Source organism: Tachyglossus aculeatus, chromosome 2 (assembly GCF_015852505.1).
Source record: "Tachyglossus aculeatus isolate mTacAcu1 chromosome 2, mTacAcu1.pri, whole genome shotgun sequence".
Lineage (NCBI taxonomy): Eukaryota > Metazoa > Chordata > Mammalia > Monotremata > Tachyglossidae > Tachyglossus > Tachyglossus aculeatus.
Window position 1 is genome coordinate 75992277 of NC_052067.1, and position 72089 is coordinate 76064365.

Sequence of the window (72089 nt, forward strand, 5' to 3'; positions counted from 1 at the left end):
ACAACATCTGGGACCGAGACCTGATAGAGGACACTGAGATTCATTCATTCGTTCAGTCGTATTTATTGAGAGCTTACTGTGGGCAGAACACAGATCCCTCCACCAACTGGCCTCAAACCAGCACAGATCAGATCATTGGACATCTGAACCACACTGAATACCATCCAGCCTCCAGGACTCTGACATTTCATTCATGAACTGCTGCAGCCAAGAAGTGGACATTTATTGACCTTCTCCCTTTCCCTGCAGCCAGGCCTGAATCCACAGAGGAGAACACAGAACTGGTGTGGCTATCTGATACCCTGGTGACAATGACCCAGATATTTACAAATCAACTGCTGCCTGCCTTTTACATCAACCCAAACCCTGGTTTACTTCTCAACACTCTCCTCTACACTTTCAAGAGCCCAAGGACCTACATATAATTCAACAATTTCATCCGAGATCCATCGAATTAAGCAGTTACTGCTGTTGTTAACTTCACCTACAGCACTTAAACTTCCCTGACCTCACCATGAGCCCTCAATTCTGACCCTCTAGTCAGCCCATCCCAGTCATCCCTTCCCAGCTTCTTCCCTCTTTTCCCTCTCCCTACTCCCTCCTTACCCCTTGCACTGACTCCACCCCTCTCTGACCCCTCTCCCCCACCCCAACCCTGATAACTTGTCCCAGGGTTGCCCCTCATCCCCCTCTCCCCATGCCAGCTCCCATTAGCTCACTCCCATCCAACCCCTTGCGCTATCCCCTTGCCCAGCACTCTCCCCACAGCCTCAGCCATGTGCAGTCTGTGGAACCCCCACTCCATTATACAGAAGGTTCTCATCATCCTTGACCTATTCCTGACCCAGTCCCTGCTCCTCTTCACCATCCCTGAAACCTGGCGCTCCCCAGATGACATGGTCTCCCCTGCCGCTCTCTTTAGAAGGGGGTTCATATTCAACCACTCCTCCAAGCTCACTGGGAAAGGGGGAGGATTCAGCTTCTTTCTCGCTCCCCAGTGACACTTTCATGCCATTCCACCTCCCCATCCCTTTCTTTTCCTTCCTTTGAAGCCCATATCATCCTTCTCTACCACCCACTCCAGATCCTATGTCAGTTATCTACCACCCCTCAGGCCCCAGCTCTAACTTGTTGAGCCATTCTGATCCCTCCCTCATATTTTTTCCCTCTTTGTCCATCTCTACATCCTTGAGGATTTCAATATCCACATAGACGTTCCTGATGGCCCTTCTGCTGCCTGCTTTCTGTCACTCCTCAACTCCACTGACCTACTCCACTCCAGCTCCCCCACTCACCAACTTGGACACATGCCAAAAGAAGCAGAGAAGCAGCGTGGCTCAGTGGAAACAGCACGGGCTTTGGAGTCAGAGGTCATTGGTTCAAATCCTGGTTCCACCACCACTTGTCAGCTGTGTGACTTTGGACAAGTCACTTAACTTCTCTGTGCCTCAGTTACCTCATCTGGATAATAGGCATTAAGACTGTGAGCCCCATGTGGGACAACCTGATCACCTTGTAACCTCTCCAGTGCTTAGAACAGTGCTTTGCACATAGTAAGCACTTAATAAATGCCATTATTATTATTATTATTATGCCTGACCTCATCATCTCTAGTCACTGAATCTCTACCCTCACCAACTCTAAAATCCCTGCCTGACCACAATCTTCTCACCTGCTTTCTCTTCCGCACATGTCTTCCCATCAAATTTGTGCTGTTCCCTCACAGAGACCACCTATCTTTTGACCCCATCCAATTTTCTCAAGTGATCAAGCCCCTTTCATTTGTTTGTTTTACGGTAGTTAAGCACTTACTATGTGTCAAACACTGTTCTAAGAGCTGGGGTAGGTACAAGTCATTTAGTTTGGAATTTTGTCTACATTTCCAAACTACCTTCCCTTGATGACCGAATTGACAACTTCAACATCACTCTGTCTACTGAAATCAACTCACTCTTTCCATATCTCTTTGTCAATCTCATACCACTAAACCACAGTCGTGGATCACCTCCGAAGGCCACTTCTTTTGTTCCCTGGAATGATCTGCAGAATGCCTTTGGTGGAAATCTAGGTATCAGATCGACCTTGTCAGTCTCAAGTTCCTCTCCAATCTTCCAGTTCTCTCCTTGACTCCCTCCAATCTGGCTTCCATCTCCTTCACTCCACAGAAACTGCCCTGTCAAAGGTCACAAATGATCTCTTTCTTGCCACATCCAATGACCGCTGCTTCATCCTAATCCTCCTCGACCTCTATACTGTAAACCCATTGGCAGGGAATATTCATTCATTAATTCAATCGTATTTATTGAGCACTTACTGTGTGCAGAGCACTGTACAAAGCACTTGACAATATGCCTGTTATATTGCTGTATTGTACTCTCCGAAGTACTTGGTACAGTCAGTGTTCAGCACATAATATGCGCTCAGTAAATATGATTGACTGACTGACTCTCAGTTGCCTTCTGTTAACCATCCCCTTCTTTTGGAAACATTATCTGACCTTGGCTTCATTGTTGCTGTCCTCTTCTGCTTCTCCTATCTCTCTGGCTATTCCTTTTCAATCTTTTTCATAGGCTCCTTCTCCGTTAACTGTGAGAGTCATTCAGGGCTCAGTTATGGGGCCTCTTCTATTCTCCATCTTCACCCACTTCCCTGGAACTCATATCTGTAATTTATTCATTTATATGAATGTCTGTCTCCCCCTCTAGACTGTAAATTCACTGCAGACAGGGGATGTGTCTGTTTATTGTTATATTGTTCTCTCCCAAGTGCTTAGTACAGTGCTCTGCACATTGAAGTGCTCAATAAATATGATTGAATGAATGAATGAATTTGCTCACATGGCTTCAACTACCACCTTAATGCACATGATTCCCAAATCTACATCTCCAATCATTCTCTCCCTTTCTTGTGGTCTCATATCTCCCCCTGCCTTCAAGACATGTATAATTGGATGCCCCTTTGACACCTCAAACTTAACATGTCCAAAACAGAACTCCTTATCTTTCCATCCAAACTCTGTCCTCCCCCTGATTTTCCCATTACTGAAGACAGCATTCTGTCCTTCAGTCTTTCACTAAATCCTGTTGGTTCAACCTTCCAACATCCTTAAAATCTGCTCTTTCCTCTCCATCCAAACTGCTACCACTTTAATCTAAACACATCTTATCCTGCCTCGAATATCATATCAACCTCCTTGCTGACTTCAGTCCATACTTCAGTCAACTTCAGTCCATACTTCACTCTGCTGCCCAGATCACTTTTCTTCACAGACGTTCAGGCCATATTTCCCCACTCCTCAAGAACCTCCAGTGGTTGCCTATCCACCTCCACATCAAACGGGAACTCCTTACTCCTTTAAAGCACACGATCACTTTTGCCCTTCTTACTACACCTTGCTGCTTTCCTATTACAACCCAGCCTGCACACTTTGCTCCTCTAATGACAACCTACTATCTGTACCTCAATCTCATCTATCTTGCTTCTGATCTCTCGCCCACATCCTACATCTTTCCTGGAACACTCTCTCTTTTTGTATTTGACTGACAATTACTCTCTCCACCTTTAATGCCTTAGTGAAAGCACATCTCCTTCAAGAGGTCTTTCATAAGTCCTCCTTTCCTCTTCTCCCACTCCCTTCTGCATCACCCTTGTTTGATCCCTTTATTCACTCACCCCTGCCCAATCCCACAGTACATATGTACATAGCTTTAATTTATTTATATAACTGTGTGTTTCCCCCTCTAGACTGTGAATTCATTGTGGGTGGGGAATTTGTCTAGTAACTCTTTTATATTGTGTTCTCCTAAGTGCTTAGTACACTGCTCTGCACACAGTAAGTTTTCAATAAATGTGATTGATTGATTTATTGACTGGAAACTACCCAGTCTCAGTCAGTTAGAGGCAGCCTGAGTCCAGTCTTCAGCGAAAACTACAGTGGTCCAGATCTCCGACACTGAGCAGCTATTTTCCGCTTCACCATCTTCTAGTTATATTTTTTATTTACATTGAAAATATTCTGCCTACAGCCCCCTTTAAGCAAAAAATAAGCATCCAAAGTTATTAGATAGATTTAGGGTGCCCCATAAATGGCACTGAGAGAAATTCTTGCAGCTAAAATGCTAATCACTTAAAAAAAATTTCAGTGGGCTTTTAGGTTGTTAAATTGTTAAATGATTTCTGAGAAGTCCAGTCTTCTTTGAACTAAATGAGCAAAAACATGGTATATTCTTGCTAGGATAGCCATGGAACTTGAGAGCAAAGTGCTGAATTCCTTCCTATTTTGCTTTAAGCACTTTTTTAGGGGACAACTATTTGCCTGTTATTTCTCTCAACAGTGATATGTCATAAAAAGGTGAGACTAAGATAAATGTTCAGATTTTCATGAAGCTATTATATGTTTGAGTTAAAGAAGAGTTATTGCAAAGAGTTTTCATACCCAAGTGTACATGCATTAATCAAAGTGAGTCAATTCAAAGGCATAGGCTTTGGCTATAAGAAGAGGACTGTAGGTCAAATGCTCTTCCAAAAGAGGAGGCATATTTAGATATTATCACACATGGGGAGTATGGGGAGAAATGATAAGAAACAATATTCAAAGGCAAAAAATCAACAGTATAGGTGAATATTTAGTCTTTAAACATGTTGGAAAGTGAAAATCTGGTATTTAAAAAATTGTGTTGAAGCAAAGTGTCAGTGTGTCAAATGTTATGACTGGATTAGACCAATATTCTGTTTTTGAGAGTGGCATATTATTGGGAATAATATGACCGGAAATACTATGTGACAGTTTAGACCAGGGACTCAACATCCTAATTTGCTTTTCCCTGACAGCCCATTTCAAACTTCTCGTCCATCAATTTGTCCAAATCCCTTTTGAATTGGATACTTTTGCTTGAACAACTGTCAGCAATATTCTATATATTATTCACCCACTGTGCAAAGGTGGATCCTTTTATTTGTTTTGAATCTTCCAGCTTCATGGGTGCCTAAACATCCTAGGAGAATGTTGAGCAGGACAACAACAAATTATCAGCAATGATTTCATGCTCAGTCTTTCCACATCCTGAACAATTTTGTAGGCTTTCATCATATATTTTCTACTTGATTCTCTCCAGCCTAATCTTAGTCCTTTTGTTCTGTCACTGTTGGGTAGGGACTGTCTCTATATGTTGCCAATTTGTACTTCCCAAGCACTTAGTACAGTGCTCTGCACATAGTAAGCGCTCAATAAATACGACTGATGATGATATGGCACTTTTTCCATCCCCATGATCATGTTGGTGTCCCTTCTCTGTACTTTCACAGCTCTATTTTGACTTTCTGAAGATGTGGCCATTAGAATTGCATAAAAATGCTGTTGGGAGAAAGAGTGGGGAAGGTAGGAAAGGCTGAGGAAAAACCATGTATGGACAGCTTTATTAAAGGCCATTTATATAGCATCGATATCTCAAATACTGGTCCAGATCAGTAAAGATTAGAATAAGAGACTTTCCCAAGTGAAAGCAAGTGGAAAATGTCCTCTCAGTTGGTTAAGGTCAAGTACTTTAAAGCCACTATTACAGTTTAGATGGAAAAATCCATCCTTTTCAATTTCTGTTCAGTCTTTTTGCATGTTTACATCTCCTGGAGATTTTCTAGTCTTATACAAGATGAGGGAATGACTGTATGGACAATGCTTAAAATTGGGAATTTTGTTAACTATCTATTGAAATACTGTAGTCAAAGAAATCTATTTGGTTAACTTTCATATTAAAAAGAAGACAAATGGCTCTAAGTTGCAAGAAACTTATCTTTCTAATAATTCTAAACTTATCTTTCTAATAATTCTAATGATTTGGACAACTTCAGAAGAAATAGTTTTTACAAGAAAGAATTATGCCCACTTTGTGCAATCATCTGAAAGAACTTGCAACTCAAAGTAAGTCTCGGGCACAAATTCCTTTCACAGATGGGAACTGGAAAAAAAATGTATTTTTTTTTCCAGTAGAGGATAGAATAAGACTACATTTCAAATACACAAAGAAGAAAAACCAGCTTGCATTTTAGCTCTAGAAATCTTTAAAAACAAAGCTAAAAGGCTAAAAAAGAGTGTCTCTTTGTTTCTGATACACTCGTTTTGAAGTGTTGTGAGACTTAATCACTTCTCTTCAGGAATAACATTATTATGAAATCCACAGGGAAGAGTAGAGAGTGCACTGCTCTCTGCAAATTACAGAAGTTGTCAGAATGAAATTCAATAGGGACCTATGCATGATAATAATAATAATAAACAAACAGCTAAGCAAATAAAAGACAAGAAATGACTGACTGTGTCAAATATGCAACAAGTAAACAAAATGAATATTTGAGAGTACAAAATAGCCTGCCAAGGAAAGTAGAGCAGATAAGGGAATGTCAACTGACGGAAATATTTAAAGGCAATGATTACAGTTATGTTTTATGCAGAAGAAATTGTAACCATTAGAGGTCTTTTAGGAGAGGAGAAATGGGATCTGAAAGGTATTCTACAAAGATCAATAAATAGTATTTATTGTGACTCTGTGTAGGAGAGCTGATGAATGGAGAGGTTGGCAGCAAGGTGGTGTTTCAGAGGTTGTTACAGAAGTTCAGCTAGGAGGTGATTAAGTCTTGAACCTCATTTTATCTCCCTCCCTCCCCAACTGCCACTTCTTCACCTCCAGGTTACATAAGCACTTGGGTATTCTTTCCCCTTACCCTCTTTGCACTTACCTCCATATCTTTACATATTGCTTCCTTTTGCCTGTAATTTATCCCTGCTAGGCTATTAAATATGTCGGGGCAGGAATCATGCTGATGAACTCTACAGTACTTTCTCAAACTCTTAATAAAGTGACCTCCCCAAAGTAAGTGGCTCAGTGGAAAGAGCATGGGCTTGGGAGTCAGAGGTCATGGGTTCTAATCCTGGCTCTGCCACTTATCAGCTGTGTGACTTTGGGCAAGTCACTTAACTTCTCTGTGCCCCAGTTACCTCATCTGGAAAATGGGGGTGAAGACTGTGAGCCCCAGGTGGGACAACCTGATTACCTTGTATCTCCCCCAGAGCTTAGAACAGTGTTTGACACATAGTAAGCACTTAAAAAATACCAAAATTATTATTATTATTATTATCTACTGATTGATTGAGTCAGGGTAGAGGTAATGTAGGGGAAAGGAAAGGGCTAGACCCATGAATTATTAGAGGATTATTAGAAAGTGCAGATTTTAGAGATAGGAATTACAAATTCATGTGAGTTAGGAGATAGAAGTTAATGTGGAGTTAAATGAGAGAAGAGACGCTGAGGGAGAGGTTTGGAACTGTCATCCAGATCTGACACCACCTCATTACTATGGGATCGATGCCAGCAGGCAATTTCTCAACTTCTCAGGAACTGTTCTCAGCTGTTCAGGGAGAATGAATTGATAGTCTTTCTCTTTATTCCCTAATAAATTAGCACTTTGGACCTTCATATTACCCAATTGCTTATGCATTTTTAATAGTCAAGAGAAGAAAATTCTATCATGTCTTTTGGTTGACATTCAACAATTCCGGATTTCGGGAAATGCCCCCTTATGCTCAGACCTATTTTCCTTTGTTTTGGTTTAAGAAGAGGCGAACTGCAACTGGTTGTCACCTTCTTTGCAAGATCCCATTTTTTTGCTTAAAACCGTTACTGATTTATCTGATCTATCCTTCTGCTCACCAACCCTAATTTACAGGACTTCACTGTTAATCAGGTTATATTGTGTTTACACTCTACGAATGCTTCTAAATGTCAAATGGATGAGACACTTAAAAGTTGAGCAAGCAATCCTGGAAATATTTTCCTGCCAGATGAGAGATGTTCACCTCATTCAGAGCCCGTGGCAAGTCTTTAAAGTCAGATGCCCCATTGACCTTCATAAGTGGGAAAAAATACTTAAAAATTTCCTGCCTAAGCACTTCTTCTGATGATCCTTCAATATTCACCTGGAAGTAGAGACTAAGTATGTTTGATAAGTTTTCCTAACTATAGACTGTGAAGGATTCTATTTTGGAATTTACTAATTCATCTATGCTTTTGAATTTTTATCATTATAAATTGTAATTCCACAAAGTAAACTATATGCTTCCTAAATTTACTGAAAGTTGTTTGAATACATAAGCCAGTGCTGTTTAACTACTGATCATACATTAACAATTTAATTAGATGTCATTGCTTCTAAACCCAGAACAAACTATCTTTTTTTCTCAGATACGCTAAAGCATATTTGTATTAAATTGGCTCTGAATGATTATGGTTTAATTTCCATTGCAACACTCTTCATAGCTAGGTTATAATTGGAAACAGACACCACTAGTGTTTTTAATATGAGAGTAAAAGGGATGTGTGCATTGCATAAATAAGTATGGTACATCAGATAAACAAGTGGCCCAGATTGGGATATTAGAGTGAAAGTTAGAGATAGTCAGTCAATAGTATTTATTGAGCGCTTGCTGTGTACAGAACATTTATTAAGCTTTTGGGAGAGTACAATGTAACAGACACATTCTCTGCCCTCAGTGAGCTTTCAGTCTAGAGGTGGTGGAAAAGGTTAGAAGGCAATAGCTAACCATTAAAAAGTGGGATGGGCAACCAAGAGTCCTGTTCGTCTAAGCCTCCTTTTGTCATAATCATATGCATCACAACACTAGAATAAGATGAGCAATGTCTATGACTTAGTAATAACACCTTACATTTGCCCTGTTATATTCTTTTTTCAGTTAGAAGTGTTATATAGTGGATAGAGCATAGGCCTAGGAGTCAGAAAGTCAGGGGTTCTAACGCTTCTCCACTGGTCTGCTGTGTGACCTTGGGCAAGTGCCTCAGTTACCTCATCTGTAAAATGGGGATTGAGACTGGGAGCCTTGTGTTTCCACATGGACTGTGTCCAGCCTGATTTGTTTGTATCCACCCCAGTGTTTAATAAAGTGCCTGGCACATAGTAAGTGCTCAATAAATATTATAATCATTATTATTATTACATTCAATGTAGTGGGCTTTCATACAGTAGTAGTTTCTTTCAACATCTTGCAAAAAGTAATGGTAGCAGGGACACATACCTAAAATCCTCTCCAGTGCTCAGATGAATTCTCACTAGAGGAATTTCATGAAAGCATCTCATCATTGAAGTTTCTTTTAATGTTAAGAAGGTGACACACAGTGACATTCCCTAAGTGTTTTCTACTTGTGAAGCACTATGCTAAATCCTTGTATTTAGCAAGACAATCAAATTGGAAGTAATTCTGGTTCCATATAGGCTCAGAGTCTAAGGAGGGAGAATAGGTTTTTAATCCCCATTTACAGGTGAAGTCTCTGACTCAAAAACCGGTAACCTCACTTCTCTCATTCAACCCACCTATTCAGTCTGTTACCAAATACTGCCAGTTCAACCTTCACAACATCCTTAAAATCCACCCTGTCCACTACATCCAAACTGTCACTATGCTAATCCAAGCACTTTTCCTATCCCACCTTGACTACTGTATCTGCCTTCTTCCTGACCTCCCAGCCTCCTGTCTCTCCCCACTCCACAATGCTGCCCAGATTATTTTTCTAAAAAAGTTCAGACCATGTTTTCCTGCTCCTCCAATGATTGTCCATCCACCTTCACACCAAATGGAAACATTTTTCCATTTATTTTATAGTACTCAGTCTCCTTGCCACTGCTTTTTAATGGTATTTGTTAAGTGCTTACTATGGGCCAGGCACTGCACTAAGATCTGGGGTAGATACAAGCTAATCAGGTTGGACACAGTCCATGTCCCACATGAGGCTCCCAGTCTTAATCCTCATTTTACAGATGAGGTAACTGAGGCACAGAAAAGTGAAATGATTTTCCCAAGGTCACACAGCAGATCAATCATGGAGCAGGGATTAGAACCCAAGTCCTTCTGAGTCTCTAGCCCATGTTCTATCCACTAGTTCACACTGCTTCTTTACCTCACTGATTTCCTACTTCAATCCAGCATGCTTATTTTGCTCCTCTCATGCCAACCTACTCATTGTACCTCATCTATCTTCCTGCTGAGCCCTCACCCACATGCTACCTCTGGCCTGGAACTTTCTCCTCCTTCATATCCAACAATCACTCTTCCCACCTTCAAAGCCTTATTAAAAGCACATCTCCTCCAAGAAGCCTTCCCCAACTAAGCCCTCCTTTCTTCACTCCCTCTTTCTTCTGTATCTCCCTCAGATTTGTACTCTTTATTCACCCAACCTTCAGACCCACAGCACTTATGTACAGATCTGTAATTTATGTTAATGTCCATCTCCCCTTCTAGGCTGTAAGTCCCTTGTGGGCAGGGTACATGTCTACTAACTCTGTTACAGTATATGCTCCCAAGTGCTTAGTACTGTGCACAGTAAGCACTCAGTAACTATGACTGGTCGATAAGTAATGGGGCACAGCAAGTTAAGTGGTTTTTCCAAGGTCACCCCACAAGTAAGTTGCAGAAGGGGGAATGGAACCCGGGTCTTCTGACTTTAATTCCAATCCTTTACTCTTTTCATTAGGCCATGGCTACTGCACCTGAAACTGGAACATAGGGTGATGAGAAGTGACGGTGGCAGAGGAATTTCTCAGTAGCTTGCCTTTATGAAATAAATTATTCTGAAGGGGATGATAATGCCAAAGACAATGAAGGTGATAAAACAGAACATTCATGCATATCTTCATGGAGAAAAGAATAGTACACAGTAAAACTAATGGATAGTACTCAGAGTCCACTGGAGTGTTTTAAATAAAGTTATTTATTGAACCCAACCAGAACTTTAGCAAACCTTATGCCCTAATTCAACTGGGCAGAGTGAAGATGCAACTGCAGCGCAACAACAGCACGTTTTGGATGTTGGGATCACTGAGGTTGTTATGGCTATTGAAGTGTGAACAGCCTTGCACTAGTGGTAGAGATGCTGCTGTTATCAAAGTCCTTATTTTATGTTGTTCTTCCATTTTTTTAATTTCAATATTCTTTGAATTGTATTTGGCAAACCCAGTCAATTTTGAATCTTAAATTGTGAGTCTCTGGGGGAGGGAATGTGATGAAGTCGAAGAGCAACAGTCTGGAAGCTGGAGGACTTGCATGCTTCACCACTGGCTACAATGTGACTGTGGGCAAACCCCTATCCTCTCTGCATCTCAATTTTCTCTTCTGTTAAATGGGGATAATGACACCTGCTTTCCTACTTATTTCACAGAGTTGAGGGTAAAATTAATGAGATAAGTAATGTGAGAGCACTTAGGTGAATAAAAACTCCATACAAAAACCAAGAAAATGTTACAGTTAAAGGGTGGGAGCCAGGTCTGATTCTCATCAATATATATTTTTTTCCAGCACAGTGCTTTTCATACAGTAGGCACTGAAATATTATTATAAATTTGTTCATATTCCTTACTGAGATAGAAAAGGGACTAAGATTCTACAGGAATCTTTACTGACCATTATACCCAGCTACCCTGTTCCTTAGAAGATAATGTTACCAATGTGACAATTTGCTCCACCAATTTTTAAAATGTGTGTTCTACCATCTCTGCAGGTCTAAACTGCCTATTTCAGCTCAGCCAAGAGCAAGTACTTGGGAATCCTGGCATCACCCTGGCTCCTTACATCTTACCCAGGAAAAACTTGTTAAAATTACATTGTTCCAAAACTAATGGATGACTGTTCCAGAACCTTATTGTTGAGTTTTCTACTTTGTCAAGGGAACAGGATTCAGTAACCTATGTAGTAGAAATGTTTGTGGTAGAGATTTTCTGATTAGCTTATGGATAGAGTTTGGAATAACACTAAAGAAGGATATGACCTTATCATTCACCATATTTTTGAATACACTGACCAAAAGAAAATTGGTGAATTTATAGGGTGATAATTCCCAGCATCAGCACACTTCACTCCTCTTGTGCTAACCTTCTCACTGTGCCTCGATTTCACCTATCTCTCCTCCAGCACCTAACTCATGCCTTGCCTCTGGCCTGGAATGCCCTCCCTTCTCAAATCCAACAGACAATTGCTCTGCCCAGCTTCAAAGCCTAATTGAAGGCACATCTCCTCCAAGAGGCCTTCCCAGACTAAGCCCCGGACCTTTCCTCATCTCCCACACCCTTCTGCGTCACCCTGACTAGTTCCTTTTGTCCGTTCCCCATCCCAGCTCCACAGTATTTATGTATATATCTGTAATTGTATTTATTTCTATTGTATGTTTATTTGCATTGATGTCTGCCTTCTCCCCTCTAGACTGTGAGCTTGTCGTGGGCAGGGATTTTGAAAGTGGCCACCTATTTTATAATAATTATAATAATGATGGCATTTATTAAGTGCTTACCATGTGCAAAGCACTGTTCTAAGCACTGGGGAGGTTATAAGGTGATCAGATTGTCCCACGGGAGGCTTTCTTAATCCCCCTAATAATAATAATAATAATGACATTTATTAAGCGCTTACTATGTGCAAAGCACTGTTCTAAACACTAGGGAGGTTACAAGGTGATCAGGTTGTCCACGGGGGGCTCACAGTCTTAATCCCCATTTTACAGATGAGGTAACTGAGGCCCAGAGAAGTTAAGTGACTTGCCCAAAGTAACACAGCTGACAATTGGAGGAGTCGGGATTTGAACCCATGACCTCTGACTTCAAAGCCCGTGCTCTTTCCACTGAGCCATGCTGCTTCTCTAATTAGTTCTCTCCTTTGAGCTGCAATCGAACTAGTGACCTAAGGATTACCATAGCACAATCACCTACAGTCCTCCACTCTACCAGCTGAGTACACACATACAGATATAAACTTGCACAATACCACTGAACAGCACGTATTCTTAATAAGTAAATTCATTCATTCAATCGTATTTATTAAGCACTTACTGTGTGCAGAGCACTGTACTATGAGCTTGGGAAGTACAAGTTGGCAACATATAGAGATGGTCCCAACCCAACAACGGGCTCACAGTCTCCAATGAATAGGCTTTAATTTAAAAAAGTCTCAGTCCAATTTCAATTCATCATTATGACAATAAAATTAGCATCTTGTCCAATAGAACACGAATTAAGAAGGGAAGCATGGCTTGTTGTGGTGGTTTTGGTTTTGTAAAAGGGTCATGAGCAGGGAATTCATTCACACATATAGAATTTTATAGCTTTCTTAAAAGATAGCTTAATTTCTACCAGAGCTTTTTCCTCATCTATTGAAGGGGGTTTATGTTCTGTTCTATGGATATAAAATCATTCAGATCAGCAGTAGTTTTTGGCTATAGACTGTAAGCTTTTAGTGGGCAGAGATTGCATCTACCAACTCTATCGCATTGTTCTTTTCCAAGTGCTTAGCATTGAATAATTACCATTGATAGATCATTATTATTGATAATAATAATACTAAGAATAATTATATTTGTAGTATTTGTTAAGCACTTACTATGTGTTAAGAACTGTACTAAGTGCTGGAGTTGGCACAGAATAATCAGGTTTATGAAAGCTTTACTCCACATTCCCAAGCGCTTAGTACAGTGTTCTGCACACAATAAACGCTCAATAAATACCATTGAATGAATGAATGAATGAATGAATAAATGACCCCGTGTTCTGCATCTGATTTTATGCTTCTTTGAAATTGGGGAATCATCGGTGTATTCACAAGAAATCTTTGGACTTCAACAAGCATCACTAGAAGAAAAGTTTCAAAAACTTTATTAGAATATTGGCAGGGAAAACAAGGTTTGATTTGCCTCACTTTGAGAGTCATCTGACCCTTAGTATCGAAACACTTTATCATGAAATTGTCACATATTTTGCAGGGATAGAGGAGAGGTTGATAGGTTTCTTTTGCCGTTTTGACAACAAAGAATAAATATGCTTGTTCATTTTTCCTAGCAGGCATACATGAATGATTGCTTCATAAGAAGCTTCCTGATCTGAAGGGAGGAAACATGTCAAACCAAAAATTTATCAGCTAGAGAAGAAGAATGTGGCAGGTTGCTGCTGTCTGGGACTGCTGCAGCACAGCTTTAAGTTTTTTCGTGGTCCTCGTCCAGAAAAAGAGGTATCAAAAGAAACACATCCTTTCCCTTTTTAAAAGGGTCTTATTTGTCACACAAGCACAGACCATTCCTCCATTGCAAGAGTAAATAATCTGCAGTGTTTTTGCTCATATCTTTTCTACATTAGAAGAGTGAATTGCAAAGCAGCGTGGCTCAGTGGAAAGAGCCCGGGCTTGGGAGCCAGAGGTCATGGGTTCTAATCCAGGCTCTTCCACTTGTCAGCTGTGTGATCTTGGGCAAGTCACTTAACTTCTCTGTGCCTCAGTTACCTCATCTGTAAAATGGGGATTAAGACTGTGAGCCCCATGTGGGACAACCTGATCATCTTGTATCCCCCCAGCGCTTAGAACAGTGCTTCACACACAGTAAGTACTTAAAATAAATGCCATCATTTTTTTCAAAGGGTACCTTCTTAACAGTGACATAAGTTAAGATAAATCTCAGCAGGATTTTAATCACATAAACTTGAATCTAATTGTTGGTCCAGTCTGTGAAGTGAGAAAGAATGTTTTAAAATCAATTGTTTTGATTTGCAATTATGTAATTCACAAAATTTATCTTCCTACATATATATATAGTATATATAGTATACACTATATACATACAGTATATATGTATACTGTATACATACACTCTTCATTTTCAAAAGTGACACATCTTAAGTTCTCATTCATGTGGGCTAAATGAATACTATACTCTGGTACATAAGACTAGAATCCTTTTATTGTTTAAAAATATTTGTCCCTTAACAAGGCCTGCCTTCTGCCTCCTGGTTCCTGATCTTCCAGAAGCCTTTACTTTGGAGGGCAGCTCCTTTCCTTATTGCCTCATGACTAATTAGTCTGTCCCTGGAGGGATCTGACAGACCACTATAGTAGAAGTAGCATTTATTGAACACTAACTATGGGGAGTGCAAACCAAGCAAATGTCTAATTTCCTGCTCTCGGTCAATCAGTCAATGGTATCTGAGTGCTTACTGTGTGCAGAGTAGTACAATTGGGGAAGTACAAAATGATCGAGTCTGCAGATGCAATCCCTGCCTACAAGAAACAGACTACAGGAGGAGACTACAGTCTACATATCAACTTCATATCATTTATTCCGCTTTCCTCGATTGCTTGAGCTCCCTTTCATTGGTGTCCTGCCACTGACCAGTCTTTTCCCATTCCTCCCCACAGTGGAAGTATGATGGCCTAGTAGATAGGGCACAGGCCTGGGAGTAATAAAGACCTGGGTTCTAATCCTTGCTCTGGCATATGTCTGCTATATGACCTTGGGCAAGTCACTTAACTTCCCTGAGCCTCAGGTACCTCAGTTTGTAAAATGGGGATTAAGATTGTGAGCCCCATAGGGCACATGAACTGTGTTCAGCCTGATTTGCTTGTATCCACTCCAAGGCTTAGTACAGTGCCTGAAACATAGTTAGTATGTAACAAATATGTGTGCCACCCTGCCTTGCTACCTTTCGTCTTCCCCTCTGCCCCTGCCCCTCAGCACTTACGTATATGTCTGTAATTTTTATTTATTTATATTGATATCCATTTATTTGTACAAACATCTGCCTCCCCACCGAAGACTGTGACCTCATAGTGGGCAGGGATTGTCACTCATTATTGCTATATTGTACTTTCCCATGCACTTAGAACAGTGCTCTGCACACAGTAAGTGCTTAATATGCACAATTGAAAGGATGAATGGAAAATATCACTATTATTATTATTATTATTGTTATCTATACTGTTATGAGCATTCCTTCAATGCTGGAAAGCTATTCCAGAAGCTCATTGTTGGTACTTTTATCCTGCCATTTTGTATTGATTATGTGTTATCGATGGCAGTAGTGACACTGCTCCTCTGGAGAAGGTCCAAATTTCAGGACCATATAGGAGGTTTGACACCACAACAGCCTTATGAATAATAATAATAATAATAATAATAATGGCATTTGTTAAGCGCTTACTACATGCAAAGCACTGCTCTAAGCACTGGGGGGGATACAATGTGATCAAGTTGTCCCACGTAGGGCTCACAGTCTTAATCTCCATTTTGACAGATGAGGTAACTGAGGCTCAGAGAAGTTAAGTGACTTGCCCAAGGTCACACAGCAGACTTGTGGTGGAGCCGGGATTTGAACCCACGACCTCTGACTCCAAAGCCCGGGCTTTTTCCACTGAGCCACACTGCTTCTCTTATAGACTATTAACTTGGCATTGGGTTTGATCTTCTAGACTGTAAGCTTGTAGTTGGCAGAGAATGTGTCTGTTATATTGTTGTCTTGTACTCTCCCAAGTGCTTAGTATAGTGCTCAACTGATTGATCGATTCATTCATTCATTCAATTGTATTTATTGTAATAATAATAATGGAATTTATTAAGTGCTTACTATGTGCAAAGCACTGTTCTAAGAGCTGGGGAGGTTACAAGGTGATCAGGTTGTCCCACGGGGGGCTCACAGTCTTCATCCCCATTTTACAGATGAGGTAACTGAGGCACAGAGAAGTTAAATGACTTGCCCAAAGCGACACACCTGACAAGTTACAGAGCTGAGATTTGAACCCATGACTCCAAAGCCCGTGCCCTTTCCACTAAGCTATGCTGCTTACTGTGTGCAGAGCACTGTACTTAGCACTTGAGAAGTACAATACAGCAACAGAGACAATCACTGCCCACAACGGGCTGACAGTCTAGAAGGGAGGAGACAGACAACAAAACAAGTAAACAGGCATCAGTAGCATCATTATACATAAGTAGAATTATAGATATATACATATCATTAATAAAAATAAATAGAATTATAATTATAAATATATACATGTGTACATAAGTGCTATGGAGCAGGGAGGGGGTAGAGTAAAGGGAGTGGGTTGGGGCAATGGGAAGGGGAGGGGGAGCAGAGGAAAAGGGGGGTTCAGTCTGGGAAGGCCTCCTGGAGGAGGTGAGCTTTCAGTAGGGCTTTGAATGGGGGATTTGTGCTAGTTTGGCAGATTTGAGGAGGGAGGGCATTCCAGGCCAGAGGTAGGACATGGGCCAGAGGTGGATGGCAGGGCAGGCAAGAATAAGGCACAGTGAGAAGGTTAGCACCAGAGGAGTGGAGTGTGTGGGCTGGGCTGTAGAAGGAGAGAAGGGAGGTGAGGTAGGAGTGGGCAAGGTGATGGAGAGCTCTGAAGCTTCCGTGGGTCGAAACAGCCCTTCATTGCTGTTCATTCAACTGTAGACGACTTTAAGATGTATGTGCAAAAATCATTTGAGTGGCATGTATTTCCATAACACGTTTCACCAGGAGAATCCCAGAAACAACTAGAGAGTATACACATTTCGATTCACCATTTAATGTCCCCCCCCCCCGCATAAATCTCAGCTCTTAGAAGAGGTATTGACACCACCTTAGCAAAGTAGTCTATATTTTTAGGTGTCCCTGGCCAGTGGAGGATGCAGAACGTTACTCCCCATGAAGTAAGAGCCCAGATGGCTGCCCTCCACACATGATCCGATGGTGCCAGTCTGAAGTCTTCACTTTGCACTTCCAAGTGCTAAAATCTGCCCTTTCCTCTCCATCCAAATTGCTACAACGTTAATCCAATTCTTTATCCTAACCTGTCTTGATTACTATGTCAGCCTTCTTGTTGACCTCCCTGCCTCCTGTCTCTCTCCATTCCAATCCATACTTCACTCTGCTCCCAGGATCATTTTTCTACAAAAACATTCAGGCCATGTTTCCCCACTCCGCAAGAACCTTCAGTGGTTGCCCATCCACGTCCACTTCAAACAGAAACTCCTTACCATTGGCTTTAAAGCACTCGATCACCTTGTCCCCTCCTACCTCACCTCACTACTCTCCTATTACAACCCAACACACACACTTAACTTCTCTAATGCCACCCTTTCCACTGTACCTCAATCTCATCTATCTAACCACCTACTTCTTGACCACATCCTGTCTCTGGCCTGGAATGTCCTCCTTCTTCATATCTGACAGACAATTACACTCCTCACCTTCAAAGCCATTTTGAAGGGACTTGCTCCCAGAAACCTTTCTTGACTAAGACCTGCTTTCCTCTTCTCCCACTCCCTTCTGCACTGCCTCGACTTGCTCCCTTTATTCAATCCCCGTCCCAGCCCCACAGTACTTATGTACTTATCTGTAATTTTATTTTATATTAACATCTGTCTCCCATTCTACACTGTAAACTCATTTTGGGCAGGGAATGTTTCTGTTCTATTTAATATTGTACTCTCCCAAGCTCTTAGTACAGTGCTTTGCACACAGTGCTCAATGAATATAATTAACTGACTGCAGGGAGCACTCTCTAGAATCAGTCACTCTAGTTGAAGGCACTATCTGGCTGTTCTTTGCACCTTGGGAGGATGGAGTAGGTCCAGGAAGTGGAAATGGTGGTGCTGGGACATTCTCTGCCACTGCCCAGATTCCCAGCACAACACCATTTAATTTCCTCCCCTAATCTTGGTGACACATAAGTACAAAAACCTTAGGCAGCACAAATCTCATTGCCGAGCTTTTTTTCAGTTGGCAGTGGGATGGAGGATCATTAAAAGAAAAAGAAAGGAACAAAGATGGCTATTACAGTTCATGATGGCAGAAAGGGGAGCAGTGAAGACTGCGCTTATGTGGTGGCCAGCCATCTAGGTCGGTTGCCATCTTGGGTATCTCATAAAGAAGTCATCTTGAGTGCATCAGGAAGTGTAATGCTGCCCCTGCCATGGGCCACTCTGAGGTGACTGCTTATCTTGCTTACCATATAAAGCTCCCTCTGCCCTTGGATCAGAATCTGGGTCTGTTCTGACTTCCCAGTGTGCAAGATGGTGAGATAAGGTTCAATTTAAAGTCTATTATATTGTAAATACAAACACACACACACACACACACACACACACACACACACACTTTTTTTTTTTTGGTCTTCAAGACTGTAAATTCATTGTGGGGAGGAAACATGTCTACTACCTCTGTTGTATTGTACTCTCCCAAGCCCTAATAAAGGTGCTCTGCACACAATATGCACTCAATAAATACCATTGACTGATGGAGCGCTCACTCATTTATAGTACTGATTTTCCAATTAGAACAAAAAATTATTAAACACATCTATCAGTATTTTATTCGTAATCTTCATGCTATTACCAAAGTAGTACATATTGATAGAGCCAGCTTATGATGTAGAATTCATGTTCATTTCAAGTTTAGAAACTTTTAATTTATATAAAGGTGTTTTTATGCCATATTGAAAGAGAAATGAAAACTTTTGGCTTAATCTTGAAAAACAGCTATTTATTTGCAAAACTATTATTCGAGATGTATTATATTGAGAAAAGAGGCTGCTTCCAAAATGATCAGGATTTTTTTTTTGCCTTTAGCTCCACTTTACCAAGTTTCTCCTTGACCCACTAAAATTGTTTTTTTTTTTCCTTTCCTGAGCTCCCCAATTACCTTCTCACTCTCTCCTCATCTTATATGACTTTTAAATTACCTTCCATGCCTTTGATCACTCTTTCTTCCTTAAAATGCTTGTCTTATGCTGTTTAGTCACTTCCATCCCATAGCAACTCCATGGACATATCTTTCTCAGAATGCTCCACTCTCCACCTGCAGTTGTTCTGGTAGGGTATCCAGAGAGTTTTCTTGGTAAAAATACAGAGGTGGCTTACCTTTGCCTTCCTCCATGTAGTAAATTTTGAGTGTCCACCCTCGACTCTCTCCCATAATACTTCTGCCCAGCACAAGTGAGTTTTGACTTGTAGCAGATTGCCTTCCACTCATTAGCCACTGCCCAAACTAGGACTCTCACGCCCTTTGCCGAGACTGGTAGAGAACTGGAAACTCTCCAGGTGCGATTCTGAGAGGAGTGTTAAACTTCTATCAGACCTTTCTTTACTGACATGGCATTCATCTGGTTCTCTTCCTCTATTCCCTCCACAAATAGAGACAATCCCTAACCAACATTGGGCTCTCAGTCTAGAAGGGGGCAGAAAGGCATCAAAACAAGTAAACAGGCATCATTAGCATCATTATTTATTACTCTATTTATTTATTTATTTATTTGTACATATTTATTCTATTTATTTTATTTTGTTAATATGTTTTGTTTTGTTGTCTGTCTCCTCCTTCTAGACTGTGAGCCCGCTGTTGGGTAGGGGCCATCTCTATATGTTGCCAACTTGTACTTTCCAAGCTTTTAGTACAGTGCTCTGCGCACAGTAAGCGCTCAATAAATATGATTGAATGAATCAATGAATTATAAATAAATGCAATTATATATGCACGCCATTAATAAAAATCATCCCCATTTTACATACGAGGGAACTGAGGCACAAGGAAGTTAAGGTCACACAGCAGACAAGTGGCGGAGCCAGGATTAGAACCCATGATCTGTGACTCCCTCTCTTCCTTCTCTAAAACTCCTTAGTCATTTGTGCTGGCTCCACTCCCCCCCACCCCCGAACTGTGGGTGTTCATCAAGGCTCTTGTTTGGATTCCTTGTTCTTCACATTCAACACTCACTTCCTCAGGGAGCCCACCAATTATATAACGTTACTACCACCTCCTCCAGTTGATCAATCTTACACTACCTCCCACCACCAGAACACCTCCTTTCAGATGACCCGCTGGCATCTCGGAATCACTGGATCTAAACCTTGCCATCTTTCCTCCTGAAGCCACTTTTACTTTCCAATCTGCATTAGGAACACCACCATCCTCCCGGTTCCAGAAGTTCACAACTTCAGTTTGCCTGTTAGTAATTTTCCTTTCCATGAGTAGTGGTCCAGACAGAAGGCTCTCCTACAAGTTGATTCCTTTCTGTATAATAATAATGATGATGATGGCATTTATTAAGTGCTTCCTATGTGCAAAGCACTGTTCTAAGCACTGGGGAGGTTACAAGGTGATCAGGTTGTCCCACGGGGGGCTCACAATCTTAATCCCCATTTTACAGATGAGGGAACTGAGGCACAGAGAAGTTAAGTGACTTGTCCAAAGTCACACAGCTGACAAGTGGCAGAGCCGGGATTCAAATCCATGACCTCTGACTGCAAAGCCCGTGCTCTATCCACTTAGCCACGCTGCTTCTCTATTGACATGAGACTAGAAAGATACAACATTTGAACACAGTACCACTATCAAAAACAGGGACAGAAATTTCCTTGTAGATTTGCGATGCTTTTAAAAAAAAATCACTTCCAAAAGTAACTTGATAGCTATGCTAAATTGAAGATAGCTCTTTCTTCATATGGGTTTTCCAGGAAGAAAAACCTCTTCTTCTTAAACCTGACAGCTTACATCTCTCAGGTCTCCCCCACTAGTAGTGCTGGTCATCTTTCTCCTGGATCCCACACAGAACTAGATTTGTAAGCTTACAGAATTACATTCTGCAATTCACACTTAAAGAAGTAACAGAGTACATGGCATCTGGTAACCAGGAGCTCTATTAGCTGTAATCTATTTGGTTTTGCTGTGACATGGATTTCCTGTCCTTCAGAGAGTGCTTCTGTTATAGAATTTTCCCTGATCAAACTGTTCCTTGAGTAGTTCTCTTAAAGAAAAATCCTTTCTATTCTTTAAACACTTTGTATTCCATACTTGGTTTACATTAAACCAAGTCTACAAATGGAAATATTGCTTTCTACATACTGTTTTCATGAGTGTCAGCAGCAGACCCTCTGAAATGGAGTGTTGCTGGCTGAAAGTCATTTTTCTTCTCTTACGGTATTTGTTAAGTGCTTAATATGTGTCAAACACTGCTCTAAGTGCTGGATTAGGTACAAATTAATTAGGCTGGACACAGTGCTTGTCCCATATGCGGCTCACTGTGTAACTATTACAATCACTGGTTAAGTATGAAAATTACAGGTTGTGTAAAATAAGAAACTTTTTCTCCTTTAAAAGAAAAAAGTGACATTCAAATTCTGCTCTCATTGAGAGAAAAGGAGGAAAAGGTAAATTCTGTGCCATACTTAATAACATGTTTAGAGGAAAGCTGAAAGCCTTGGATTTAGAAGCAGCATTCAACACAGAGCCAAAAGCTTCCCAGGCAGGATTAAATAAGTAGAAGTCATGAACTACATTATTTTTTCCTCTTTAATTCTGATATCTGGCTTTATATTTTTCATTTGTATAAACAGCCTAGCATTATATTTAAGAAATGGAAACACTCAATTTAGACAAATTGATGTCAGTCAGCTTAACTTACATTGCTGCTTAGCATTACAAGGACACACATTTCCCAAACAACCATGGCCTGCAAAGCTCCATAAAATCTACTGAGGCAGAAATGAAAGCATCATGGCCTAGTAGAAAGAACCTGGGGCCTGGGATATCAGAGGACCTGGGTTTCAATACTGGCTCCACCACTTGGCTGCTGTGTGACCTTGGACAAGTCACTTGTCTTCTCTGTGCCTCAGTTCTCCTGTTCTTCCTCCTACTTAGGCTGTGAGCTTCGTACGGGGCAGGGACTGTGTCCAACCCAATTCACCTGTATTTACCCCGGCACCTAGAATAGTGTTTGGCACATAATAAGCGCTTAACAAATGCAATAAAAAAATGTGTCCAAGTCAGAATCTGACAAGGTAAGATCCTGATATTAATTATGATTTCACAGATGGAATTATTTCAGTGCTTACAACAAAATGAAGTCTAAGATGATGCAGATAAAACTGGAGGGCCAGATCGGAAAGCGTTAATGGAATGTGGCAAAATTGGAAATGGGGGAGGGAGAGGGGAAGAGGATAGCACTTTCCTTTAAATAAGGATTTCATTACAAAAAAAAAATCCTAGTCACTTGTAATTTTTAAAATGTTAGACGTTTGACTCAAAACGCAGAGAGCTGTCCATGGCTAATTAATAGTTCTTGCAGAAACCAATAGCACTTCCTGTGCCTTGAGCTGTTAACCTAGCTTTTCTGTTAATTTCAGAGCACAATTGTTTTTACATTAATAAACAACCAATAGGAAATATGCCCCAATAGATTCAATTGCATGTAACAAAATTTTAGTTGAAATACAGGGTGACGTTTCCAACATATGAATGTTCCAGATACCTAATCAGTTGAGTAATCTTTATAATATTTTAAGCATTATTTCAGAACCCAAGTCTTGCAATTTCAGCTCTTCTCTCTGATTCTTAGCCGGTGTCATGAAGAGCTTCACAGCAGGGGCATAAAGGGAAAGCACTTACCCTGGGAACCCAGGCCGTTCTATCATTTGTATGATACTGATTTGTAAATAGATGAGCTGGGAGGGAGTGGATAGAGAGCCCAGAGCACTGGCCTGGGAGTCCAAAGGACCTGGGTTCTAATTCTGGCTCTGCCACTTGCCTGCTGTGTCACCTTGGACAGGTCACTTAACCTCCCTGGGCCTCACTAATCTCATCTTTAAAATGGGGATTAAGACTGTGAGCCAGATTTGGAACATGGGACTGTGTCCAACCCAATTACCTTGTGTCTACCCCAGCACTTAGTATGGTGCCTGGCAAAAATTAAGTGCTTAACAAATACGACAATTACTATTAATCAAATCACAGAAATGTGATAAGGATTTTCGCACATCAAGTTCAACCTCAGAGGTTGGCTGATTGTACTCCTGTTGTTCTCTTCTCTTTTAGCTCTTCGGGCTATGTTGGGATTCAACTAAATGGATGGCCAGTTTCCTCCATCTCCACCTCTCCGAGAGGTCTCATGACGTAATAATAATAATAATAATAATAACAATAATAATAATGGTATTTGTTAAGCACTTACCATGTGCAAAGCACTGTTCTAAGCCCTGGACATGAATCCCTTCCTGGTTTTTACTGGTTTAAAAGTCATGGTGAACTTAAATCACCCTGTTTTGAAGGGCTCAAGCCAATGATATAGGTATATGTGGGGCAAAGTTATAGGAAACTACAGCAGTGACTTCAGTTTTTAAAAGCCCCCGCACTCCTTCACTGATCACACATTACCTTCACAATATCAAAGAACTCAAACTCATTTTGCCTTTAAAAAATAGCACCACATCCTAATGATTGTCGGGAAAAAACAAAGTACATTTTATCACCTCAAAGAATTGCCAGACATATTAAAACAGGATCAAGCCCCGTCCTCCTTGAAAATATTTCACATGCACTTCCCAAGTGCTTAGTACAGTACTCTGCACACAGTTAACGCTAAATAAATATGATTGAATGAATGAATATGCTTTGCTATGAAACACAAGCAAAATATCTCAAACGTTGTCCCCAAATTGCTAGTAATAAATTTGTGAATAGCTAAAATTTCATCTCATCATACCCAGGAAGTCACAGATGCAGTAACAAGAAAAAAATTCATTTATTTATTGGGAATTTCTCCTTTTTTCCAACTTTTCCTGCTTGCTTCTTTCTTTTTTTGCTTAAGCAAATCTAATATCCTCCCCACCCACAATGTTACCTTGATTATAACTGCTTTGAGGCAGCTGACTCAGTAGCAAATTGATTTAAGCAAGCGCTGCTGTGAACCCTGTAAAGCAAAGAGGAGCTGTGTAAAGGTATGTATGGAAGCAGATGCTCAAGTTCTAATATTGGACACAAAAAGGTAAGGGCATTTTTTTGAACTTTCAAAGGAGTCTTTTTAGAAGGGAAACAGAATATTTTCTTAAGTGTACTGAAAGGAGATGGAGTTATTTATGGTGAAAAGCAAGGGCTGAGACTTTCTTGTTATTTTTACAGTATTTTACGGTATTGTATATTCATTTATTCAATTGTATTTATTGAGTGCTTACTGTGTGCAGAGCACTGTACTAAGTGCTTGGGAAGTACAAGTTGGCAACATATAGAGACGGTTCCTACCCAACAATGGACTCACAGTCTAGAAGGGGGACACAGACAACAAAACCAAACCTGTGGACAGGTGTCATCATCAGAACAAAGCTAAATAATAATGACATTTATTAAGCACTTACTATGTGCAAAGCACTGTTCTAAGTGCTGAGGAGGTTACAAGGTGATCAAGTTGTCCCTCGGGGGACTCACAGTCTTAATCCCCATTTTACAGATGAGGTAACTGAGGTACAGAGAAAAGTGACTTGCCCAAAGTCACACAGCTGACAATTGGCAGAGCTGGGGTTTGAACCCATGACCTCTGACTCCTGTGCCCTTTCCAATGAGCCACACTGCTTCTCATTAAATGTTCTGTCCTTCAGATTTTCTTCTCCCTAAGTGCTGAAACTAAACGTTGAGTATATGCCATGGCAAATGCACTGAAATAAGTGCTAGTTTCCAATTTAAACACAGGGAAATATTGTCCCTATAATAAATTCATATGACAAAAAAGGAAAAAGTCTTTTAAAGTGGGTAGCAGCATGTGCTCCTGGTTCTGATTTTATGTTAATGATGTTCAGAACTGAGTCAACAGCTCCATAATAATAATAATAATAACAGCATTTATTAAGCACTTACTATGTGCAAAACACTGTTCTGAGCACTGTGGAGGTTACAAGGTGATCAGTTTGTCCCACTGGGGGCTCACAGTCTTAATCCCCATTTTACAGATGAGGTAAATGAGGCACAGAGAAGTTAAGTGACTTTCCCAAAGGTTCACAGCTGACAACTGGCAGAGCTGGGATTTGAACCCATGACCTCTGACTCCAAAACCCAGATCCACGCTGCTCCATCATTTGCTTAGAACCAAATGTCAAATGTGATGTATTCAGAGGTAAAAATGGACTCTGTGTAGTATAATTAAGGATGTGGGGGGAGGATAAATAATCTCTTCAACAGTTACATATGTTCCTGTTAAAAAGCCAACAACTCCAATGACTGCTATAAGAATATCTTTGAAGATGATCCACGAACACAAATTTTCCTTATAAAGTGTGAGAATTTCAACCAACGGTGGAAGGATCAGGGCCAGGGTGCTGTTGCTCACAGTTCCAACAAAAGAAATCACCAGGTCTAAGCGAGGAATCAGAATTGCCACAGCACAAGTAAGGGCGACTAAGAATGACCTCACCACAAATTCACAGATTAGCCTCCATTTCTTCTGGAATTTGAATGTGACAGCTGGAATTATGATTTCTGCTGGAACATAGAACTGAATTGAATAGGTCACAAAAATTCCAAAGGAATACAGAATTTTCACTGATTGATACAACCATTTATCTTGAGGCAGATATAAAGTTATGCTGCCTTTGATTTCTTCATGAAAGCGCATATATCCTAAAGTGGCTAGTGTTATATACAGAGTTGTAACAATCCCTATGCCAATATTCAATGCTTGTGGGAAGCATTTTGTTTCTTTCATTTGGTTTTCCAGGGGCAGAACCACTCCTATCCCCTCAAAAGCAAATATGGCAGTTCCAAAAAATAGTGGGTATTTCTTCCAACCAGCAAGTGCTGGAAGGCTTTGGGGGTCTGTCATGTCTCTAACAATATACTGGTAAATGATTACAAGGCTGATGGCCATGGAGACATTGGCAAGGAGCGAGAGCATAGACAGATTCTTCAGATCACAAATGAAGACCAGAAGAACCATAAATGGAAGAAAGCAGAGCATGTATATTCTCAGGTCCACACTTCTTCTTTGGTTAGCTCTACTGTAATGATTTTTTTTTTTTTTTTGCTTGTTTTATATCAAACTGAAGCAGTAAGGTGTACATTTTAATTCAAATTCCAAACTTTTGGAGGGTTTATGGTAAAATATATTTTTGGGGTTCAAAGAATATACAATGGAAAGATTAATGAAACAACTGGCAAAAACAAACGGTTCTTTGAAATTTGGTAGGGGTCAGTATCCATAAGGATGACACTTACAAGTTGCTTCTCAAAAGTACAGTCATCAGTGTTGAAGTATTCTGAGAAGCAGCATGGCTCAGTGGAGAGGGCATGGGCTTTGGAGCCAGAGGTCATGGGTTCAAATCATGACTCCACCACTTAGCTGTGTGACTTTGGGCAAGTCACTTAACTTCTCTGTGTCTTAGTTACCTCATCTGTAAAATGAAGATTAAGATTGTGAGCCCCACGTGGGACAACCTGATCACCCTGTATTCCCCCAGCGCTTAGAACAGGGCATTGGTCATATAAGCGCTTAACAAAATTATTGCACTTCCCAAGTAATTAGTACTGTGCTCTGCACACAGCGCTAAATAAATTCAGTTGAATGAATGAATGAATGAACCTTCAAATCAAGCAAAAACTCCTCCCTCTCAGCTTCAAGGCTCTCCATCCCTTTGCCCCCTCCTCCCTCACCTCCCTTCTCTCCTTCTCCAGCCCAGTCCGCACCCTCCGCTCCTCTGCCACTAACCTCCTCACTGTGCCTCGTTCTCGCCTGTCCTGCCGTCGACCCCTGGCCCACGTCCTACCTCTGGCCTGGAATGCCCTCCATCCACACATCTGCCAAACCAGCTCTCTTCCTCCCTTCAGGGCCCTACTGAGAGCTCAGCTCCTCCAGGAGGCCTTCCCAGACTGAGCCCCCCTTTTCCTCTCCTCCTCCTCCTCCCCTCCCCATTGCCCCCCCGCCTTACCCCCTTCCCCTCCCCACAGCACTTGTATATTTGTACATATTTATTACTGTATTTATTTTATTTGTACATATTTACTATATTTATTTTATTAATGATGTGCATATAGCTATAACTCTATTTATTCTAATGGTATTGACACCTGTCTACCTGTTTTGTTGTGTTGTTTGTCTTCTCCTTCTAGACTCTGAGCCCGTAGTTGGGTAGGGAGCGTCTCTATATGTTGCCAATTTGTACTTCCCAAGCGCTTAGTACAGTGCTCTGCACACAGTAAGCACTCGATAAATGCGACTGAATGAAGGAATGAATGAATGAATAAACCAGCCACAAAATTCAAAGTTTTTTTTATAAGAAAAATCAACAGCAAACTAAATGATGAGATGAGTTTTGGGGGAAATCAAGTTACTTGAAGAATGAAGATCATTCTTCATGTTCCAGTTCTTAGTTTAGTACTGAAGAAGTCCATTTTGAAGACTATTCAAGTTTCCTGATATATATCAGCCAACTTTCTAGGGCTTTGTTAACATAATAATAATAATAGTAATAATAGTGGTATTTAAGTGCTTACTACATGCCAAGCACTGTACTAAGTAGATACAAGATAATCAGCTCCCACATTCATTTATTCATTCAATTGTATTTATTGAGAACTTACTGTGTGCAGAGCACTGTACTAAGCGCATGGGAAGTACAAATTGGCAATGTATAGAGACAGTCCCTACCCAAAAGTGAGCTCACAAGGGAGAGAGACAACAAAACAAAACAAGTAGACAGGTGTCAATACCATCAGAATAAATAGAATTATAGCTAAATATACACCATTAATAAAATAGAGTAATAAATATGTACAAATATACACAAGTGCTGTGGAGAGGGGACAGGGGTGGGGCACAGGGAGGGAGGGGGCAATGGGGAGGGGAGGAGGAGCAGAGGATAAGGGAGGGGCTTAGTCTGGGAAGGCCTCCTGGAAGAGGTGAGCTCTCAGTAGGGCTTTGAAGGGAGGAAGAGAGCTAGTTTGGTGGATGTGTGGAGGGAGGGCATTCCAGGCCAGAAGTAGGGTTTGGTCAGGGGTCGACGGCAGGACAGGCGAGAACGAGGCACAGTGAGGAGGTTAGCGGCACAGGAGTGGAGGGTGTGGGCTAGGCTGTAAAAGGAGAGAAGGGAGGTGAGGTAGGAGGGGCGAGGTGATGGACAGCCTTGAAGCTTTGAAGCTGAGAGTGAGGCATTTTTGCTTGATTCGCAGGTTGACAGGCAGCCACTGGAGATTTTTGAGGAGGGGAGTAGCATGCCCAGAGCATTTCTGTACAAAGATAATCCGGGCAGCAGAGTGAAGTATAGACTGAAGTGGGGAGAGGCAGGAGGGTGGGGGATCAGAAAGGAGGCCGATTCAGTAATCCAGTCAGGATAGGAAGAGAGTCTGAAGCAGCAAGGTAGCAGTTTGGATGGAGAGGAAAGGGCAGATCTGGCAATGTTGTGGAGTGAAACCGGCAGGTTTTGGTGATGGACTGGATGTGTGGGGTAAATGAGAGAGTGGAGTTGAGGATGACACCAAGATTGCAGGCTTGTGAGATGGGAAGGATAGTAGTGCCATCCACAGTGACGGGAAACTCAGGGAGAGGACACGGTTTGGGAGGGAAGATAAGGAGCTCCGTCTTGGACATGTTGAGTTTTAGATGGTGGGAAGACATCCGGATGGAGATGTTCTGAAGGCAGGAGGAGATACGATCCTGGAGGGAGGGAGAGAGAACAAGGGTGGTGATGAAGATTTGGGTGTCATCAGCGTAGAGATGATAATTGAAGCCATGGGAGCAAATGAGTTCACCAAGGGAGTGAGTATAGTTCGTGAACAGAAGGAAACCAAGAACTGACCCTTGAGGAACCCCTATAGTAAGGGGATGGGAGGGGAAGGAGGAGGAGGAGGAGCCTGCGAAGGAGACTGAGAATGAATGGCCAGAGAGAGGAGGAGAACCAGCAGAGGACTGAGTCTGTGAAGCCATGGTTGGATAGCGTGTTGAGGAGAAGGGGATGCTCCACAGTGTTGAAGGCAGCTGTGAGGTCGGGGAGGATTACGATAAAGTAGGAGCCATTGGATTTGGCAAGAAGGAGGTCATTGGTGACCTTTGAGAGGGCAGTTTTGGTGGAGTGTAGGGGATGGAAGCCAGATTGGAGGGGGTCTAAGGGAGAGTTGTAGTTGAGGAATTCAAGACAGTGAATGTCAATGACAAGTTCTAGGAGTTTGGCAAGGAAGGGTAGGAGGGAGATAGGGTGATAACTAGAAGGGGAAGTGGGGTCAAGAGAGGGCATGGGGCTCGTAGTCCAAGTAGAAGGGAGACCAGGTATTGAATCCCCATTTTGCAGATGAGAGAAATGAGACACAGAGGAGTTAAGTGATTTGCCCAAAGGCACACAGCAGGTACGTGGTAGAGTGAGGATTAGAACCTAAGTTTTCTGACTTGCAGGCCCATGCTCCATCCATTAGGCCATGTTGCTTCTCTTTATAATGGAGAAGATATTTATAATGGAGAACCAGATAACTAGCCTTTTTCTCTCCATCCTTGAGTTTCTGGGTTAGGTGACTGACGTCTTGATTCAAGTATTTATATATTTAACACTGGACTTACTTGGGAATGCCCCAGTAGCACCCTTTAACTCAAATCAAATAAAGGTAAGAAAAGAGGTGGAAATCTGACAACACCATCCATTTTCAATTGTTTGGAGTGGAAATAATTTGATCGCATCAGGCTAGGTCTTTGTTTCTAGAAGCATCAGCAAGGGGTACATCATATAGCAAATGGTTTCTGAAGGGTAATGCATCCCTGTAAAAGAATTTTTTAGAGATTCAGTGTGCCTTCAGTTTACACCTTCCAGATTCCTTCACTGAATGCTTGGTTGGAGGAATTTAACAAACAAATTCGACTTACAGGCCCATAAGTATCCCCAGGGTAGGGTTCCTTGATGCAGTTTGCCCAGGGCCTTGTATTATAGGCTAATGGTCGTGGGGGAAAGGAGGAAAGGAGAGAAGAAGTAGTTGCAAGCCTCATCCCAAAGACTTTGTTCATTGGGAAGCAGCATGGCTCAGTGGAAAGAGCACAGGCTTTGGAGTCAGAGGTCATGGGTTCAAATCCCGGCTCTGCAAATTGCCAGCTGTGTGACTTTGGGCGAGTCACTTAACTTCTCTGTGCCTCAGTTACCTCATCTGTAAAATGGGGATTAAGACTGTGAGCCCTCCGTGGGACAACCTCATCACCTTGTAACTTCCCCAGCGCTTAGAACAGTGCTTTGCACATAGTAAGCACTTAATAAATGCTATTATTATTATTATTATTCAATCATATTTATTGAGCACTTAATGTGTGCAAAGCATTGTAGTAAGTGCTTGGGAGAGTACAATATAACAATAAACAGACACATTCCTGCCCACAGTGAGCTTACAGTCTAGAGAAGCCCATTCTCTCCTCACCCATCACCTTGCGCGGAGGCAGCTTTCCACTCTGTTGTTCATGGGGAGGGGTGGATCTCCTGGAATAATAGCTCCAGACCACTTAGATTCCCACTGGGGAGCATGGAGTGGTGAGACTAGTGCTGCCATTTTTTTCACAGCTCCTGAGAATTTTCTGGAAGGGGGTCCTGTTTCTGCCATATAGATACTGCTGTGACATTCCGGCGCTTAGAACAGTCCAGCGCTTAGAACAGTGCTTTGCACATAGTAAGCGCTTAACAAACGCCATCATTTTTATTATTAGAGTACAAAGGATGCTCATGACATGGACTTGCAAGTTTCTATGAAATCTTGTCCATGAACACTTGCAAGTGTTCAAGAAGGGTGGGGGATTTCCTGTGAATTCCAATGTTGTCCCATGTTGATTGAAGGAAGCAGGTTCCCTGTGCTCCACTAGAAGCAGCCTTCAAGACTGTGAGCCCATTGTTGGTAGAGTCCATCTCTGTATGTTGCAGACTTATACTTCCCAAGCGCTTAGTACAGTGCTCTGCACAGAGTAAGCGCTCAATAAATATGATTGAATGAATAATAATAATAATGGCATTTATTAAGCACTTACTATGTGCAAATCACTGTTCTAATCACTGGGGAGGTTACAAGGTGATCAGGTTGTCCCACAGGGGACTCACAGTCTTAATCCCCATTGTACAGATGAGGGAACTGAGGCACTGAGAAGTTAAGTAACTTACCCAAAGTCACACAGCTAACAATTGGCAGAGCAGGAATTCGAACCCATGACCTCTGACTCCAAAGCCCATGCTCTTTCCACTGGGCCATGCTGCTTCACACTGCTTTTCACTGTGTATTTTACCTGCAATATTGTGTGACTTTCATAATGTTATTCTGAATGGGAGTGGGAACTCCATTCCTTATTTGAATCAATCCTGACACCTGGAATTCAAAAATTTTGAACATCTATTAGGCAGAGCAATGTACCAAGTTATTGGAAGAGTATAACTGAGTAAAAGAAAAGTTATCACACTTAAAGAGTTAACAGTTTAAGGGAGGTAGCATACATACACAAACCGTACTCAAGTAATTTGGAGAAAGAAGCAATGTCTTAGCTACTGATGGTGGAAATATGGGAGAATAAATACATTCATGTAAATTGAGGCTATGCATGAGAGATAAAAAGTAGGTGAATAAATATAATTGCTAAAGGTGGATGTGCTTGGCACCAACACCCCCCCGGAAACCCCGGCACCCCATGACCCTCCTCCCCAGAGTAAACTGAGAAGGAGAGAAGTCACTCTCTGTAGCTCTCATCCCATTGTCTGCTTCTCCAATGAAGAGTCAATGTACCACTGAGCTTTTCAAAAAATTCCTCAACCTCCCCAGAAATTTTCTGTAAGAAAGACCTGATTGTCTGGGCTTCATTCTGCCTCACACTTGCAAAACATCAAAGAACCCTGAATTGGATTAAAATGAACCAAGAGGCCTTTAAAATCAAATATAAAGTAATGTCTGCAAAAATTCCTTTTAGAATAAGGTTTTTTGAACCCTTTGAATATTTATTCTGGAGATGGAAGCCTGAGGGGTTTTTTTTTGTCATCCTTAGTAAGTGTCAGAGAAGTTTTCTTAGATTCAGATCACAGAGTTTAATAGTCAACAAATTCATACTGAAATGAGCTTTCCTAAAATCCCTCAAAGTGAGATTCATTATTACAGTAAAGCTATTCCGTGCTTTCCCATGTACTCGGTCATTTTTCAATATTTTTCTTTGTCATGTATTTCCTTCCTGAGGTAGTTGGCTTGCAGTGGCACTAGTGAAACCTGCCAAAACAAATAAATTAGATTATGATTTAACAGCAAACAGTGCTGTACATTTTTCTTCCCCTCCAAACTATTAAAGTGACAGATGATATGGGAGAAAAATCAGAGCTAGGAAAAAAGCAATAGGGATTAAAGTGACTTCTTTTGATAAATAATACATTTTTCTTGCTTTTCAAGAGTCACACTGTAATTATAGTATCTAAAGTAGACTAAATTGCCGTTGTAACATTTACTAAATCTTCTCAAGGTCCTTGCATATCCCTCCAACTTCTAGATCCTGTGGTCCTCTAGAGTAGAGGCAGCCTGAGGAACTGTGCAAGTATGGGAGATGGCTCCATTGGACTCTTTCAAGAAAAATGGCTTTTTTTTTTTTTTTGCAATTGGTAGAAAAGAGGCTTGGACTCTCAGTACCTTCATTCACTTTTCTAAAACACTGCTTTTATTTCTCAAGCCATTTCCACATCAGCCCAGCAGAAGTCACTTCTCAAAATGATGGATGATTAAGTCCCCGCCTTTTAGTGAATTCACCATTGAGGAAGCTTCACCTTCCCTTCCTAGCCCAGTTCCCTTCCCCTGCCCACAACTGTTCGAACAGAGTTCCTGGCCACTCTTCCTATAGCTTGACATCAGTTCCCTTGTCCTTTCTGCCTCCTTTTGATCTCGCCCCTACCAGTCTCTACGTACTCTTGTACCTCTTTTTTCCTTTTAGTCCCAGTGCAATCGACCTCACTGCTGCAGCTACTTCTTACATTCTGGTCTCATCTGCACACAACAGTTCCTACCTTTTGAGGGCTGCAAAGTCAGGGAGCTAGGTTTGGACCTGAAAAAAATGAGGAGGACAGCATGCAGTAATGGAGAAAGAAGGAACAAGGCTCCTCCCTTGCCCACCCACCCTTCTTTCCTCCTTCCATCCCCTTCTTTCCCTTTCCTCTATTTGCCTTGATTCAGTTTTGGTCCCTCAGTTTCCTTGCCCTAGAAGGCAAGAATCGGGGTAGCTAAAGCAGTGGTGTTCAATGGCCTGGAATCCTGAGAGAAATGGATCAACCCTAATTTTCATCCATAGGAGTGGGACCACCTTTACCTAGCTAACAGGAAAAAGGTAGAACACATAAACTCTGAGGGCCCCAGTGCTGTGAAATTCACTCCTCTGATGGGTGAATTTCTCTGAAGTAATGGCCAGTATGTTAGAATTAAGATCATAAATCTCTAATATCCACAGATGCAACAGGAATAGAAATAGGACCACTGATTTCAACACTTGGCCATGGTACCTTTATGAATATATCCAGGAAGCCCTGTCTTGATTAGCTACTTAAAATTAGACATCTATCTTTGGCATAGTGGCGAAATGGGATACAATGGACTCCCATTGAATCTGTGACTAAAATTTCTGCTTGAATTTTCTGTTTCTTAGAGCAGACTGACTTAATTTTTCAGAAAACCAACCCAGACCTTTAATTAGTTCTGCCACAAGCAACAGGAAATAAATGAGTCCCTATATAAACCTCTTTATATTGTCTTTTGAGAAATCATCAGGACCAAAGTCTATTAGTTCATGGGTGCCTACACTCAAATCAAAGTGATGTTCTATTGTTACAATACTAGGCACAGAATCATTAGCAAATGCTTTAAAAAAACAAAGATACCATAGCTAATCATTGACTTTGCAAGTAAACTGAAAAATGAGTGTAAATTATTAGATTTTGAAGTAGCATATTTAATTTCATCTTTAAACTTTCCTCATGTGTAGAAATAGAACTGAAAAAGAAAGAATTGAAGAAAGACAATTCAAAATCAATAGAAAACATTGTTTACCTCTTCTACTTGAGGACCTAATTCTGCATTCAGATGCTTTGAATGTTGGTCAAGAAAATGGTTTCTATGCAGAACTAGCACCTGCAGACTTAATTAAATTATTGTAGCAGTGCCCTAATTACCCAAAGAAAACTCCCTCTTCATAACCTTCAAGTGGACACTCTTCCATCTTCAAAGCCTTTTTAAAAGCACATCTCCAGATGTCTTCCCCAACTAAGCCCTCATTTCCTCTTCTCTCAATTGCTCAATGTAAACTATTATAATTATGGGCTTTATTTAGTTGTAAACCATTTGAGGGACCATGTCTCCTGCTTTGGATGACTCTCCCTCAAGCGCTTAGTTCAGTGCTCTGCAAACAATAAAAACTCAATAAATTTCACTGATTGCTGTTTCCAGGCCTGTGAAGTACATTGTCCCATAAAAATGAAGAGAACCACTTTTCAGATTCATGGGCTAACACTAAGGCTACAGAAAATGAAATTTATGTATCAGTCTAAACTCAAGAATCCTTATATTTTATTAAGCAATGCAGAACTTGAGGTAGTAACTAAATCCTGTTAATTAGGAAGTGCACTGTCCAGTGACATACATATAGACCGAGAGGAAGGAAAAGAAAGGAAATGGCCAGCCTGATTTTTGGCATACTTTTAAACAGAGTGTGGGGATTATTTGGCATCAGGATTCAAAGCATTGAATTTAGAAGGTTTTATTGTGGTGTGCAACCTTCTAAATTGCCATGAGGTCTGGATATACTACAGAAGACACATCACGCTTCTTATGTGATTTCTCTCTCATCACCTACAAACCATACTCGACAGCTCTTTTCCCACTCCCCAAGAACCTCCAGTGATTGCCCATCCACCTCTACATCAAACAGAAACTCCTTACCATTTGCTTTAAAATGTTCAATCATCTTGGGTCTTCCTAATTTATCTCCCTGATTTCCTACTACAACCCAGTCCACACACTTTGCTACTCTAATGCCAACCTACTCACTGTACCTCGATCTTGTCCATCTCACCACCAACCACTCGCCCACTTCCTGCCTCTGGCCTGAGATGCCCTCCTCTTCATATCTGACAGGTGATCACTCTTCCCCACCTTTTAAGTCTTATTAAAAGCACATCTCCGCTAAGAAGCCTTCCCCAACTAAGCCTTCCTTTCCTCTTGTCTCACTCCCTTCTGTGTCAACTTCGCACTTGGATTTGCACCCTGTATTAACTCCTCTCTTCAGCCACACATCACTTATGTACATATCTGCAATTAATTTATATAAATGTCTGTCTCCCCCCTAGACCATGAAAGCATTGTGGGCAGTGAATGTGTATACCAACTCTGTTACACTGTACAACCCCAAGAGGAAGGGCTCAGTGAATATAATTAATTGATTGATGATAAGACCCAGTTACCTGCAATGAGGCCTTGGGACACAAAATGCTCAGCAGCCTTGAAACAATATTGCCTTGAAACAATGCTGACAGCAACACTGCTTTGCTGGTCATGATGGGAATAAAATGGATGACTGAAGTATTTCCCAAGAGCTGTTGTGTTGTGAACTAAAAGGGAGACACAAAGTTGGGAGGGCAGAAGAAGTAATCTCATCATGGTTTGGGAGTATGAAGAGACTTCTGCAGTGGACGGATTGACAAGGAGGGCAGCCATCAATCAGGCTTACTCCTTTAAGCAAAAGCTTCTCAAAGATCTGGATACCAAAATACAGGCAAGGACACAACTTCAGATCTGAATTAGCTGGTAAGGAGTGTCTTTACATGCAAACAATTTGGAAGGCAGTGTCTGTCATGCATCAACCTTTTCAGCCACATTTGCATACATCGGTATGATCCCACCATCATTAGTGTCAACTGATTTTAGGTGTCCTCTAAAGTTCACATGGGACTCACGTAAACATTATAATAAATACAATAACAATTTCTTCCTCATTTTTTAATTTAAAGGAAGCTGGTAAACCATGTTTTTCATTTTTTCCATTAGAAGCAAAGCCCCAAATACTTTTTTCAATCCAAACTCAATCAATAGATGGTATTTATTGAGAGTCTAATGTGTGCAAAGTTCTGTATTTGCTTAGGCAACATATTTGGTAGATGAGATCCCCGTTCACAAGGGACTTATAATCTAATGGGAAAGATAGAAACTAAAATAAATTACAGTTAAGGGAAGTAACCATGTATAGGGAAATGTACATAAGTGCCATGGTTAAAGAGGATGGGATGAATAACTAAGTATTTAGGTTGTTATCGATCCAACTACATAAGTGATGCAGTAGCGGGGAGAATTAGGATGAGGATTTGAGAGGTTGGTCAGGGGAAGCTGCCTGGAGGAGATGTAATTCTAGCAAGGCTTTGAAGATGGAGAAGTGATGGTGGTCTATAAACTAAGAAGGAAGAAACAGAGTGTGAACCAGAGGTGAATGGCGAGAGAGCAAGATAGAGGCACAATAAGTGCTGCCTATTACAGTCCAGTCTACACATTTTGCTTCTCTAGTACCCCGGCTTACTCACTGTGCTGACCTCATTTATTTCACTACTGACCCCTTTTCTTCATCTTCTTTCTAACCTGAAACTCCCTCCCCTTCCATATATGACAGACCACCACTCTCCCCCCACGATTATGCCCTCTTTTCCCCAATGTCCTCTAGCTTCCGAGTCTTCTATGCACTTGTATCTGTAATAATAATAATAATAATAATAGCATTTATTAAGCACTTACTATGTGCAAAACACTGTTATAAGCACTGGGGAGGTTACAAGGTGATAAGGTTGTCCCACAGGGGGCTCACAGTTTTAATCCCCATTTTACAGATGAGGTCACTAAGGCACAGAGAAGTTAAGTGACTTGCCCAAAGTCACACAGCTGACAATTGATGGAGCCGGGATTTGAACCCATGAACTCTGTCTCCAAAGCCCGTGCTCTTTCCACTGAGCCACACTGATTCTCTATGGACCCCTGGTATTCATTCCACCCTCAGCCCCACACCACTTATGTACATATCCAAAAGTTATTTATTTATATTAATGCCCCTCTCCCCCTCTAGAATGTGAGCTAGTTTTGGGAAGGGAGCATGACAGTACAACTACTCTCCCAAGTGCTTAGTACAGAACTCTTCACTCGGTTCATACTCAATAAATGTCATTGATTGATTGATAAGTAGGTTGGTGTTAGAGGAGGAAACTATGTGTACTGGATTGTAGTGGGAGAAAAGCAAGGATAGGTTAGAGGGACATAGCTGATGAGTTCTTTAAAGCTAATGGTGAAGAGTTTCTGTTTAACATGGAGATGAAGGTGGAGGTTTTGGAGGAGAGGGAAGATGTATGCAAAATGATTTTGTTAAAAAAAAAATATATATATATACCTGTATACACTGGAGAAGGGAGAAGCTGGAGGCAGATAAATCACTGAGATGTCAGGTGCACGAATGTGTAATATAAACCCTTGAACATTCAATATTAAGCTGACCATGAGAAAAGCAAGCAGTTTGCAGATGAATTCTTAAAGTAGCCTAAAACTTGCTGCTGTATGCAAGAGAAGCTGGGAGAAGCTGGGTCTTCTTAAGAGAATAGACAGACAAACATTCTAAATCATAAATATTAGTTATGTATAATAAGATTTAAAATGTATTATATATTCAATGTCACCAAACCCTGTCAGTTCTACCTTCACAACATTGCTAAAATCCTCCTTTCCTCTCTATCCAAACTACTGCCATGCTGATCCAAACACTTGTCTTATTCTGCCTTGACAACTGCACCTACTTCTTCAATGACTTCCCAGACTCCTGTCTCTCCTCACTCCAATCCATACTTCATTCTGCTTCACAGATCATTTTCATCATCAATCGTATTTATTGAGCACTTACTATGTGCAGAGCACTGTACTAAGTGCTTGGGAAGTACAAATTGGCAACATATAGAGACAGTCCCTACCCAACAGTGGGCTCACAGTCTAAAAGTCATTTTTCAACAAAAACATTCAGTTCCGGTCTCCGCACTCCTCAAGAACCTCCATTGGCTACTCATCTACTTCTGCATCAAACAGAAACTCTTTACCACTGGCTTTAAGGCACTCAGTCAGTTCTCTCATCCTATCTCACCTCCAGGATCTCCTACTTCAGCCCAGCCCACACACTTGTCTCCTTTAGCACCAGTTTACTCACTGTGCCCCAATTTCATCTAGCCTCCGATCTTTTTCCCACATCCTCCCCCTAGTCTGGTACCCCCATACCCCAAATATTCTAGGCCACCACTCTCTCAACCTTCAAAGCCTTATTAAGATCACATCTCCTTTAAGATGTCTTCCCGGATTAAACCCTCTTTTCCCCACCTCAGTCTCTTTCTGCATCAACTATACACTTGAATCTGTGACCTTTGGGTATTTGATATTTGTCCCAACACCTCAGTACTTGTGTATATGTCTTGAAATTATATATTATAAATTATTCATATTAATATCTGTCTCCTTCTCTGGACTGTAAGCTCATTACAAGCAGGAAACACATCCACTAATTCTGTTGTATTGTACTCTCCCAAGTGCTTACTAGAGTGCTCTGCATAAAGGAAACACTCAATAAATACCATGGATATATTAGACAAATATAGATACCCATGGGTGTTCTTCTGAAAGATAAAAGGGTTCCTTTATCACCATGCTTAAATCTCCAGTGAACCTTTGAAGGGTTTTCAATTCTTGTTCAGCTACAGTTTGGGAAGAGCATGTCACAAGATACCTTAATGAAAGGAATATACGAACACAAATGCTTATGATTTTTCCTCATTTCTTTTCGTTTCTCATCCTTTTCCTCCCTTCCCAATCTCAAATTTAATTCTGCTTATATCATCCCTAAATCCTTCTGTTTTCCAATTCCTTAGTCACTATTTTCATATCAGTATTCTAGGTTTATCTGTATTCCTGGAATATGAAAATGTTTTTAATATGAAGAAACTGAAACTATGGGGTCAGTATGGGGAATGGGAGAGGGTCTAGGACAATTATTTGGAATCATACCTCACCTTACTATCCTCCTCCTACAACCCAGCCATCACACTTCAATCCTCTTATGCTAACCTTTTTCACTGTATATCAACCTTGGCTATCTCACCACGGACCTCTTGCCCATGTCCTGCCTCTGGTCTGGAATGCACTCCCTCCTCATATCTGGCAGAAAATTACTCTCCCCATGTTCACAGCCTTTTTGAAAGCATATCTCCTCCAAGAGGCCTTCCTTGACTAAGCCCTCTTTCACTTTTCTTCACCTTCCTTCCCCATCACCCTGACTTGCTCTCTCTATTCACTCCCCAATACAGTCCCATAGCATTTATGTACATATCTGTAATTTTATTTATTTATATTAATGTCTGTCTTCCCCTCTAAACTGTTGTGGGAAGGGAATGTGTCTGTTATATTGTACTCTCCAAAGTGCTTAGTACAGTGCTCTGCACCCAGTAAGCGCTCAGTAAATATGATAGAAAAACTATCTGACTGATTGAAAAAGGTTCATCTAGTCCTTTGAGATCAACTAAAGAAATATTCCAGAAGTGTGCAAACTGGGTTATGGGTCTTGAAGGAAATTATCTTTCCAGGTTTCCCACCAGCCTTTAGAGCCAAAGTTGGTGGGAAAGATATGTTTAAAAAATCGAGTTGTCTTTGTATTACAATAATTTTTGGTAGCTTAATTTCTAGGTGAGTGTCTTATGCAGAATGGATGCATAAATTAAAAATATATAATTCACTTTGCAAAATTGTCTCCCTCCATTTCCTGGAAGTGTTTCACTTTAAATTTTTCAGATGAGATGTCCTAGTGAACTATTAGATTTTTCTGTGAAGAATGATGTTTTTATACTTTGAAGGTTAAATATTACATCGATTTTGCTGGGTAATCCTCTGGGAACAACCTGCCTTGGAAACAAGCTTAGTAACCTAGTTTTCTGTAGAGATCATATTTTATTTTCTTCTGCTAAAGATGGTTTCAGCCTGCATCTGTTATTTGGCTTCTGATTTAAATCCTAAATTCTGTGACATCAAGACCTGTTCAAAAAGTCAAAGGTTTTGGCAGCATAATAGAGTTTTGGCTAATATGTATTATGCTGCATATGTGAATATGCAGCATCATAAAGTCATGTTAACTCACACACACACACATATATATGTTACATCTACAGAAACATATATATATATACATACATATATATAACATCTACAGAAACACATCGTGTGTGTGTGTGTTTTTCTGTAGATGTTACAGGAATGTTTGTGTTTTGTATTCTAAGATAACCTTGCAGATAGTGAGAGGTCATCCATACATATGGATGAACATATGTGTCATCCACCCCTCTAGATTTTTAGATTGTCCTCTAGATTTTAAACTAGTTATGGGCAGTGAATGTGTCTGCTAAGTCTGTTGTATTTTACTCCCCCAAGCACTTAGTACAGTACTCTGAACAAAATAAGCACTCAGTAAATATGATTGACTCATATGGATTTGCAGGGAAAGATTGCATCTTGCTGTTATCCGCAGGGATTGATACATATATCTAGTCTACATCAAGATTTCTCCAAAGGTTGAGTCAACCCATTCTTAATTGCTCCCCACTGAGCAGATCTATTCAGGCTATAGCCTTCCCAACTATTCCAGGTCATTTGAGTCTTGGCTTCATTTTGTCTTAAAGCCATTTTTCCTGGCCTTCTTGCTCATAGTCACTCAGTTATGTTCACAAAACAATAGTGGCTTGGCCTGTCATGGTCCATGCGAAAAGCATTTTTTAAATGTTGGTGGGCTGTCTGCTTGCTTTTGATCCTGTCATACCATTAAATATATATGACATGTAGGTGTGATTAATGGAACTGCAATTTAGCATATTGCACTATATGTAGACTTGTGTGACTGATTCAAGGACTCTTTGGAGTTGACAGTTTTCCAGAAAACCAGAATTGTTTTTTGCTCCCACTGAAGTCCTTTTGGATGTTCAAGCAAAACTAATGAAGCAGTATGGCTTTGTGGAAAGAGTACAGGCTTGGGAGTCAGAGGTCATGGGTTCTAATTTCGGCTCTGCCATTTGTCAGCTGTGTGATGGTATTTGATGGCATTAATGCCAGTCTACTTGTTTTGTTTGGTTATCTGTCTCCCCCTTCTAGACTGTGAGCTTGTTTTTGGGTAGGGATTGTCTCTATCTGTTGCCGAACTGTACTTTCCAAGCGCTTAGTACGGTGCTATGTACACAGTAAGCGCTCAATAAATACAATTGAATGAATGAATGAATGAACTAATTCCCAGGTTTTCAGCTGGGATGCAGCATTGCCTGAGATTTTGATTTGCTATGTCTTTAAAATGATTACTCTGATCCCCTTGCTATCATTTTTCCAATTTCAGCTTTTCAAACAACATATGTTTGGGAATCCTGCTGATGCTCATTTTATTCATGTGTCCCACCCAATGTAGTTGTTTATTATTATTATTAATAATAATAATAATAATAATAATGGTATGTTAAGTGCTTACTATATACTAAACACTATAGTAGGTGGTAGGGGAGATAGAAATCAATCAGGGAGGACACAGTCCCTGTCCCACCTGGGACTCATAGTCTAAAGCCACATGGCTGCTTTAAAGAAGCAGCATGGCTTAGTGGGAAGCACGAGCTTAGGAGTCAGAGGAAATGAGTTTTAATCCCTGCTCTGCCTCTTGTCTGCTGTGTGACCTTGGGCAAATCACTTAACTTCTCTGTGCCTCAGTTACCTCATCTGTAAAATGGGGATTCAGGCTGTATTGATGCCTGTTTACTTGTTTTTGATGTCTTTCTCCCCACTTCTAGACTGTGAACCTGTTGTGGGCAGGGATCATCTCTCTTTGTTGCTGAATTGTACTTTCCAAGCACTTAGTATAGTGCTCTGCACACAGTAAGTGCTCAATAAATGCAATTGAATGAATGAATGAATGAAAATGTGCCCAATAAAACTAGGTCTATTTCATAGATGTGTTTTACTTCATTGGTGATGGAAAGGGTCAGACATACCCTTTCAATTCTGACATCATCTTGGGATCTTATAAGTGTCTTTAAGGTAACAAAATTACCTAAGTAATTATCAGAACCTAGGTCTATTAATGGAAACAAATTATTTTCCAAGCTTAGTGGACTCTTTAGAGAAGACTAGATCTCATATTTGAGATGTGGTAAAGATCATGCCTACTATCTTTTGATTTGGTTTAAAGGTAAAATTGAGGTACTGGAAGCATTGGTTAAAGATGTTTTTCAATAGCTCCAATTACTAAGAGCTAGTAGAAAAGTAAGTATATAAATGTGATGTTTGGAACTTGATGTCACCTTGGAAACCTCTAGAAATAATCAGGGGAAATATTTTGGGGCAACAAATTTGAAACATATACTAATTATCTACTGGTTTCAGTGCAAAAAACTTCTAAGACTCTTTAGAAGAGGGAACCATTTCTTAAAGACTTATCCTTTTCTGCATAAAATATACCCAACATATAGAATGGTGCAAATCAGATTTTGTGCCTTTGCCTATCACTTTTAAATGTGAAATGCCATGTTTCACTTTAATTATAACAGAAAGAGATGAACCAGAGGGGCATAAAGGCACATGTGATTCAATTTGCAGGTTGCATGATTCTCCATCTTCTACTAAGAGATAATGGCATGTGCACTGAATTGCATATTTGAAGATGCTGAATATGCTTTCCACACTAAGCATCTTAGAAACTCCCATTATTGTCACTTCACTAAGTACACTTGACATATTTTGTGACAGGAGGTTAGCTGTCAGTGCAGTAAGGTTTGTCATATTTCCACACATCATTATTTGAATTAAATCACCCTTCATTTAATGGAATAAAAAGGGCCTTCATGGTTTTGGTAGTCAGAAAGATGATAATGGGTTTCCATATTTTGTTCCTCCAGTCATTTTCAGGTCAATGTTCTTGGCTCACAAGTCAAAAGATATTTTTCAAAACTGTTATTGCTGTAATTATTATTTCATGATCTGAAAATCAAATTAGGTCACTCTCAGCCCTTATCTAATAACCAAAGACAATTGTGAAAGTCTGGGATGCTTTGGGCATGCTTTGCTAGGACCTCTTTGACATTGGTCAGTTCAGATGGTGATTCAGTGAAGGGGTTGTTTTCTCTAAAAATCAAGGTTAAACCAGCACTCTAGTGCGTTGGCTATTTACTGGACAGCTTTGAATGAGGCAGTACACTTGTGGTCTCTAACTTACCTGGTCTTGGACTTGAACTGAGATAAAAATTTAACTCACCTGCTCTCCACTGGGGCTCGTATTCTACTGGGCTGTATATCAATCTTAGACTACGATCCCTACCCTAGGATATGTACCCAGGGTATTGAAATATTTGGATTAAACATGCTCCATCACTGTCTCAAACAATCTGGCCAGTCACTAAAATCTGTCCTGCCTCTTGATTTCATAAAAATGGGCCCCATGTCTGCTCCCTATTTACAGGGGTATTTTTTAATTAAATGGGATTCTAGACTGTAAGTTTGTTGTGAGGAGGGGAATGTATCTGTTAATTGTTATATAATAGTCTCCATATTATTATGTGTATACTATATACACTTAGTAAGATGCTTTGAACACAGTAAGCACCCAATGAATATGAATGAGTGAATGAAATGGGGCTCTACATAAAGACACATTGTACTTTTAGAGGAAAAATCACTGTATCAACCTAAAGTGCTGTCTTTTCAATTTTTTTTGTAAGAAAATAGAGGATCTTTATTCTGTGGTAATTCTTTCTAAGAGCATTCTCATGTCCTTCTGGGAGTAGCTGGGTATACATATGCCAAGGCCAGGGCATGGGCATCACAGAAGCAGGGGGAAGAGGAAGAAATGTAGGATAGATGAGTGTCTACATTTCTCATTTGTGGAAGCTGTTTCTCTGGACTTCTCTATTCCCTCACACTGTGTATCTTTGAAATTGTAATTCCTGAAAGCATTTATCAAAATATGTATTGCTGAACCATTTCTGCTTGCAAAGTTTAAAACCCCCAAGAAGAGCAAAGCTACCACCTACATATGTTCTAGTTGAACAAATTGAAACGTTTTATACTTACACTAATTTGGATTTGTACTAACCCCATTCCCTTTCAGTGTTCCATTGAATAGCATTATTAAATGTGGCCAAAGGCGCACCTCTTCCAAGAGGTCTTCCCAGACTAAGCCCCCTTTTCTTCAGCTACTCCTCCTTTCCGTGTCACCTCGACTCGCTCCCTTTGCTTCCCCCCAACCCACAGCACTTATGTAAATATGTATATATCTATAATTCTATTTGTATTGATGCCTGTTTACCTGTATTGATGTCTATCTCCCTCGCGCTAGACTGTGATCCTTTTGTGGCAGGGATTGTCTCTCTTTACTGCTGTATTGTACTTTCCAAGTGCTTAGTACAGAGCTTTTCACACAGTAAGCGCTAAATAAATACAATTGAATGAACTAATGGATTAATTAATATCTGTCTCCCCCTCTAAACTGTAAGCTCATTATGGGCAGGGAGCATGTCTGCTAATTCTGTTGCATTGTACTCTCCGAAGCAATTAGTGCAGTGCTCTGCACATAATAAGCACTCAAATATCATTGTTGGAATATTTTAACTGTACTGTAACTATGGATTCTCAGGCAATCAGTGGCATTTACGGAGCACTTACTATGTGCAGAACACTGTATTAAGCACTTGGGAGAGTCCAGTACTTCTCCCGGTGGGCTGAATTGGGCCAACAGCTGAGAGAACAAACTTGGAAGAATGAGATCTCCATGTTCTTATTTGAGGAAGACTAGGAGGAATTTAGAACTGACAGCAACCGGGAGCAAAAAGTTCAGCAAAACAGTGGGAGTCACAGCAGGAAGTTACTACAAACTGCTCTTGAAGGTGATCAGAAGCCACAAGGGTCAGAGCCATTAGTCAAAGAATTTGTGGTCAGCAAGGCCAACAGGGACCACTCACTATGACATTCTTCTTGATGTACCCCATCTTTTCCTTAACTAGTTAAATTGATAAGCAGGCTATGCTCATTATGAGCAAGGAACACATAATAATAATAATAATAATGGCATTTATTAAGCACTTACTATGTGCAAAGCACTGTTCTAAGCGCTGAAACACTATTCTAAGAGCTGGGGAGGTTACAAGGTGATCAGGTTGTCCCACGGGGGATTCACAGTCTTAATCCCCATTTTACAGATGAGGTGACTGAGGCCCAGAGAAGTGACTTGTCCAAAGTCACACAGCTGACAATTGGCAGAGCTGGGATTTGAACCCATGACCTCTGACTCCAAAGCCTGGGCTCTTTTCCACTGAACACATCTACTCATTCAGCTGTTATGTACTCTCCCAAGCACTTAGTACAGTGCTCTTCACATAGTAGGTGCTCAGTAAGTACCATTGATTGATTTTGTTGAGATCATAGATCTGATGGAAACCCCATTTTCTCCCACAAGTCAGTATGGCCTAATGAAAGGAACAAAGGAACGTCTGGGAGTCAGGAGGCCCAGTTCTAATCCCATCTCTTCCAATAGGCTGCTGTGTTACCCTGGACAAGTTACTTAACATCTGTGGACCCTCAATTTTCTTGGAAAAGTGACTTGTTTGACTATTATCTTGTAGGTACCTGAAGTTTTAGCACAGGGCTTGGTCTTTAATGAAAGCTTAATAAATACTCTTTCTTATTATTATAATAGCCGGGCATCATTTCTTCATCTTCAGGCTTACTCAGCTCTAGAAATTCTCTTCTTATTCCTTGTTGGCTTGGTCATTCATTTAATCATATTTATTGAACACTTACTGTGTGCAGAACACTGTACTAAGTGCTTGGAAAGTACAATTTGGCAGCAGATAGAGATAATCCCTACCCAACAATGGGCTCACAATCTAGAAGGGGGGAGACAGACAACAAAACAAAACAAAACAAGTAGACAGGTGCTAATAGCATCAATATAAATAGAATTACAGCTATATACATATCATTAATAAAATAAATAGAATAATAAATTTGTACACAGAGGCTTATCAGAAGAGCCTGAGAGTAAACAGGATTTGGGTATCAGTCTGGAGAGGCCCAAGAAGCTTTAGAAGCATTAAAAGAAGTGAATTGCTAAAGCTTACCCTTGCAGCCAAATGCCAATTTGAACTTGAATTGTTTGGTAAAACTCTACTTAGGCTTAGAGTGGCTGGTAAATGGCAGTATATTAACTAATGCTGAATCATCATAAAGAAACTCCATACCATCATCTTTAATGCACTCCTTACCCTTACGCACTCCTACCTTACCTTGCTGCTCTCCTACTACAACCCTGCCCTCGTACTTAGCTCCTCTGATACCAATGTGCTCACAGTAGCTGGATCTCCTCTATCTCACCACTAACCTCTTGCCAATATCCTGCCTCTGGCCTGGAATGCCCTCCCTCTTCATATATGACAGACCATTACTCTCCTCATTTTTAAAATCTTATTGAAGGAACATCTCTTAGAAGAGGCCTTCCCTGACCATCCCTTCATTTCCTCTTCTCCCATCCTTTCTGTGTCACCCTTGTACTTGGATTTTCTCCCTTTATTCAACCCTCCCTCAGCCCCACAGCATTTATACACATATCTGTAATTTATTTATTTATGTCAATGTCTGTCTCCCCCTCTAGAATGTAAGCTCATTGTGGGCAGGGAACATGTCTACCAACTCTGCTATATTGTACTCTCCCAAGCACTTAGTACAATGCTCTGCACACAGTAAGTGCTTAGTAAATATGATTAGTGTTATTACATGATTCAGAGAAGCAGTGTTGCCAGGTGCATAGGCCTGGGAATTAGACGGACCAAGGTTTTAATCGTGGCTGTACCATTTGTCTGCTGTGTGACTTAAACAAGTCACTTAACTTCTCTGTGGCTCAATTACCTCATCTGTGAGGGGATTAAGAATGTTAACCCTATTTGGGGCATGGACTGTGTCCAAATTGATTAGTTTGTATCTACCCCATGCAGTCTACAGAGCCTGGCACACTGCTGCTCAATTCAGTCTAGCACTTCAGAGATTGTGACCACCTTGAGGGACATGGTTTGTGTCTAAATCCCGTCTTTCCCAATGCTTAATATAGTTCTGTGCACACAGTAAACACTTGATGAACACTATTACTACTATCTTTACTACATTGAATCCATCTCTGACCAAAAAAGCATTGTTATAGGATTTACCCAATTCACTCTTGGTTTTCTGCCTGTTCTATTGCCCTACATGAAATGATGAAACCTGCTGTTGTATTTTTTTCCACCTATAGCTTGAACTCCTCTGACTCTTGAAGCCTCCCAATTATCTTCATTTGAAATGTGTTTTCAAAGGTAAGACTTTACAGAGGAACCAAGCCATTGCTCTCTGTGTCACAGTCACCTTCTCCTCCTTGTTGCATTTGCTGATGAAAATGCTCTTGGTGTTTCCTGGGAGTAAAACATTTTTCTTCACTTCTTCTGGGACATCTACTAACCATCTACAAACTACTACTAGCTAGTACTACTAACTAGCTACTAACCAAGATGTTGTGACTTTACTGAAAATGGTAACTGCTACTTTCCTTCTCCCCTCCTAGATTTAAGATCCTCGAAGGCAAGAATTGTGTCTTTTTTCAATGGAATTTAAGTGCTTATTATGTGCAAAAACTGTATTAGGATCTGGGGTAGATACAAGATAATCAGGTTGGACATAGACCAGGTCACACATAATAATAATAGTAATAATGATGATGGTATTTGTTAAGTGTTCACTATGTTCCAAGCATTCATTCATTCATTCAATCATATTTATTGAGAGCTTACTGTTTGCAAATCACAGTACTAAGCACTTGGGAAGTACAAATCAGCAACGTATAGAGATGGCCCCGACCCAACAACAGGCTCACAGTCTAGAAGGAGGAGACAGACAACAAAACAAAACAAGTAGACAGGTGTCAATACCATCAGAATAAATAGAATTATAGCTATAAACACATCATTCTAAGAGCTGGAGTAGATACAAGGTAATCAGGTTGTCCCACCTGGGGCTCACAGTCTTAATCCCCATTTTACAGATGAGGTAACTGAGGCACAGAGAAGTTATGTGGCTTGCCCAAGGTCACACAGCAGACAAGAAGTGGAGCTGGGATTAGAAGCCACGACTTCTGACCCCCAAGCCTGTGCTCTTTCCACTAAGCCATGGTGCTTCTCCATGAGGTTCACACTCTTAATCCTCATTTTATAGATGAGGTAACTGAGGCACAGAGAAGTCAAATGATTTGCCCAATGTCACATAGCAGACAAGTGGTGAAGTTGGGGTTAGAACCCAGGTCCTTGGACTTCCAAGACCATGCTTTTTCCACTAGGCCATACTGGTTCTATCAACTTCATTTTCCTTTCCCAAGTGCTGAGTACAATGTTCTCGACACAGAATCTCAATACTGTTGATTGATTTATTACTGCTGCATTCACCATCAAAAATGATAGCTCTGTTTATTTCCTGGCCAAGTTGATGTGGCTTCCCTCTTTGATTTCTGCATCATTTTCAATAATTGATCCTTCTGAGATAGGTTTTACATCTAACCGTGAAACAAACTGCCATACAATATATATTTTGGAACAAATCTCAAAGAAACTAAGATGGTAAATCAAATGTTGGCAAATTGTGAAAATGCAGATGTTCAAATTGTTGGTTGCCCAGTGTATAGCCATTGCTATAAGCATCAAATTTTATATATGAGGGGGAATTCTGTTTCTGTTCCTGTACAACTAAACAGATACTTATGTACTTATTGAAATCAATCAATCAATCAATCATATTTATTGAGTGCTTACTGTGTGCAGAGCACTGTACTAAGCGCTTGGGAAGTACAAGTTGGTAAAAACTAGAAGATTTAGGTATTTTTGAGATTACCCTAGATAGATATAACATCCCTCTTGGTAGTTGAACAAATATCTTCAGGGGCCCTAGTCATAATTGATGTTTTTCATATTTATTAGAGACCAACTGCTTTCTGAGAACAGGTTTATTGAAAATCCAGCCGTGGGCTGTAATGACGCAGCAATAAGCCCTGCAGAATTTCGGGGAAATACATCAAGGTGAGAGATGTCTAAGGAAAAGTTTTATTTGAATTGTTTCATTTAATCCATTCTTAATACAAACCCAGCAGGCCTCTAAAGCAAAAACAATTATCCATATAACTCAAGGGTCAAACTCCCATGCTATCACCAAAATCACCTGGGAAATTCAGGTAACAGTGGTATTTTGTCTAAATTATCCAGATGAATGCCTTAAGATTCTACCTCATTTTGTATTTGGAAACCTAGCCAAAACTTCTTTTACAAGGACTATGGTATATGATTTAAGTAATTAAAACAAATAACAAAACTACATATAATGGCCCAGGTTACGTATTGTGTGGCGCTGCCTCCTGGCCCTATTATTGTGGCTGAATTTGGATGTGTAGAAAAAGTGTTGATACATTATATGGTGGTGTGTGGTGCTGTTCTCTTGCTTGATTTACCATTTGTGGGAACCTTTCCAAATCAGTGAACTAGTAATGCTTTATTGGAGGAAAAAAACAAGTCTAACGTTTTTCCTCATGTAATCTCCCACACTGGACTGAAAGCTCCTTGAGGGCATGGGTTGGAACTACTAATTAATAATAAATATACCTGTATATATGTATATATGTTTGTACATATTTATTGCTCTATTTATTTATTTATTTTACTTGTACATATCTGTTCTATTTATTTTATTTAGTTAATATGTTTGGTTTGGTTCTCTGTCTCCCCCTTCTAGACTGTGAGCCCCCTGTTGGGTAGGCACTGTCTCTATATGTTGCCAACGTGTACTTCCTAAGTGCTTAGTACAGTGCTCTGCACACAGTAAGCGCTCAATAAATATGATTGATTGATTGATTGATTACTATGTGAAAAGCACTGTTCTAAGTGGTAGGGAGGCTACAAGGTGATCAGGTTGTCCCACGGGAGGCTCACACTCAATCCCCATTTTACAGATGAGGTAACAGAGGTACAGAGAAGTTAAGTGACTTGCCCAAAGTCACACAGCTGACAATTGGCGGAGCCAGGATTTGAACCCATGACTATTGACTCCAAAGCCCATGCTCTTTCCACTGAGCCATGCTGCTTCTCTATCTCCCACATAGTACAATTCTCTGCACAGAATAAGTTCACAATAAATAGTACCGATTGATATCCAAGGCACTAGATTTATAGGTGACAAAATCATAGTCAGTTAATAGTATTTACTGAGTGATTACTGTGTGAAGAGCACTGTGCTATAACAGGCATATTTTCTACCCTAGTAATTTAAAAGCTCCCTCTTTTCTACAGCCCAACACACTCATTTCACTCCTCTAATGCCAATGTACTCACTTTACCTTGATCTCTTAATCTCACAGGCAACCTCTCACCCATGTCCTGCCTCTGGCCTGGAGCCTCCCTCCCCTTTCATTTCTAGACTGTGAGCCGGTTGTTGGATAGGGACCATCTCTATATGTTGTTGATTTGTATTTCCCAAGCACTTAGTACAGTGCTCTGCACACAGTAAGTGCTCAATAAATATGATTGAATGAATATCTAACAGACATTCACTCTCCCCACCTTCAAAGCCTTATTAAAAGACTCCTCCAAGAGGCCTTCCCTGACTAAGCCTTCATTTCCTCTTCTTCCACTCCCTTCTACAGCACTCTTACACTAGAATTTGCAGTCTTTATTCACCCCTCCCTTAGCCCAATTGCATTTGCGTACATATCTGTAATTTAATCCATTTATTTATATTATCTTTCTCCCCCTCTAGCGTGTAAGCTCCTCGTACCCTCCCACATGTTTATTATAATGCTTTCCACCCAGTAAGCACTCAATAAATGATTGATTTTTTTTTCTGTGGTTGTATAGCAACACTCTAAATAGGCAGAAAGAGAGTAGTTTGAGTGTGATAGTGTTGGAGGAGGGATATTTTACCCTATGGAATGAAAATATCCCCAAATCATGTCATCTTCAACTCATCTGAACAATTCATAAATGAATTTACTAGAGAAGCAAAACATTCAAATTCTTTATCAGCAATGATTACCTTAATACACTGGTGAGCAGCTGTGAAGGGTACTGGGAGCAACCATACATTGTATCAAGAGGCTTTGAACAAGTAATTGCAAGCTTAATTATCAGACCAATTTTTCACTTTGCAGAACAATTAACCTCCCATTTCCTAGGTTTCTCTCACTCTTCTTCCACATATTTTGTTTCACCTTTTGTAAGTTGTAACGTGTAATAGAACTTGTGGTTGGACTTGATGCATATATGGGCTATTGACATTATGCAGAATATTTTAAGGTTTAACTCAGATGCATACAAGCCCCCACTTCAGTTACATTTATAGACTTCCACTAAACCCCAGAGGATTTAACACTATCTAGCATTACTACATTATTGTTATATTAATCATATTACAATGCGCCAAACAGCTAACTCATTACAGGGATATTGTTGCTCACAAATCTCTTAATCTCTCTTCAGAAATGTTTCCTTGTCTTGGGGAAAATGGATTATGGAGCAAACGTTCCATAAATGACTTTTAAACTTTTTCCAGTGATCATATTTTCAATGGAAAAATTCCTGAAAGACAGGGCAATAAAGCTGCCTGCAGAATGGGCCACTTCTTTTTATGTAGAGGCTGTGCCAGTATAGTAACTCTCAATAATAGAGTGCTGAGTCTGAGAAGTGTTCAATTGTGACTTGAATGAAGAATCTGCTCAGATGAAATAATAATAATAATAATAATAATGGCATTTATTAAGCACTTACTATGTGCAAAGCCCTGTTCTAAATGCTGGGGAGGTTACAAAGTGATCAGGTTGTCCCATGGGGGTGCTCACAGTCTCAATCCCCATTTCACAGATGAGGTAATTGAGGCCCAGAGAAGTTAAGTGACTTGCCCAAAGTCACACAGCTGACAACTGGAGGAATCAGGATTTGAACCCATGACCTCTGACTCCAAAGCTCTTTCCACTGAGCCATGCTGCTTCTCAAAGAATCTCAAAGATCCTAAGGGTAAAGTTCTCCTTAAGTTGCCGGCTGTCCTATAATGATGGCATTTATTATAATGATGGCATTTATTAAACACTTACTATGTGCAAAGCACTGTTCTAAGCGCTGGGTAGGTTACAAGGTGATCAGGTTGTCCCACGGGGGGCTCACAGTCTTTATCCCCATTTTACAGATGAGGGAACTAAGGCACAGGGAAGTTAAGTGACTTGCCCAAAGTCACACAGCTGACAGGTGGCGGAGTCGGGATTTGAACCCATGACCTTTGACTCCAAAGCCCGGGCTCTTTCCACTGAGCCACACTGCTTCTCTAGAATTCTCACCTGTCCCTTTATACTGCAGGCTTGTTATGGGAAGGGAATGTGTCTGTTGATTGTTGTACTCTTCTAAGGGCCTAGAACAGTGTTTTGTACAGAGTAAGTGCTCAATACATTTGATTGAATGAGCTGACAGCCAAGTCCTGGAGTTGAAGGTCTGAAAGAGAATTGGGATGTCTGGGTGATGGAAGCCTCATCACATCTGGGAGTGTGTAAAGCACTCAATAAATACTATTGATTGATTGAAGGAGATAGAAGGGGCGAATTAGTAAGCTGTTGAAGTGGTTGGTGGGGAAGCAAAAGGCTCAGGTGTTGGTGTCTGTAAGAGTCAGCTCGTTGTGGGCACGGAATGTCTACCAACTCTGTACTCTCCCAAGCGCTTAGTACAATGCTCTACACACAGTAGGAACTCAATAAATATCATTGATGGTGATGAGTTGGGGCACAGCGAGTTGGTTTCATCAATGGCATTTACTGAGTGCTTACTCTGTGCACATACTGTACTAAGTGCTTAGAAAAGTTCAATACTAGGGGAGACAGACATTTGGATAGGGGAAATAGTAGAATATAAGCATATTTTCATATGTACTGTGGGGCTGGGGGGAGTGTCAAAGCACATAAGGAGAAGAAGCGTGGCTCAGTGGAAAGAGCACAGGCTTTGGAGTCAGAGGTCATGGGTTCAAATCCCAGCTCTGCCAACTGTCAGCTGTGTGACTTGGGGAAAGTCACTTAACTTCTCTATGCCTCAGTTACCTCATCTGTAAAATGGGGATTAAAACTGTGAGCCCCCTGTGGAACAACCTGATCACCTTGTAACCTCCCCAGTGCTTTGCACATAGTTAGCGCTTAACAAATGTTGCCAATTTGTACTTCCCAAGTGCTTAGTACAGTGTTCTGCACACAGTAAGCGCTCAAGAAATACAATTGAATGAATGAATGAACAAATATCATCATTATTATTATTATTCATTCATTCATTCAATCACATTTATTGAGCGCTTACTGTGTGCAGAGCACTGTACTAAGCGCTTGGGAAGTACAAGTCGGCAAAATATAGGGACAGTCCCTACCCAACAACGGGCTCACAGTCTAGAAGGGGGAGACAGACTACAAAACATTTACGAGAGCGCTCAGTAAATAGGACGATTTGACGGATTTATGAAAGAGTTCAGTAAATAGGCTGATTTTAGGGATTTACGAGACCGCTCAGTAAATGGGCTGATTTTAAAAAGTTATGAAAGTGCTCAGTCACTACGGTTTTAGGGATTTATGAACGCTCAGTAAATAGCACGATTTGACAGATTTCCAAAAGCGGTCAGTAAACAGGAGGATCTTACGGATTTAGGCGCGGTCAGTAAATAGCTGACTTAACAGATTTATGAAAGCTCTCAGGAAATAGGCTGATTTTAAGGCGTTCAGTCATGACGATTTCTCAGCGCTTACAACAATGCTCAGCACCTAGTAAGCGCTTAACAGATACCACCTTTGACAAATTGCCGAAAACGCTCAGTAAATAGGAGGATCTGACGGATTTACGAGCGCTCAGCAAATAAAAGGATCTGACGGATTTAGGGATGCTCAGTAAATAGGAGGATCTGATGGATTTACAAGCGCTCAGTATAAGGGGTACACAGCCAAGTGCAGAGTTGATGCAGTGGGGAGAGTAGATAGGGGAATTAAAGGGATTTCACAGATGCTAATGGATATTTAACTATTCCCACTTTCTCCATTCTGGGTCACTTCTTGTTCCCTAATCAATTTTCCCCTCGGGCACATAGGGAGGAGAAAGCCAAAGTAGATGGAGAAATGTTACATGGTTATTGTAGTAGAAGTACTAGTATTAAGTGCTTACTCTGTGCAGATCACGGTATTAATAATAGCTGGGAGAGAATACATATGTGGGAATTAGACATGGTTCTTATAGTCATCTCACTGTCCATGATGATCCTGTCATATCCTCCTTAATTTCCAGCTTTAGATCAGCAGGTGTAACTGTCTATAGCCTGTAGTACCTATTGGAGTAGAGAGTAGAGGAGTCAGGATACTGGTTTTCTGGGGATGGGTACAGGTTCTGTGACTGCACAGAGGCCAGGTCAGGCCCAGTTTCCCTGGGTGACTCGTTACCTATTGTTTGGCACTTCTTTCTAACCCCTTTACTTCTTCTGCACTACTTTAGCTACATTTGGATCCAGTTCTATGGCTCGAACCCATGACTCCATCCCTTCTATCTCACCCTTAGCCCCTGCAAATAAGTCGAACCTCTCCAGGAGCTGTTCTAGCAGACACAGCCAAACAGGACCAGTAGCTGCATCAAGTTTCAGGGGCATCTCTTAAAATTATGGTCAGGTGTAACTGAACAGATAGATTTTCCCAGTTTATTTGGTTAAACTTAGGGCAATGCTAATCCCACTGCCATCCGTTACTTGTGAAAATGGTTTTTGCCCTTTAGATATGCCCACAATAAGGACATATTTTTCTTTTTCCCCGGAAAATGTTTTCTACTAAACCCAAATAAGCAGGCCTGAGACTAAGTTTCTGATCTAATGTTAACCATGAATGGGCCCTCTAGAAAAGGCAGGTATCTCTAACTCTACCTCTAAACTCATTCCACATTAGTCGACAGCAAGGTGGGACTTTTAGACCCTCAGGTTGTTTCCCTGTTCTGTCCCTGCATCCTGCTGACTGCCATGGCTGGTGTGAGGGGAGTCCCAAGTGGGTATATTTGCAGGAGGTGAGGAGATGAGCATCGAGAATCTTGGCAAAATCTGTTAATTAGATGGTTTCTGAGACAATCAAAATGCCTGAGGCAACCCCTCAACACCCTTGCCCTGTCTGCTCAATCTCAAACTATTTGTTTTCAGTTCTTCTTGGCTAAATTGGGACAAAGCTCTAAAAGAAGACTCTCCTTGTCCATAACTGACTACCAAATCAGGCCATGTTAGCACCAGTAGGGCACAAGCAAAATTCAAGAACTTTTTCTCAAAACAAAGCCAGGTTTGCCATTAGTTACTTACTCAATATAATGTAGAAATAGACAAAATAGACTCATTCTTTGTTTCCCAGTTCTGTTTAGGGAAAGCTTATTGATATATTTTTATTTTTGTGAAAATATTGTAAATGCATTCCTCATAAATACTTGAGCCCACTGTTGGGTAGGGACTGTATATGTTGCCAACTTGTACTTCCCAAGCACTTAGTACAATGCTCTGCACGCAGTAAGCACTCAATAAATATGATTGATTATCAGATTTGTTACCTCAGTAGGAGTGGTTGATTGAATACAACTCAGTTGTGCTGTACTCTCCCAATAACTTATTACAGTGCTCTGCCCTCAATATATACCTCATACTGACGATTATCATTGGGTAACTTTTCCTTATTCCTTATTTAGTTGTACATTTTTTAGTGGGGGCATAATTCCTTTTTATTCCACCTGTTTTACAACATCCTATTTTCTTAATACTCTTCTAGGTTTGTATGACATATGCCTACATTTGTATGCATTGGATAAAGAAGGCTTAAAAAATAATTTATCTTCATTACATTTTCTGACATCTTTCTAGGTTGGAGACATCTATATGTGCCTGTCTTTGTAAATGTTTGTCATAGTTAATGAACTGTGTTTTTCCATTCGTCAATAATGAAGTAATACTGTATTTTGCTCTTCCACTTGATCAAATAAACTATGATGTTTTTCATTAATCCTATGAAAGTAGTCTAAAGGGTGTTTTCATTGCTGAGATTTGTTCTTACAACTGCTTCAGAAACAACAGGCACAGGGTTTCCTTTATTTATAAACCCATATTTACTATTTTCATTTTCTAGACTATTCGGGCTTATATGATATTCAGTAAGAAATTGTAGCCAAACTATTTCAGAAAAGTAACCGGAGAGTCATCTTTGAAAAAAATATTTCCAATAAGTTTCTAATTCAACTTCACTTGGGCTAAATGTCTTCCTGACATTTTCTGCAAAAGAGAGGATGATTCAAATACATGCCCCCACTTAGCTGATAGTAACAATTTGTTTGAGAGATCCACGGTCTTGCAGTTGCCTATTAGTCATTTCATTTCCTGATCTAAAACATATTTGGGTGATATTTACCTTTGTGGATAAATGCCTCCCCACGTATAAGCAGGAGGTAGAAGGAAGCATATGAGTTAGGTTTTCTGTGTAAGAATGAATGGCAAGCCTCCAGATAAGCAAGATGGGAAGATAATGCAATAAGCCATCAATGGGGACATTGTAAACTCACATTTTAATTTTGTTATCCTTGAGTCTTTGCCTGGGAGAGGGCATGCTGGCTCTTCTATCCCCTCCTACCTCATCTCGCTACTGTCTTATTACAACCCAGCCCGCACACTTCCCTCTCCTAATACAATACTCTCCTTGTAACTTGATCTAATCTATCTCACCGCTGACCTCTTGCCAACTCCTGCCTCTGGCCTGGAACCTCTCCCTCCTCATATCATCATCATCATCAATCGTATTTATTGAGCGCTTACTGTGTGCAGACCACTGTACTAAGCGCTTGGGAAGTACAAATTGGCAACATATAGACACAGTCCCTACCCAACAGTGGGCTCACAGTCTAAAAGGGGGAGACAGAGGACAAAACCAAACATACTAACAACAGACAACCACTCTCCCTGCCCCTCCTCCAAAAGACCTTCCCTGACTCACCCTCTTTTTCTTTTCTTCATTCATTCAAACATATTTATTGAGTGCTTACTGTTTGCAGAGCACTGTACTAAGCTCTTGGGAAGTACAGGTCGGCAACATATAGAGACGGTCCCTACCCTATAACGGGTTCCCAGTCTAGAAGGGGGAGACAGACAACATAACAAAACTTAGACTTCCTTCTTCATCGTCCTGACTTGCTCCCTTTACTCATCCCCGCTCCCAGCCAGCCCCACAGCACTTACGTCAATCTTCCCCTCTAGACTGTGAGCTCGTTTTGGGCAGGGAATGTGTCCATTATCTTGTACTCTCCCAAGGACTTAGTACAGTGCTCTGCACACAGTAAGGGCTCAATAAATACAATTGACTCACTGAAGTGTTGCTGCAAGTGAGTCTTGGATGTCCTCTGCTGGCTGTCAGTGTTGACCTCCTCTGCCAATTGCATTACTGAGCCACCTGGGGATCACATCCTCTAGGAATAGAGAGATCTACCATCCTCCTCTCTATCAAGCCAAGGATGTTTCCCAGCTATAGCTTTTTTTTCCTAAGCAGGTATGAATTCTCAATGGGGTCTTCCACTCACTGTTCTATTGCCAACAGGGAATCAGGAGAAACAGCATAGCCCAGTGGAAAGCACAGGACTCGGAGTTAAGAGACCTGTGTTCTAATTTCAGCTCTGCCGTATGTCTATTATGTGACCTTTCTTGTCCCTCAGTTTCCTCATCGATAAAATGGGAATTAAAAACCTGCTCCTCATTCTTCACCTGGGCCATAAGCGAGGGACAGGGGCTTTGTTTGATATGATTAACTTGTATCTACTCCATCTCTTAGCAATGTGCTTTGCACATAGTGAGTAATAAATACTATGATTATTATATTCTCATCATTAGGAGGGCATGGTGGTAGCAGCATTAGCATCAGGGTTCAAGTTGTATCACATGCAGTTTCAGGGAATAATAATAATAATAATGATGTGTGGTGTTTGCTAAACAATGTGTGCCAAATCCTGGAGTAGATACAAGATAAACAATATAAGGGGAGGGGAGAACAGATTTTTAATCCCATTTTTACAAGATGAGAAAATTGAGGCCTAAAGAAGCTAAATAACTTGCTCAGTCACACAGCCGGAATCTGGTAGAACTAGGTTTAATGTATCTACCAACTCTGTTGTATTCATTCATTCATTCAATCGTATTTATTGAGCGCTTACTATGTACTAAGCACTTGGGAAGTACAAGTTGAAAACATATAAAGACGGTGCCTACCCAACAACAGGCTCACGGTCTAGAAGGTGGAGACAGACAACAAAACTCTCCCAAGCGCTTAGTACGGTGCTCTGCCCACAGTAAGTGCTAAATGAATACGCTTGAATGGTTCTTCCATTTAACCCCCATTAACCTTGGAATGGGTTTTTAGATAATCTTCTACTAACATCCTGCTTCTATTCCCCTTGCAGGTGCCACAATCCAGAAGGGTATGTCCTATCTTCTCTTTATGCAGACAAGCTCAAATAACACGTTGTCTCCCAAGTGCCTAGTACCGTGCTCTGCACATGGTAAGCGCTCAATAAATACGATTGATTGATAATCTGAGCCTACCCAGAGGCCCTTGTCGTGTGAGGATGGAGTCATGCGAAGCAGGGCCTCTCAACAGCTTTTCCTCCATAGTTGCACCACTAGGTGACAGCAAGAACACATTATTTGTGATTGCATGTTTCCAGGGGTAGTAGATTTTGCACAAAGAATTATCTTTGAAGAGGTGGGTCCTTCAGTCTATAGACAAAACTGGATAGGGAAGTTTCTAGCCCCGTTACTGGCATGGAGTAAGCCTGCAAATGCCCGTTGAGCCCAAATTTTTAGTGTCGAATACATTTTATTTTACTATCTTTTCGATTTCTTTGAGGGATTTCTTCTCTTTCAAGTTTTAAGGGACTAATTTCATAGAAACAGCATCTGAAGAAGTCGGAAGATGGTCAGAAAGTTCAGCTAGAGTTTATCTTTCGTATAACAAAGTAACCATGGCTTGGTTAAGCCCAAGGGAACCATTATTTGCGACAGGAAGAAGATACAGAAGAAAAACTTCTGAGTGTAATGATATTTTGATTGCATTATTTCAGCAACTGCAATGGAGTGGCAGAGTAGTTCAAATTTAAGGATGTAATTTCCCGGCACAATGACTTTTTCACCTTCCCTGACTTCCATTGCCAAACTTCTCTTGAAATAACTCACTTGGACAAAAATCATATAGAAATTGAGTGGTAGAACAAATGTCCCTGAAAAGATCTCTTTCTCTATTTTGAAAGAAGCCATTTTTTATGATATTTGTTAATCAATCAATCAATCAATCGTATTTATTGAGCGCTTACTGTGTGCAGAGCACTGTACTAAGTGCTTGGGAAGTACAAGTTGGCAACATATACAGACAGTCCCTCCCCAACAGTGGGCTCATTTACTAAGTGCTTAGCACTATACTAAGTGCTGGGGTAGATACTAGCTAATCAGATTAGACACAGCCCATGTCCCACATGGGGCTCAAAGTTGTAAGCCTCAATTTACTGATGAAGTAACTGAGGCACAGAGATGTTAAGTGATTTACCAAGGTTACACAGCAGACAGTGATAACCTTGTTACCTGCACCAAGGTAACCTTGGTAAGTGGTGGAGCTGGGATTATAACCCAAGTCCTTCTGACTCTTGGGCCCAAGTTCTACCCATTAGGCCATGATGCTCCTCTACTTTGCAACAGTGGTAGCAATATGAAGGCAAATTTTTCTTTCATTGTTAAGCTTGTTGCATGGTAGTGCTAAAATTGCACTAATGATAATAGAAATATAGTATTTGTTAAGTTCTTACTGTGTGCCAAGCACTGTTTTAAATGCTGGGGAAGATGCAAGGTAATCAGGTTGTCCCACATGGGACTCACAGTCTAAATCCCCATTTTACAGATGAGGTAACTGAGGAACAGAAAACTTGAGTGGCTTGTCCAAGGTCACACAGCAGAAAAGTGGTGAGGTTGGGATTAGAACCCATGCCCTCTGATTCCCAAGCCTGTGGTCTTACCACTAAACCACACTGCCTCTCTAAGTGATACATTTAAGTAAATTATATTCCCTAATGAATTCAGGCAAAAAAAGCAGAGTAAAACAAAGCCTAGGATAATTTTGCATCCCAGATAAAATATGGAAGTCAATTATTGAGAATAGGCCATTATGGCAACTGCCCACATATCAGACATGACAACACAATTAGGGACTGTGGGTCCAGCATTGCCTTCTCAGCTGCATGTGTGGGAAGCAGAGTGGCTCAGTGGAAGAGCATAGGCTTTGGAGCCAGAGGTCATGGGTTCAAATCCCAGCTCTGCCAGTTGTCAGCTGAGTGACTTTGGGCAAGTCACTTAACTTCTCTGTGCCTCAGTTACCTCATCTGTAAAATGGGGATTAAGACTGTGAGCCCCCTGTGGGACAATCTGATCACCTTGTAACCTCCCCAGTGCTTAGAACAGTGCTTTGCACATAGTAAGCCCTTAATAAATGCCATCATTATTATTGTTATTATTATCACAGGGGATTTTCACTGCCAAAGTGTCATTCATTCATTCAATCGTATTTAATGAGCACTTACTGTGTGCAGAGCACTGTACTAAGCACTTGAGAAGTATAAGTTCGCAACATATAGAGACGGTCCCTACCCAACAGCAGGCTTACAGTCTAGAAGGGAGACAATTCTCTTACTCAAAGGACAATGATATATCATTGATATTCATAAATGGGTTTGTGTATGTAAAGTATACGCATGAAATCAAGTGTGAGACAGTCATAGGAAGGCAAATGTCAGAGGCAAACAGTGACAAAGCTGTTCAATTTTGGATGGACCATCTATTTGGAGTGGGAAGCTAATTGACACTTCATGCGATTGTAACACCACACTGATGTTTGGGAATTAAATGTCTCACTGTTTTACACAGGTGTCTACTCACCAAGTTGTGGCTTCATGAGTCATGTAACCTAAAAAAATGCAACAGTTGTAGTATCATTTTTTGCTAATGCTGGAAATTCAAGCGACTAAAGGGATTATTCTATACTCCAGTATTCCTAACATATGATTTCCCTGGGTATTTTCGTTTGCTTGATTCTGACTTGATATGGTCATACTACACAGTCATGGAGCATTCTGTTTATGATCCATTGGGAATTCATGTTTTGGATGAAGTAGTGTAACTCGAATGTTTTTGTCTTAGTCTGCACTACACTTGCCAACAATGACTGAAGTCTCTCAATTTTGAATATCAATATTTTTGGCATTTGAAACTTGAAACATACTACATGACATCAGGCAAGAACACTTGATGGAACCAGACGGGGAAAGGAGGAATGTGAAGCTATTTAAGGACTTCCTGGTGTATGGGACACAATAACAACAACGGTATTTGTTTAGCACTTACTATGTGTTAAGCCTTGTTCTAAATGCAGGGGTAGATTCAAGCTAAACAGGTTGGACACACCTAGGTATCTTTGGAAACAAGAGTTGGAAGAGCATCTAGTTTAATTCTAAGTTTGCAGTTGGATAACCTCCTTGAAAAATGCTACGTTGAGTTCATTGTTGGGTATTGCATACTTGCCTAGCTGGAAAACCTAATAATGGAAGTTTTTCTTTATCCAGTGAACTTGACACACTGGTATCAAACCTGCTTCTAAGAACATTTAGAATTATATTTAGGAACAGCTAGATAAATATCACATGCTGGGAGCATTTGCATTTGGGTTGTCAATTCTTTCCTCTGTGGTTAACTTTAAATGGAGGAGGTTTTCACTGAAATCAACTACAGACTTATGTCTTTTTATTCAACCCACATGTCCATTGTTACCAAATCCAGTCGGTTCTTCCTTCAAAACAATGCAGATACATGTCCATTCCTCTCCATCCAAACTTCTAGCAGGTTAGTCCTTGACTACTGCATCGGTCTCCTTGCTAACCTTCCTGACTCCTGTCTTTCCCTACTCCAATCCATACTCTTTCTGCTGCCCAGATCATTTTCTTAAAAATAGTTCAGTCTGTTTTCCCACTCCTCAAGAACCTACAGTGATTGTCCATCCATCTCCATATCCAATAGAAACTGCTTGCAATTGGCTATAAAACCCTCAAATCACCTTGCCCCCTCCTATTTTACACTGCTGGTTTCCTACTACAATCCAGCATGTTTGTTTCTCTCCTCTAATGCAACCTACTCACTGTACATTGATCTCATAATAATAATAATAATAATGGTATTTGTTAAGCACTTACTATTTGCCAAGCACTGTTCTAAGCACTGGGGTGGGGGGGATACAAGGTAATCAGGTTGTCCCACGTGGGGCTCACAGTCTTAATCCCCATTTTACAGATGAGGGAACTGAGGCACAGAGAAGTTAAGTGACTTGCCCAAAGTCACACAGCAGACAAGTGGCAGAGCGGAATTAGAACCCACAACCTCTAACTCCCAAGCTCAGGCTCTTTCCACTGAGCCACGCTAAACACTGTATTAAATGCTGAAGTGGATACATTATAAGCAGATTAAACCTGGGACTCTCAGTCTAAGGGGGACGTGAGTTCTTGGGAGGGCTTTGAAGGGTTGAGGTCTGGAAGAATCAGTGAGGTGGGAGTTCCCTACAGGGGGAAAATCATTTTAGCACTGGATTAGAGACAGGAGAGTAAAGAGAGAGTTATAATTTGATAGCTTTGAAGGAGTGAAGAGCGTGAGGTATAGTGTCGTGGGAGAAGGTAGTAGTTAGTGAGAAGCAACTGGTAAAGTTATATGAAGATAATGGTTATATGTATTTTGTCTTCTGCAAAAGAAATAGCTAACCATTGGGAAAACCACTGGGAACTTCTGAGGGTAGTGATGTGTTTTAAATGGCATTTTAGAAAGATGATACTTGTAGCTGCAGGCAGTAAAGAATGGAAAAGGGGAGAGGCTTGAAATGGGGTTATCAGTGTGAGGGCTGTTGGAATAATCCAGCTGGGAGATAAATCTAGTGGAAATGAAGGAATGCCTCAGTTCAATCTTCCATAGAAAGCAGAAGCATGTTAGAGAGACAGACTGAGCATAACTAAATTACAGAGAAAAATCAAAGGTAACACTTGTGTTACCAGCTTCTGGGTCATGGAGGATGCTGTTGGTAGGAGAGTTAGAGTTAGGCAGGTTTAAGAGGGAAGAATGAGGGTGAATTTTTTGGTGCTCCTATGTGGTGAATGATGCCATAAAACTTCTTCAGTCTCTGATTTGGGGAGGTGTAACCTCACAGTCTCTACTTGGCACAAAACCAGACAAGGACCTAGCTTTCATTCATTCATTCAATCATATTTATTGAGCACTTACTGTGTGCAGAGCACTGTACTAAGAGCTTAGGAAGTACCAATCAGCAACATATAGAGATGGTCCCTACCCAACAACATGTTCACAGTCTAGAAGGGGGAGATAGACAACAAAACAAGTAGAAAGGTGTCAATACCATCAGAATAAATAGAATTATAGCTACATACACATCATTAATAAAATGAATAGAGTAATAAATATGTACAAATATACACAAGTGCTGTGGGGAGGGAAAGGGGGTAGGGCAGAGGGAGGGAGGGAGGTGGTTAAGAGCACCAAGGCCTTGAAAACCAGAATAAATTGTAGTCCATAAGAATCAATCAATCAGTCATATTTATTGAGTGCTTACTGTGTGCAGAGCACTGTACTAGTTGTTTGGGAGAGCACAGTATAACAATGTAACAGAGTTGGTAGACACATTCTCTGCCCACAAGGAGCTTACAGTATGTAAATGCTGTGGAGCTGAGAGAGGGGTGAACAAAGGGAGCAAATCCAAGTGCAAGGGAGACACACCAAGGGAGTAGGAGATGAAGAAATGAGGGCTTAAGTCAGGGAAGGCCTCTTGGAGGAGATGTACCTTCAGTAAGGCTTTGAAGGCAGAGAGAGTAAATGTCTGCTAGATATGAAGAGGGAGGGCAATCCAGGCCAGTGGCAGGACATGGGTTCTCACCCATGTCAGCTATAAGATAATATAGTAGCTTCAGCACGGTCCTGGGAGTCAGAAGGTCATGGGTTCTAATCCCAGCTCCACCACTTGTCTGCTGTGTGACCTTCAGCAAGTCGCTTCACTTCTCTCTGCTGCAGTAAAATGGGGATTGAAACTGTGAGCCCCATGTGGGTTAAGGACTGTGTCTGACCCAGTTTGCTTGTATCCACCCGAGCGCTTAATAGAGTGCCTGGCACGTAGTAAGCGTTTAACAAAAGCCATAATCATTATTATTATAGAGGTACAGTGAGTAGGTTGGCATTAGAGGAGTGATATGTGTGGGCTGGGTTGTAGTAGGTGAGCAGTGAGGTAAGGTAGGAGAGGGCAAGGTGACTGAGTCCTTTAAAGCCACTGGTGAGGAGTTTTTGTTTGACAAGGAGGTGGAGGGGCAGCCACTGGAGGTTTTTGAGGAGTGGGAAAATATGGACAGAAAGGTTTTTTGGAGTAAAATGACCTGGGCGGCATACTGAAGTATGGACTGGAGAGGGGAGAAGCAGGGAGGTCACCAAGGAGGCTGATATAGTAAATAAAGGTGGGATAGGATGTTTGGATGGAAAGGAAAGGGAGGATTTTGGTGATGTTGCAGAGATTGAACCAACAGAATTTAGTGAAAGATTGAATATGTGGGTTGAATGAGAGAGAGGTGTCAAGATAATGCTATGGTTACAGGCTTGTGAGGCAGGAAGGATGATGGTGCTGTCTACAGGCATGGGAAAATCAGGGGGAGGACAGGGTTTGGGACGGGAAGATAAGGAGTCCTGTTTAGGACATGTAAAGTTTAGAATGTCATAAGAACATCCTTGTAGAGATGTCTTGAAGGCAGGAGGGAATGTGAGACTGCAGAGAGGGAAAGAGATCTGGGTTGGAGATGTAGACTTGGGAATCATCTGCACAGAAGTCGTAGTTGAAGCTATGGGAGTGAATAAGTTTTCCAAGGGAGTGGGTGTAGATGGAGAATAGAATGGGACCCAGAACTGAACCATGAGGGACACCCACAGTTTAGGAACACCCGCAGTTTAGGTGGTGGGAGGCAGAGGAGGAGCCTGCCTGAAAATGAACGGCCTTAGAGTTAGGTGTACCAGGATAGGGAAGTGTCAGTGAAAGCAAGGATGGATAATGTTTCCAGTAGAATGGGGTGGTCAACAGGGTCAAAGGCAGCTGAGAGGTCGAGGAGCATTAGGATGGAGTAGAGGCAACTGGATATATAGCAAGAAGAAGATCACTGGTAACCTTTGAGAGTGCAGTTTCTTTGGAGTGAAGGGGATGGAAGCCAGATTGGAGAGGGTCAAAGAGAGAATTTTGAGGAGAGGAATTTGGGACAATGGGTGGAGACAACTCTCTCAAGGAGTTTGGGGAGGAATGGTAGAAGGGATATGGGATGATATCCGAAGGAGCTATGGGGTCATGGGAGGGGTTTTTTTAGGATAGGGAAGAAAAGAAAGAGCAGTTGACTGAGATCACAAGAATTTAGAAGGTCCATAAGAGCAGAAAAGTTGCCTGAGTGTTTTGGTATGCATGGAGAATGAGCACACATCTTTGGAGTAGAAAATTAACAAAAAGATATTTGGGAAAAAACTAGAGATAATCTGTTAGAGCAAAAGCTATCATTTTTGATGGTGATGATGATGATGATGGTATTTGTTAAGAGCTTACTATATGCCAAGCACTGTTCTAAGCACTGGGGAGGGATATAAGGTAATAATAATAATAATGATGATGACATTTATTAAGCACTTACTATGTGCAAAGCACTGTTCTAAGCACTGGGGAGGTAACAAAGTGATCAGGTTGTCCCACGTGGGGCTCACAGTGTTAATCCCCATTTTACAGATGAGGTAACAGAGGCACAGAGAAGTGAAGTGACTTGCCCCAAGTCACACAGCTGACAAGCGGCGGAGCTGAGAGAAGAACCCATGACCTCTGACTCCCAAGCCTATGCTCTTTCCACTGAGTCACGCTGTCACAAAAAACATTTCAACAACTTTTAGGATAGTAGAGTAGGAGGGCTGCAGCCCTGTTATTTTTTGGGAGTGGGGTGGAAATAAAATATTATGGAAGATACTGCATCTTCTTCCTTTCTGAAGCAAAGCTGAGAGAAACAGCCAGTCTATAAACATCTTCTCAATACGGAGAGATTTTAGTTGTAGTACACAATGAGCACCCACTGGGTACAATGCACTGTACTAAGTGCTTGAGAAGTACTCTTCTCCCTGTTCTCTCTCCCTCCCTCCAGGCTTGTATCTCCCCCTCCCTTCAGGATATCTCCACCTGGATGTTGCAAACTTGTACTTCCCAAGTGCTTAGTATAGTGCTCTGCACACAGTAAGCGCTCAATAAATACGATTGATGATGATGATGATGATGGATGTGCACCCACCACCTAAAACTCAACATGTCTAAGACTGAGCTCCTTCTCTTCCCTCCCAAACCCTGTCCTCTCCCTGACGTTCCCATAAATGTGGACGACACTACCATCCTTCCCTTCTCACAAGCCTTCAACTTTGGTGTCATCCTTGACTCCGCTCTCTCATCCAGTGCTTAGAACAGTGCTTTGCACATAGTAGGCACTTAATAAATGCCATTATTGTTATTATTATTATTATTCACCCCACACATCCAATCCATCACCAAAACATGCTGGTCTCACCTTCACAACATCGCCAAAATCCGCCCTTTCCTCTCCATTCAAACCACCGTCTTGTTGGTACAATCTCTCATCATATCTATTTATTTTATTAACAATGTGTATATATCAATAATTCGGTTGATCTATTTTGATGTTATTGATGCCTGTATACTTGTTTTGTTGTCTGTGTCCCTCTTCTAGACTGTGAGCCTGTTGTGGGGTAGTGATTGTCTCTATATGTTGCCGAATTGTACTTTCCAAGTGCTTAGTACAGTGCTCTGCACAGTGAGCACTCAATAAATATGATTGATTGAATGAATGAATGAAGCAAGTGATCGAATCCTTGCCAACAAGGAGTTTACAATTTAATAGGGAAGACAGACATATTTACAAGCGGAGTAATCAAAACAAATGATTGACTGTAAGATGTACTTGTATAGAAATGTATGTATATATATGTCTGTACATGCATATGTGTTTGTATATATAGGTGTGCGTATTTATATACACACACATATGTATATTTGTGATGAGGCTCATACTGAATTTGATATTGAACTTGTGAATTATTACTTCACACTATTCCCAGTACCGGAGAATTGATAATACTTTGGGAAGCAGTGTGGCCTAGTGGATAGAGCATGGATCTGAGAGTCAGAGGGACCTGGGTTCTAATCCTGGCTCCAACACCTGTCTACTATCTCCTCAAAAGCCTCCAATGGCTACCAATCAATCTGCGCATCAGGCAGAAACTCCTCACCCTGGGCTTCAAGGCTGTCCATCCCCTCGCCCCCTCCTACCTCACCTCCCTTCTCTCCTTCTCCAGCCCAGCCCACACCCTCCGCTCCTCCGCCACTAATCTCCTCACCGTACCTCGTTCTCGCCTGTCCCGCCATCGACCCCCGGCCCACGTCATCCCCCGGGCCTGGAATGCCCTCCCTCTGCCCATCCGCCAAGCTAGCTCTCTTCCTCCCTTCAAGGCCCTACTGAGAGCTCACCTCCTCCAGGAGGCCTTCCCAGACTGAGCCCCTTCCTTCCTCTCCCCCTTGTCGCCCTCTCCATCCCCCCATCTTACCTCCTTCCCTTCTCCACAGCACCTGTATATATGTATATATGGTTGTACATATTTATTACTCTATTTATTTATTTATTTATTTTACTTGTACATATCTATCCTACTTATTTTATTTTGTTGGTATGTTTGGTTTTGTTCTCTGTCTCCCCCTTTTAGACTGTGAGCCCACTGTTGGGTAGGGACTGTCTCTGTGTTGCCAATTTGTACTTCCCAAGCGCTTAGTACAGTGCTCTGCACATAGTAAGCGCTCAATAAATACGATTGATGATGATGATGCTGTGTGACCTTGGGCAAGTCACTCCATTTCTCTGCACCTCAGTTACCTCAGCTCTAAAATGGGGATCAAGATTGTGAACCCAACGTGGGACATGGACTGTGGTCAACCTCTTTACCTTAGAACCGTTCCTGGCATAAAGTAAGTGCTTAAAAAATACCATTAAAAAAACTATGGTATATTAGCTAACAACTTAGTACGTTATCTTACCTGTTGTAACCAATCCATTTCCTATTTTATTCCTTCTCACATTTCTTCTTTATTCTTGTCCACCATTATTCTATAATATTTCCCATGGTATCAAAAGCTCCATAAATAGTTATTGCTGTAATATTGTGTCTCTTGTAATTATTTATAAATTGTTCTGGGCCCTGTACGTGTGTAATGGTGATTTGTGTTGTGCAGCCTTAGGATTTTTATTTTTGTCATCCCACAACTGGTTATACACCCTCCCTAACTTGATTTGCACATCATGAATCAGGCTTCTATATAACTCTTTTTCCAGATCAAGAAGATTGATGGTGCACTGCTTTTTAAGATATTTTCACAGAAATGACTATGCCATTTTTAGCTGGTTGTACCTTCAGAGTCGGATCATCCAGAAGCACCTATTGATATTTGCATTAGATTTTGTGGATAAGCTCTCTTGCAGTGAAAGGACAGCTCCCCTTTCCATCTGGATCTCCTTGTGTTTGCTCTACAAGATAGAAAAACAGAATAATGGGCTCATCGCTAGCTGGAAAGATTATCTTTGACCAACTGGATTTAGGGAGATTTTCAACAGTAGAAACCTTTGAGAAGGTCTTGCTCTTTTGCAACTATGAATTTTTTAGAATATATTAATACAGAAAATTGAGATGGTTCCTCTGGACTTCTTTTCTTTATATTTGAACAGGAAATTGGACTAGAATTTCAGTCAATTAACTGTACTTAGTGAGTGCTTACTCTGGGCAGAGCACTATATGAAGTGGGAAAGTAGAAATGTTTGGATGTGAAATTTCAAGTGGCAAGTTTAGTCTTCAATATAAGAAAAAAATTATATTAATGTAAAGAATATTTACACTAACAATTCGGTTTAAAATGGAAATTTTATTTATAGACATACCCCATGATACTATTTATGTTTCTTGAAAACATGGATGTGTTATGAATGACTATATTTTAGGGTATGTTGTCCCATAGACTTACATGTTATAAATTGGGATCTCTTGCAAAACTTCTGGAAAAATATGAAATTCCTTTGTATCACACATACTGCTATATTAAGCATCACTAAACATAATTGCTGTAGCAATTCAAAGCATAACATCACATTAACTAAATGAGGAGTTGTAGTATTATGATGAATCCTTGCGGTGAACTGTAATTGTTGATGCTTGCAGTAGTGATTTTTCAACCTTAATGAAGAATTTGTACAGTTTAGATTGAACAGCAGTCTTCTTGTCTTCATATAGCACCTTATAGTAGGCAAACTCCTTCTGAAAACTTACTCACACCTTCCTATTTCTATCAGGGTTATCTCCAATCATTTTCATAAATTCATCTGCTTTCTTTAAAATTGAGCAAAACGTCTTAATCCCCAAATTTTAGCAGGTGGTGGAGAGAACGTAACTTCATCACTGGTTTAGGCATCTTGCAGTGATGCATTGTATTGTCAAGGTACAAGACAATGATAGTTGTCTTTCGGGTTACAGATATGACTGTAATAAGGGGTATGCCTCTCTAGTTCAGTTTAAGCCTTGCCTTTATTAGTTTGTGGATGCCATTCTCTTAGAATTTATCTCAAACGAAAGCAAGATACAGGAAATTACACACAACTGGGATTCAGGAGACCTGGGTTCTCGTCCTGGCTTCACCATTTGCCTACTATGTGACTTTGGGCTAGTCACTTAACTGTGCCTCAGTTTCATCATCTGTGAAATGGGGATAAAGTATGTGTTCTGTGAGTCCTGTCTGGAATAAATTGTAACATCAGAAGCATGTGAAAAAGTATGAACTGAAGGAATAATAGAGATTATGGCAATTTTGTACAAGAAATATAACAAATAAGAAATGCGCAGAAGTTTTAGGAGGAACAAATGTTTCTTTTAAAGCGTGGTAGATGCCCTTCTGCATAAATCAACTCTGCAGGCTTGCAAATACTTTTGGTGCTTTTCGTGTCACTTAACAATGCTCATTATAATACACTAACACAGAACAGAATTTCTATTTTCACTTTAATTTGTTCAGTGTTTTCACAGGCATTGAATTGGTTTACTGTTATTTAGACTGGTTATTGGTTTACTGTTATCATACCTGTATATATGTTTGTACATATTTATTACTCTATTTACTTATTTTATTTGTACATATTTATTCTATTTATTTTATTTTGTTAATATGTTTTGTTTTGTTGTCTGTCTCCCCCTTCTAGACTGTGAGCGCGCTGTTGGGTAGGGACCGTCTCTATATGTTGCCAACTTGTACTTCCCAAGCGCTTAGTACAGTGCTCTGCACACAGTAAGCACTCAATAAATACCATTGAATGAATGAATGAATGAATAAAGGATGTGCCCAATATGATTTTCTTGCTTAGATAATCAGATAATCCTCCTGTGGTTAGCACAATTCTTTACACACAGTAAGTACTTAATAAATGATGAAATGGAGGAAGAAGTAAACTAAGGCATCAATGTTGTCAAAATTAGAATTGGCTCCAATTACAAGAGGCACTCTATGTAATCACTGATGGTGTTTTGCATTTAACCAGTATTTGTATCTGGAAGTCCATCTAATTTATATTCAAGAATCACTTGGAGAGAATGGAAAAGGATCAACACAGAACTGACTGCCAAGACAGTAATGGCCAATTTATCAACATACTCTGGACATTTGTTAATTTTAAATCAGAACTGTAGATCTTATTATTATTTTTTGGGGGGTTATTTGCTCCTAAGTTACTGGAAGTAACTTCTAAAAAGCAATTGACTGTTTCATTCATGCTTAACAAAAAAAAAAAAACCTGTGTTCCTTCAAGCTCAAATTCCCTGAATGCCTTGGTCCAGAAATAGCTCACTTTTTAGTTGATGAGTTATTTGAAAGGCTCGGCTACATTTTGAGAGAAATAGGGAGCGGAAATTCTTTACGAAATAACCCGGTTCATCGGAAAAGTTCTTGATGCAAAAGTTCAAGGCATTAGTTCAGTCTGAATGTCAATAAACGCTAAAATTTTATCCATCTATTTTATCCCTGGACTGGGCCCAAAAAGGAAAGAACATTGTTTTTCTGCACACACACACATACACACACAAAAAAACCCAAAAAACTAAAACCACACACACGTAACTTTACTTGCACAATAATCGGCAAGAACTACGTA

At 40.7% G+C, this 72089-nt stretch overlaps 1 protein-coding gene across 1 annotated transcript; it reads right to left on the reverse strand.

Moving 5' to 3' along the window:
• Window positions 1–21903: 21903 nt before the first annotated feature.
• On the reverse strand, window positions 21904–55347 carry LOC119941851 (proton-coupled amino acid transporter 4-like). Its single transcript, XM_038762367.1, is given in 10 exon segments — window positions 21904–21936; window positions 23998–24031; window positions 25666–25762; window positions 25765–26606; window positions 31841–31920; window positions 36027–36173; window positions 39235–39358; window positions 51733–51794; window positions 51908–51964; window positions 55192–55347. Coding segments are annotated over 10 exon segments (1632 nt in total).
• Window positions 55348–72089: the final 16742 nt, after the last annotated feature.